Raw genomic sequence first — 72,089 nt, forward strand, 5'->3', positions numbered from 1 at the left:
GAGTAAAAGCTTCTGGCTAAATTTCAAGAGAGGCCTGTGATGTGTAATTCAACAGAAGAAAAAATTATGAGTTTAACAAAATAGGAAATGTGGATAAAATCCCATTACAGTTGACTCTCGAACAATGTGGGGGTTACTGTCTCGGGGTGGCAGAGGTAGAAGACGTAAAGGAGGTAGAAGGGGAGGCAGGAGAGGCAGGCACTCTTGGTGTAATTTTTACTGAAAAAAATCCACATATAAGTTGCCCCATGCAGTTCAAACTCGTGTTGTTCAAGGGTCAACTGCATTGTTTACTATACTTTGACATTAGGCTATAGATACAGATGTCAAAGACATCAAGATTTGAAGCACACATTATAGGAGCAGCACAAAACAGAGATGATATGCAGAATTAAGACTGGACCAAAGTGATTCAGAAGAAACTTTAAACTCATAATGAGAAGGAAACTCATTCTCAACTGTTGTGCAAAGAAAATGGTACACAAATGCCATTTTTTTAGGAAAAAAAGAAATATACTTTTAACTTTGTTTTTCTTGAAATGTAATAAATAGGCTAGGCACAGTGGCTCATGCATGTAATCCCAGAATTTCGGGAGGCCGAGGCAGATCGCTTGACTCCAGGAGTTCGAGACCAGCCTGGACAACATGGCAAAACCCCATCTCTACAAAAAATATAAAAATTAGCTGGGCATGGTGGTGCATGCCTGTAGTCCCAGCTACTTGGGGGGCTGAGGCAGGAGGATTACTTGATCCCAGGAAGTCGAGGCAGCAGTGAGCCAGGATTGCACCACTCCACTCCAGCCTGGGTGAAAGTGAGATCCTGTGAAAGAGAGAGAGAGGAAGGGAAGGGAAGGGGAGGGGAGGGGAGGGGAGGTGAGGGGAGGGGAGGGGAGGGGAGGCAAGGGAATAAACCAATATCCCATTTTATAACAGATAGTACCTTAGAATTGAAGAACTATACCACATGTAGATATTCATAATCATAGAAAAACAACTGGAATGAAATGCATAAAAATATTAGCAGTTGTTAAGAAATAGACTTACAATAATTTTTATTATATTCTTTACTTTGTTTTACTTTCCAAATGTTCTAAGGAATATAAGTAACTTTTGTAATCAGGAAAATCAGGGAATCTTATTAAACAAATACGGGAGCACAGGCGTGTCCCTTTCTATCTCTCACTTCCCCTAAAAAAACATCATTGGACAAAAATACAAATATCAAAATAAAAGAGATAAAAAAGCCAAAACTAGATTTCAGAGGGCTTAAGCTGTAAGTCTTTTAACAATGACACTTTTGTTTTTTGAGTAAAGTCCAAAATGTAAATGATTGTTAAGACCGTCTCCATACTGTTTCTCCATACCCCAAACAATCTTTAATCGAACCCGGAGCCCAGTTTACTGGAATGTCGTTAAAAATGCCAGAAAAAAAGAGGCTAAGAAGCTGTCCACCTTCTCCCTTTCCAGCATCTCTCATCCAAATGGCAGGCTGTGAAACACACACTTAATTTGATTGGTATTAATGCATGCACATAGGTTCCAAAATGTCAGCAAGACGCATTTGCTTTCAAGTTATATTAATTCTGCTGATTACAAAGAGTTGGGTAAATAAATCTTAGTTATACACCAAATATGTTTTAAGGTCCTATCAGATACACGCCTACAGTTTTTCTTCTCTACTGCCTCACTTTCATTTATACAGGTGTACATTTGACAAAAACTATGCACCAGGCACTATTCTAGGCCCTGGGAAAACAGTAATGAATGAAACAAGCAAGGTTCCTGCCCTTAATCAGTTTATATGAGGCTGGGGTGAGAGAACAAACCAGAAACAAATAAGCGCATTGAATATAATAATAATAATAAAAAAGAACACCTGGATGAGAAATGCCTGGAGCCAGGCAGAGAGAGAGGAGGGAAGACAGGTGGTTTAGTTAGAATGGTTAGGGACTTCCTCTGAGGAAGTCACATTTGCGCTGAGACTGGAATGATGACAAGGAGGTAGCCTGCAAGAGATCTGAAAAAGAGCATTCCATGCAGGGAAACAGCAAGGACAAAGGCTGACCATGAAGTGGAATAAGCTTGGTGTATGCACAGAACGGAGTGAGAGAAGGGGAAGGGCTAGAAGGTGAGATCAAAGATTTGAGCAGGAGACAGTTCATGTAGGGCAGGGCAGGCCATAGGATAGAGCTGGAATCTTATTCTACTTGTTATATGAAACCTTTGGAGTAATATGATGTGACTGAAGTGCCTTTTAAAAATTTATAACACAGTAAGAAGATAAACTTTATTCCTCCTCTGATCTGTTCATGCCTTCAGAGATAAACTAGAATGAGAATATTTTAGAACAAAGTCAGAAAATTTGGAATCAAGACCTATCTCTTCCATCTAGATGCTGCATTAGCTCAATCAAGATATTTAGTCCTCCAGTCTCAGTTTTCTCATTTGTAAAATGGAAATACTACATTGTAGTATTGAAATGAGATGAAGGATTTAAAATTACCCATGTAGTGTTAGTCAGAATGTCAAGTGCCTCTTTCTTTCCCTCATTCCTATGAAGAACAGGAGACAGGTACACAGAGGAGGGAATCTGAGGAACCTGCAGAGCTGATGGGAGATGGGAGGCAATGAGAGCATATCCTTTGTTGTAGATTGGCTTCCTCCAAAGCAGACTCTGAAACAAGGATATGAGTTGCAGTAGTTTGTTTGGGAGATATCCCAAGAAGCATCATTAAGGAAGCAGAGAACTAAGAGAGGAAAGGGAAAGAAGCCAGTCAAGAGAATATTATGAAGCATGATACCACTATGGGCAAATGGGGGCTCAATCACATGAGGGAAGACAGGAAAGCAGTGTAGAACACACCTTGGATTTTTCCCACCTGGAGAGCAAGGGGGCTTGGTGTTTACCCATCAAGTCCCTCGGTCCCAAGGGCTGTACTTCCTCTGTACTTAGCCTTACTTCCAAACTGCCCTGCCCTTAGGCTGAGAGATCTTCCACAGCCAGAGAAAACCCTAAGCAAAGAGTCATAGGTCCTTGCAGATAGAAGCCATAGGACAGGCAGGCACAGGAATGGTGGGTGCCTAGCAGATGTGGCTGGACTCTGGCAGCATCTGCCATAACCTCAGTCCCTTCTCAAGCACACCGTGAGACCCCTTGGATAGGAAAGACCTTTTTGTTGTCTGAACTGCAAGGTGATTTTCTCCAGTCTGTGACAACCCCTGGGAATGCTACATTTGATAATACCCACTGACTACACCACCAGGGGCCTCATAAAAAGATCCTTCCAGAAGGGCAAAAAGTGTGGGCACAACATCTCTACTCACACCTGCAGGACAACTCATAATCCTGGCCTCCTTTTGGACCAGGTTTGTGGTTTTTAAACACAAAATAGTTTGAACCTGTCAGGAATTCACCCTCTAGGGAAATTTTCCATAAACAGCATTTCTGCTTAAGAAAAAGTTGAAATCAACATGCTTTGAAAATAACCAGGCTTTGCTAAGTTTGGTCATTGGGTGGTATTTATTATTTTTCTGTATCAAATGACAAGACCAAGAGCCAGCATTTATTGAGAGACTTTTCCATACATCAGGAAAGAGAGGCACATAGCTAACACTGTATAAATAAGAACTACGAATTGACCTGTAATACAGTCAAATAGAACATGATAGAGCCAGATGTCATCTAATGGAACTCTACTGCATTTGAAATGACATAATGCAGCCCAAGAAAGAGCACGCCTAATATCTTTGAGGATTAACAATACAAGCCTTGTGCAGTGAACTATGGTAGTGCCACTGCACAGCAGCCTGGGTGATAGAGCAAGATCCTGTCTCAAAATAATAAAAGTTTTCATTTATTGAGCATTTATTATAAGCCAAGCACATTGCTACACTCTTTATCTACTTTAGCATATTTAAACCTCACAATAACATTGAGATAAGTATTCCCATTTAAGAGATGAAGAAATTAGGAGAGAAATTAGAGAGCTCACATTTAACCTGCTTTTAAATTCCCCAAGCTATAATCAAGGCTGTAACTTGCCCTGGGTGCTGTTATTGAGAGATGCTCCTGCAAATGTCAATAATCAGCTATAGCATTACATATTGGAAAACTAATAAAGTATCCCTGAGCCCTGTCCTATCAACAGATGCCAGATGAGTGAAGCCTGAAGTAATGTCATCTATCAAGCATCTTAGGTCCTGTTTTTCTTATGGGCTGATGGAAGCTCATTCACACTTTTGGTTTTACTTTTCAACTGTCAGTTATACTCGTTCTGGGTGTCTAAAAATGACTTCATTAAGGGAAGGCTGTTCAAATATTTCTACAATCAAATGAAACATAAGACCAAGTATCATTTCAAATTAAAATCATTCTTAATTCTTTACCCTCTCAATTGATTTCATGAGGAGAATAGAAGATATTTGCCTGACAGCAGAAAACCCAAGATGTCTTTGATTCCTCATTTTCACAGAATAAAGCAAGTAAACAAAAATCATCTTTTAAGTGCTTTATTTGATGTGCCTTTTAAATAGAATTTTCTAAGTTGGGTTCTCTATGGATTGGCTCAAAATTAACTGCACCTCATTTTACTTCACTAGGGACCAAAAAGTGTGAAAAATATCCACTAGCAACACCCCCACTCTATCATAGGACAACTTGCTAGTGAAGATGAGAAGAGGCTTCTAAACACAGCAAGATACTAAGTAGTGAATTGTTTCATTTTACAAATCTATTCTCTAGGTAAAAATATTTGCTACAAGAGAAAGCTACACTTGTCAATTCTAGTAAATTCCACCTTTTGGCTCCTTCCCTCTGTTGCTTTTTCCTTTTCTCCCTCTATCGCCTTCTAAAACCAGAGGACCTACTTGTCCCTTCACTTATTTCTTAAGTCTAAAACCCTTGCGCTCACTCTCTGTCAATAGATACAACTCTACTACACATGCCCTCGGTACAGTGACTTTGACAGGTGAGGCCTAGATACAGACCTCCCATTGGATTACTTATCTATTGCTGCACAGAAAATCATTCTGAACCTCAGTGGCTGCCAGCAGACAAGTCTCCATGCGGCGCCTTGTGTGTGTTGTGATCAGAGACACTGACAGCTTTTGGCCCAGACTCTTTTCCAGAATATTTACACAGAAAACAATGTTGGAAGATGGAGATAGTGTATCCCTTTGGGACAGAGGCCAGATTTGTTTGCCATTCAGTATAATAAAGTTAATGTCTCCTGCCAGGACAATGTTTGAGCAGATTTTCTTGAAGTACTTTCATAGTAGATTGGGATGTCCTAAGATAAGGGTCTTCAGTTGTGAGGCAAACCCACTGTGTGTATAGCATCCACCTGTGCCCACCCCCACCTCACCCTTTTAGGGTTTAGGGTTTAGGGGCAAGAGAAACCAATGCAAACGTGAGCTCATGCTGACTGCTGCGTTGTAAATAATACAAGTCTTTTTTCTCTTCCTCAGGAGTCATGACTTCTACTGATACTCATAAAACTGTTTTGAACAGAAAATAAAAATTTGTTAGTGTGCAAGGAGGGTAAAATCTCAGATCCTTCTCAGTTTTTGACAGGATTTCAAACAATAAACATTTATTTTCCCACTGTTTCTGAGAGTCAGGAATCTGGAATTGACTTATCCAGGTGGCTGTGGTTCAGGGTCTCTCACTAGTTTGCTGTGAAACTGTCAGCTGTGGCTGCAGTCATCTGAAGACCTGATCGGGCTGGAAGACCCACTTCCATGAAGACTTTTTCACATGGCTGTTGCATGAAGGCCTCAGTTTCTCACCACGTGGGCTTCTCCACAGAGCTGCTGGAGGGTCCTCAAGACATGGCAGCAGGCTTCCCTTAGAGCAAGTGATCCAAGACAGTTGTGGTCAAAATAGAAGCTGCAGCATCTTTTTGTAATCTCAAAAATGACATACCATCACTTCTCCCATATTCTGTTGGTTACACAAACCACAGCCCACTGTGGAAGAGAACTACTCAAGTGTGTGCATATCATCAGGCCAGGGTTTTGGGGCCATCCTGGAGGCTGTCTACCACACCCATGTTGTTGGGTAAGCACCACACTAATCCACAAGAAATTTAGCTGGCTTTACCAGATGTTTTACAGCTAGGAGAGGGTAGAACTGATGTAAGAATGGCTAGTAAAAAAGAGTGAACAAGGTCATGAAATTTAGAAGTGATTCCTGGAGAGATTATTTCAGCAAGGATATAAACTTTTGGAAGAGCCTGGCAAAGAGAGGACCAATTTAGTATGTTTTCCCTATGAAGGGCAGTGGAACAGAGGGATTTGCTTTGATTTTCTTTCTGAGACAGTTGACACCCTCAATTCAGTCTCAAGGAAAATAAAGACTCACCCATTTCCACCTATTCTCCCTTCTTTCTTCCTGAGGAAAGCAGATCCTCCCCCAAGAGCTCTCCCACTTTCTCATTTGAGCTGCCTATAAAGGTGGGAGCATTTTTCTCATTTTTCATAAGGGTTTGCCAATGCCATCCAACATGCACATTACTGTGCTGTATCCAAGTGGACACTTTCACTATAAGAAGCATGTCTAACAATGGAAAACATGTACAATGAGGATATCTGAAAAGGAAGACGTGGGGTAACAAAATGGAAAGGGTGTATGTCTGTGTGTGCGCACATGAAAGGAGGTTGTACTAGGAGTCAGGGAAGAATTAGCAATACACAATGCAATTCTAATTCATATTTCTCTTGTTCTGTACTATGGAGGAGGACAGAGCAGGAGAAGAAATGTGAGGAAAATTTAACTTAATGCTGACAGCAACTTGCAAGCAGTAACACATAATATGGAAATGTTTGCCTGGAAAAAAAAACACAGAAATATTGTGTATGTGCAGCATGTTGTGTGTGATAAGGGAGGGCTCTAGGGACTTTCAAAAATAAAAAGCAATGGTCTTCATTTTAGCAATCAAGCATTTTTGAGCATCTTCCATAAGCCAGACTCTGTGCTAATTCCATTCACATTGAATTTTCATTCAGGACAGCCTTGGGAGGCAGGCATGATCATCCCATTTGACAGGTGAGAAAGGAAAACGTGGCTTGGAGAGAATGAGACTTGCCCTATGTGACAGTTAGTGACAGACACAAGATTCAGAAGTACATGCTCTTGTACATCTCACTAGCTCTTTGACAAAACAGGGACGTCTGTTACTTGAAATGGTGAAGAAGAGAGACGCCCAAATCTGAAATCTTTATTGAGACCACAAGTATTTCTGTAACTGGGAGAGAATGAAATACACAAAAGAAGTAAAAGTGAAGATAATTATACATTTTCCTAAAAGAAGGCCGGATGCACATCAGTTTACATAATCTTTGTCTTCAGCAAAGTATTCCATAGGGTTTCCTCCTCCAGCAGTTCAGTGCCTTTGAGTCCTTGAAAGAGGGCTGGTAACTAGCCAAACATGCATGAAGAAAAGGAAGCTCCAAACCCCCACAAAAACACCCAAGACACCTTGGCCAGAATCCTACTTGCTAGGTTCTTCCCTGGAGTGTGCCCAGCTCTGGATGTTGGCCAAGCACTTTCATCTGGATGGGGCTTGCTGTCAGGAAATACATTAGAGGACTCCACTCTGACATCTAGACAGTCTTGTGGAACATTCGCCAGCATTCTTACCTCTGTGGGTATGCCAAGTAATTGCCAAGAAAAATGCTAGTAATGGCAATGAACTTTCCACAAGTGAGCCTTCAATTTAATTCTTACAGTCACAGTGATAAGGAAGAGACTCTGGAACATTGATCTAGACAGGGATGTAAGATACCCGACTCCATCTTTTGCAAACCATCTGTGGCCAGTTGGACTCTACTACTTTCTCTCAGTCTCCCCAGAGTCCTTCTTGGATATTCAGAGACCACTTGCACATTAAACATGGCTCACACGGAAGATCCATAGCCATGAGTGGAAAGGCATCTCTCATCTGAGGGATAATATTTTAATTGTTACGAAAGAGAAACGACCTGGCTCACAGATAGCCAAGTACACATGTAGTTGAGGGTGAGAATGAAGTAGTATCGTGCATGATGCTGTTCTTGTGAAAATCATTAGAAGACTCTAAAATTTTTTTCTTTGAGACTTTTCTCCAATGGAGGAAATTAAATGAGAAATGCTAATTCTTAAAATACCGTGCAAAGCCTACAATGCATGGTGCTTTGGTGTCTAGCTGGTGAGATTTCACACACACAGTAGACTGTCTCCTTGGGAGGAGCATGGTATAGTGGAAAGAGCATGAACTGTGAGGTTGGACAGCCCTGGATTTGCATCTTAGCTCCATACTAATAAACTGTGTCTGGGAAATTTATATAAAGTCTCTGAGACTGTTTCCTTCTTAATACAACTAGAATGATAATTCCTACTTCCTACAGGCTTTGGTAATACCTACCCATGAGAGAGCATAGGTAAACTATCTAATACAGAATCTTGTATATGCTGGGTCCTCTATAAATCATAGTAGTGAATTCCCTCCATTCATTTTCCAAATCCCTAAGTGCAAAACTTTGGGGTACACATTCAAGAAAAAGCCTTTAAGATTTTGAAACCACAGGCAAACTAAGTTTCCAAAGAATCACGTCTTTCAAATGGAATTAGATAAGTCATAGGGTATTTAACAGGGTGCTGGTCTTGAAGAGAATAGAAGATTTAATTCGGTTTAGTTCCTTTGGCATTTGCAGGTGAAAACCACCACAAATTAATTAGCATGTCTTCATTTGCTTGAGGATGATTAATAATACTCAGGGAAACAGGTTTTACATAATTTATCAGTCTGACACAGCCCCACACCTCTAAAGTTCCAAGAACTTCCAATTCCAGCTGGTCTGTGACACTTTAAAACTAGCTGCAAAATGGCACTTTTCTTGTAGACAGTACATTTGCTGTTGTTCTGAAGTGAGGGGAGGGAAATATAATTACAAACTTCCAGGCTACTTTCTTTCTAGTTTGGGAAAATGGTACAAACAAACCCTTTCTACATAAAACAGCTATGACTTGATCACAAGTAATTCACTCATTTCACCCAGTAGGTTGATCACCTATTAGGTACAAGTACCTAGATGCCACTTTTTCTTCTATCCACCAAAAATCTTTGTGGCCTCCCAACTAGCAGGGCTGACTCTTTTGATGCAAGCAGCACCTGTGTGAGGTAAGTCTTTCAGTATTGTCGAAAACGTCCTTGCCCCAAACACTCAGTGGACTACAATGCACTGGAAAAGATATGAAGTGAGGCAGTTTGCGACCATGACTCAACAGACAACAGGAAACCAAAAGCAAATTTTATCAGTATTTCTGAATCCAAATGGGAATGCTGCTGGCAAAAATATCTTCGTTATCTATGGATGGCTCCAGAAGTGAATGAGAAGGAGGAATCCCAAGAGCAACAACTGTCTTGAAATAGTTGGAAGAAGATTTGTGGGGAGAAATGTGAAATTTAAAACAGAAAATAACATTTGTCTTCCTAGGCCTGTGTAGAGCCTGAATTAAACCAACTGACATAATCAGAGGCCAGATAGGCTAACTGTCTGAATTTAAGAGAGAAGCCTTCCACCCCGTGTGAAAAGTTGAACAAAATGAACTATATAACCTCTAAGATTCATTCCCAATCTAAGACTCTAGGAATCTGACTAGAGCTCAAAACAAAGAAGTAATTCCATTTCTTCCTTGAAACCTATCTTCATATTGACCGTCTCCACTCTCAATTCCAGTTATTCACCTGGCATTATAAAGCTCAATATTTACAACTACTGCCACTTGGAATTCTTTCAGGATGCCAACTCAGATGGGTTTCCTAACCAAGGTCATCCAATGCTATCTCAGTTGAGACTTTCTCTCCCTCTCTCTCTCTTTTTTTTTTTTTTTTTTTTTTTTTTGAGACAGGGTCTTGCTCTGTCACTTGGGCTGGAGTACAGTGGTGCAATCATGGCTCTCTACAGCCTTGAACTCATGGGCTCCAGTGATCCTCCCACCTCAGCCTCCTGAGTAGTTGAGACTACAGGCGTGTGCCACCATACCTGGCTAATTTTTTTACTTTTTGTAGAGACAGGGTCCCACTATGTTAGCCAGGCTGATCTTGAACTCCTGGGCTCAAGTGATCCTCCTATCTCAGCCTCCCAAAGTACTGGGATTACAGGCATGAGCCACCACACCCAGCCTGAGACTCTTTTGATTGTAATATTATAAATCAACTTAATCTGCCTTCAATCTAAGGGAGAATTAAACGGAAGCACATTGAAGTTCTCATGGTTTTCAAGCATAGAAAAGTATACTAAAGGGGAAGAAACGAAGGCCTGGGCCATCTAGGAAAGTGAGTTTAACTAGGTAGTGGCCTTTCTGCGTCTGTCATCTTGGTCTTTCCAAGAATCAGCCTTATTTTTATTTATTTATTTGCTTGTTCTTTCTGTAGACTCAGTTTCTCTAATTCCATGTCTACATGGCAAGAAATATGACTCCGAAATTTGCATCATGTCAGATTCGGCATCAGTCAAGGAGATCTCATTGGCCCAGAATGAATCAGGTGCCTGCCTCTGGTCACATCAGCTCTGGCCAATGAGTGTGATGAGGTACTACAAACATGGCTGCTGAGGGCCCATCCCAGTGGAAGATGCAAAATGGCATGGAAAAGAAAGGTGGTCCTCAAGAAAGGAAACACCAGGAGCTGCAAAAAATAATTCCTAATAGAAGTTCACTACAAGTATATTCCACCAAAACAGTAAAATATTTCAAGGTCTTACTTATTTTTTTCTTCAATCTGGTAAATAGTGAAGGTTGCTGTGGCTTCTATTTGTATCATATCTAAAGTAACTATGTCAATTTTACAGGTACATTGATTTCTTATACTTTAAAATGACATTTGAAGCGTGATTTAAAACTTCAAGTTACAAATAATCAATATTTGCCCTGAAGGAATCCTCAGGCTGTTTTAAAAACCAGAATTCTATAATCCTCTGGTGTCTTATAGCTCTAGGAAAAACAAGTTACCCTCTTAAAGAAGCGCCTGTGGTTTTTCTTCTCCTATAAAGAAGAATTTGGCTTAATGACCCCATTTTACTGGATGGAGTAGGCTCCTCCAAGGGGAATGGAAGTAGTTATTTTTTATTTCCAAAGACATTCACAAAAATGCTCCATATATAGTTTTCTGCTGTCTGACTTAGAGAAAATGTGGCTCTATTCACACTAAATGTTGATCTCAACATCTTTTCGGTGGCTAAAGGCTTTGTAGGGTAGAGGAGAGTATAGATAACAGTTGACGACATCAACCTAACCAAAAAAAATTAAAACACTACTTTTCTATCAAATTACCAATTTGCTTTCAAATGGATACAAGATGTACAGAAACTCCATCAAATGGCAAATAACACAAAGACACTCAACCTCAACAGCCATTACAGAAATACATATTAAAACGATGATGATATACAAATAAACATCTATAATAATGATTACATTAAAATCGACAATATTAAGTGCTGTCAAGAATGTGGAGCACTGAAAATCTCATCCATTTTTGGTGAAAATTTAAAAATGTAAACTTACCTTGGAAAACAGTGCAGCAGTTTCTTAGAAGGTGAAGCATGCACTTACCACACAGCTTGGCCTCCTACTTGTTATTGACCCAAGTGAAATGAAAACTATGGTCACTTGAAAACCTGTACAGAGGTGACTTTATATATAATTGCCAAAAACTGGAAACAATCCAAACATTTCCCTACTAAGAATTGAATAAACAAATTTTAGTGCATCTATAGAATACTTAGCAGCAAAATGAAACAAAATGGCTGTTACATACAACGACATAGATGAATGTCAAATGCAATATGTTAAATGAAAGCAGCCAGAACAAAAAGGCTACATATGATTCCATTTATAGGACACTCTGGAAAAGGCAAAACCACAGACACAGAAAACAGATCAGTGGTTTTCAGTGACTGAGAAATTGAATACCAAGGGACACACACATTTGGAGGGTGAGGATAAGACTGTTGTATATTTTGGTTAGGTGTTGCTTACATGACTGTACACGTTTATCAAAACTCACAGAACTGTACACTAGGGTAGGTTCAACAGTATTAAACTATATCTTAACAAAAAGGTAAAAAAGTAAAATTTTTGCTAGGAAACTTTGGACTATTTTTAAAGGAAAATCTCCAAAGTGAACAACAGTGAGTTAAATAGGAATTAATACTTAATATGCTGTTTCTGTTGATAAGCATGCAAATTGTGGCCCTTTCAACTTTTTTAAACTCAAAAGTCCAAGACACCAGCATAAATGCTGCCTTCATGCATTTATGAAGTAAAAAATGAAAACCCTTCCTTTGGCTTGAATGTGTTCACCTCTACAGCCTTCTTTTTGAGACAAGCGCTCTTTTATCTTGATGGGTTTACCACCTAAAGGGAGAGAGGCCATGCATTTCTTATTGGCAATGCCAAAGCTGAAGGTTCTCTTCTCAATGTTAAACTCCTCACTTAACAAGAGGGAAAACCTGCCTCTTATTTTTCTCTGCCAGATAACTTTTCCTCAATCTGCACCTGAATTCAAGTGTCTAAAGTCCAAACGGCTGAAGATGATGCAGGGCTATTCCAATCCACATTGTTCTGCACCACCTCTGGAAGGAATCATTACCCAGCTACTGTAGAGAGAGAGGGCCAGCCCATCAGCCATCTTCTGGATGACATATATGTGCTCTATTAATATCACAAGATGCTTCCCCTCAGCATTCACCTCTTAAGAGTGCATTTTAATCCTGATAAATATTCACAGCTGACACCTTCCATATGCCACATAGGCTAAAATGGAACGAATGAGTGCTTCAGAGACGATGTTTGAAAATGATGCACTGCATAGGAGCCCCTACAAATCTCTGCTTTATTGCAGGAACCAGAGGTTAGCATTAAGAAGACTGCCATTGGCTTCTCCAATTTGTAACGCTATTAATTATTCTTGCTTTTTAATCTGCTCTACATTTAGCAGCATCACCAAGCTACAATACAGGGATTCGGTAAGTGAAGACTTCGGATAAACCCACACTCTCTAGAAGTACTGGTTTTAATTCCATCAAAGAAGGCAGAACTCAGAAACTAGACTCTGCACCTCTCAGCAGTACATGTTTAAATTGGTGTGGAGTGAGGATGGAGTACAAAGTTGGGATGGGGGAAACAAAGACCAAAGTTCATGATGTAAATGTCACTGAAAAAAAAAGTAACTGTGAATGTCCTGGAAGTTTGGCAAGACTTTCCATCTGGATCCCTCCGGCTGTGCTAAACTACCACAACCCTAATCAAATGTAAGTGCCAGCCTACCACCAGCCACAGCATGTCAGATCTGACATCAGAATCCTTCTGTCCTCTGACCTACAGGGATGCTGTGAGCAGTAATTAATGTCCGTTAAGTGGCGAGTCATCCTTACTCAGCTGCGTTCTGTCAAGTCCTAAGCAGACAGCTGCATAACCCATGACTCAGAGCACCTCATCAGACCATTTCTGCTCTAAGGAAAAGAGGTGACCTCAGCTCCAGTGGTCCACAGTGCAAAGGCCACGACACTGAAGGGCCTCTTGCCACTGTAAATGGTGTCTCCAAGATGGATCTAAGCCCTGGTTAGAGGTGCCAGGACTGGGCAAGCTGGGTGGAAATGGTTGTTGCTTGATAGAAGGCTTCAGAGTTCAGAACAATTAAATAAATGTGGACGGGTCTGAAGGATAGAAATATTGCCAGAACATTCTTAATGCAAGTCAGAGAGTGAGTGACGATCCACAGTGACTTTCTCCTGCTTTCCAAAGAGCCAACCCTATTCCCCTATGCTGAGGCTCTGAATTCATGTGGCCCTGAGTAGGACTATTGAATACTAAAAGAGCTAAAATACTCTGAAGGAGAAATTACCATTTGTTAACTTCTGCATAGTGCCAAGTTCTTTAATTACATCCATAGCATAGCACCTGACACATGATATGTGCCAAAAAATCCAACGCTTAAATAACACTTGTCGAATAAATGGGGTGAATGAATTCCCATTAAATTTTGCAACAATTCCAAGTAACAATTTACACGTGGGGAAACTAAGGCCCATAGACATTACAGAACTCCTCATAATCGCAAAGCTATTAAGGTTGGAAGAGCTTAAATTGAAATGGGTTTTTCTGACTCTAAAATTCACACTAATTCCTACCTCTAGTAATTTATCCTGTTAATGCTGACGTTACCCTAAATGATGTCACCGGCTGTTAAGAGACCAGGAGTTAGCCTCCTCACCCAGGTTGTTTGGGTCAAAATGTCCACAGCATCCTCTTCCCAGCATCCTCTTCTACCAATGATTGGTCATAGAATTTCCTTCACATGTAATTATATGCTGATGAGAGAGGAATAATACCCCACAGTTCTTGTTTCGGGGCACTTATTCCACTCTCTCTTATTCCATCTCTTATTCCACATAGATTCTGTTTATATGACCCTGTCTATGGAAGGTAGTAAGAGATAAACAAACTTTATGGTTTCTTTCTCCTCCCTTCATTCATACCTCCCCTCAAAAGAGTTACCGGCAATTGCAGAGCCCAATCCGTCAAGCCACACACTGGTGTGGGGAAGAAACAAAAGTGAGATATCATCTCCACTTCCTCTGTCTACGCCGCCTCCTGCATGCTGCAGTAAGGATTTCCAGGGTTCCTTCTTGGTTTTCTAGAAGTGGCAAGCTCACTATCTGCTGCGTGGAAGTCCTCCACAGCCTTTCTACCTTCCCTGCAGCTCTTGACACTGCCAGCACCAGACACTGGTAGGAGAGCAGTGGTTCTCCCTACAGCAACTGTAGGAACAGATCAGTCTGCTCAGCAGAGCCAGCTCACCCACAAGTGGAAGCATTTGTCCAGATTCCACCTTGGCAGTAGGTCCCCATTGCATTCTCTGACCTGCCTTTACCCTGGCCTTTGGCAACTGAGGGGCCCCCATTAATAAAGCTAATATTTTGATCTGGCTTTCTAGAGCATACCTAAGCCCAAGGGCCAAAGGTTAGGGGTTAGAGGCAGGTGCTAATCAATCACTACTCTTCCTTCCAAGATTCTGATAAGTTGACATTGTGCATGAGTCCCTTGATATCAGCTTTAAAGGCTCAGAACCCAGACTGCGATATTTTCCTCATCTCTCTTAAAATATGTTTATGCAAATTTTAGATTTTTTTTTTCCTCTCTGCATTGCTTCTTCTTCTTGGAGGGTGGATAGATCCTGTTTTTTGTTTTGGTTCCTTTACTATACATTGGAAGAGTTCTTCAAATATCTTGTGTTTCTTGCTTGGTCATTTAGATTTATAAACAAATTATTAAAAGTTGATTGATACACTGCGTATGTATATGAAACTTGTCAACTTGTGATTCTTAATACTGGGTGAACATCTTAAAAACTGGCTCTTTTATTTGGTGTGACCCCAAATTCTTCCAGAGAAGAAATATCCAATCCACTGCTGGATCTACTCTTATGCCTATACATAAGATTTCTACAAGCTCTGTAAGAAAGGGCAGGCAGGTGTGAGAGGCTGGTGGTGTTCTATTCAATGTGTATATTTTTATTAAATCTTTCCCATTTTCAGCTTTGTGTTTTATTGCTAACACCCTACCTCTCTGTACCTCATGGCCAGTGCAGTGATGGCCTGGCTGGGTGAGGGGAGAACAGTACTGGGAAGTCTGCAGGCACTCTGCTCTCAGACTTTGAACCAACGCCCCTGGATTCATCTCTACACTTCACCCCTCCCTCCAGGTCCTGGGACGTTCTGGAGTTCTGCAGCACTGACTGAAGCTCCCCCCATCTGAGGACACTCAGGTTGTTACTGTCCCTACCTTGTTCAGTCAGCCACCCTCTCCACATTCCATCTTCCTAAAATATATAGAAAGTTTTCATTAGCAGTTGTCTCCTTTGCTCTTCTCTCTATGCTTGTGGGTTCATATATATATTTTATTCCTCTATAATTGTTTTCATGGGGTTCGGGAAGGGAGAGAAAATTAGTCACATGCACTCAGTCTTCAGGCTGCCTTTTCACAGGTATTACTTCCAGTGTTGAGGGAATAGACCAAGAATTGAAGGCAACAAGGGAGCTCCCAAATATGGCCCTGTATATTACGACCAGTTGTATCCACAGTTCTCAGAGCAGAGGAGCCAGACAGCAGTGACTCCGTTTAGTGCATGGTAAGAAACTCCACCTTTCCTGTAGAGGTGGAGGCATGGCCACCCACACCTCTTTGGTACATGCCTGCCCTGACATGGCAAACCCAACTTTGGATGCTCTCAAGTCATCACCACAGCCTCTGCCACAGGGATTGGGAGTCCTCATGCTAAGGGAACCTAACAGTCTGGAATTACTGGGGTTGGTATTCAGATAGAACTAACTGTGGCCTCACTTTCCTTTGTAGTTTCTGGCCCAAGCCTCATCTTTAGTTCTGAGCCCACTCAGTAGCCTCCAAGAAGAGAATCAAAGATCCTTTTAGGGAACCAACATTGCCCTAAAATTTGAAAGAAGTCAGAGATCGGGTTGGTATAGTGTTTGATGGAAAAGGAGATGAGTAAACACATTGACAGTCAGGAAGAACGGCAGGCGGCCGAGAGTATGTCAGCCTGTGGGAGCAGGGACCTCGCCATAGGGAAAGACAGACAGCAGGAAGCTCTGTGGCAGAGCTCTTTCTAGTTAATTATAAGAGCAGAGGGCGTGGGCAAGGAGAAAACCTGAGACAGAGGCGCCATTTTCAGGGGAGTTTCTAAGATACCCTAAAAATAATTGTTTTCTCTTTTTCTCCTTTTCCTTTAACCTTTCCACCCCTCTGCTTCTTTTGTTTCTTTCCCTGTCTGCATTTTTCATTCTCTTTCCAACATTTTTTTTCTCTCTCTCTCTCTGTTCCTCTTTTGAAACTTGACAGGATTATTTGGTGCCTGATAAAGATCTTCCACACCAACCTCAAGTCCTCAGAGAATATTTTCAACACAGCCATTTCTAGGCCCTGGAAATTAGAATTTACAAAGAAAGTGCTGACAAAAGCCTTAAGTAGGGCAGCCCTGTTCAGCCCCAACCTCATTTAATCAGCTTTCCTAGAGCCGGGCCCAGAAAACAGGATAAACTTCATCATAAAGCTTTTCCCTCATCTTTTACCCACCTACTTCTCATCAACCTATTCATAATGAGCAATAAATGAATCCCGGCCACAAAGCCCCAGACCTGGGCTTAGCATTTTGCTTCACAAAAGACAGAGCTTTCCACATTAATGCCTTTTGCTTTCTGTCATAGACTTCTTGGAAAAGACATTCTTCTCTATTTGGGGAGAACAACAAGCCAAAGGGCTTGAGATAGCGAAGATTTAGTGAGTCCTTACTATGTGCAGGCCTCAGCATTTTACATGCATTATCTCATTTAGTTCTCATGGTGACTCTAGGGAAAAGATTCTATTTTTATTCCCTTTTACTTATAAGGAACCAGAGACAGAGAGAGCTATTCACCAAGTTTGAGCAAGAGCACACGGTGAGTGTCTGGTACAGTCAGGATTTGCATCCAAGCATTCTGATTTCCAGGCTCATGTGAATCACTGCACTGAACTGATTTTTCTACCCTCTATCCCAATTCTTTGCCACCCCAAACTTATTTAATTTGGTCAGACAAAATCAAGCATATTTAGGGCACAGAGAGCATTTGAACATGGAAAAAGCTTAGGCCTGTTCCCTCCACATATCTCAGCAACCTGCTGCCAACAAACCCAGGTAAGCAATTGCAAGAACTAGCTATACCTTGCTGCACTCCCTTTATCTCACCCAGGGCTGAATTGCAGCATCTAATCCTGCTTGAGTAAGAGCAGAACTTGATATGCAAATTTGGAAGTTGTTAACAGATGACATTTGAAACCAAGTAAATAGAGACAGTTGCCCAAATGCAGAGGCATGCAGGGCAATGCAAAGCCTTGAATAGATAATTTAGGAGGAAAAAGCAAAATTGGGACGATGTAAAGATTAGGGAGCACTAGCAGAAAAGGGAAGAGTTTGCTAAATTATAGATTAGCTTCAAGATGGCTGACTAGAGATATTGAACACTCACCCTCTCCAGAAAGAACCAAAATTGTGAATAGATAATCACACCTCAAATAGAACACCTAGGAGTGAGCACTGGAGTTCAACAGGGAAGTCACAGGAAACACCTGAGGCACAGAAGGAAAAATAGGTGAGCAGCCAGCTTGGCCGAGCTTGGTAGGGACACAGAGCAACTCCTATTGTGGCAAAAGTGTAAGAGAGAGATGTTCAGCAGTCACATTCCCACTACAATCTGCTGCAATCCTGACCAAGAGAGAGCTCATCTATCCACACAAACCCTGGGACTAGCACGGGCAGGTAGTCTAGAGGCCCAAGGGCTCTCTAGCAGACAGATGACTTGTGCTGGCTGGATCACTCACAACCCCAAGACCCAAGCAGCTGCAGCACAGCACCACTGGGAGAGCGTAACTGTCACCAGACAGCATCCTTCCCTGGAAACTACAGACCCCATATCTCCACATTTCTAGAGCCCTGACTGACATCTTCCAGTGTCCACTTGGAAGGCTACAACAGCACACTGCGGCTGGACCCAAAGGTTCTGCAGGGTCCCCAGTATTCTATCCACAAGAACTACTACTACTCTCTGGGGAAAGAACAGTACAACAAACCAAGGAGGCAGCCCCTGGGCAAGGGAAACCACAGCATGTGCTTTCCAGACCCCAAAAGCTCCCTGTCAGGCTGTGAAAAGCAGTCTTTTCCCAGCAGCAGCATGGACTCTGTGCTCAGGCTCATAATTGGAGAGTAGACTCCATTGCCCTCTTCCACACACTGCCATGGCAGTTACTGCCAAAAGGAGCTCAGGCAGGTGAGTCCCTAGCCCCCACTGGCAAAGTGCACTCTGTGCTTAGACTTGTACATAAAGACTAGGAGCCCTTTCCCCACTCTACATACTGCTGCAGCTGCAGCTGCTGTTGCTGCCATTAGGGGCTGGGATGGGCAAGCTGGAGGGCTGCCTATATAAGGCTACTAGTGGTGGTGGTGTGGCCTCTGTGCTCAGATTTGTGTGCAGAGGGCAGGGTCCCTTCTCTTCTCTGCACAGTGCTGAGGACACCCCTGTAGACCACCAGGGACCTGAGGTCAGAACTGCCCGGCCGGGCATCCCGCAACCCCAGAACCCAAGCATACTGCCTGAGGACCTGGAGGACACTCCACACATTCTACCACCTCTGGCATCTGTGTACTCCCTCCAGGGTGAAGATGGGCCCACCCAATCTGTTGCCAATGACACTGACAATACTCACCCACCCACATGCACCACCCAGGAGCCTGCGGGCCATCCTGCTCAGTCCATTGAAGCCACTACCAACACCAGCATGCACCTCTCGGGACCCAGAGGATCATCTTGTCACTGTTAGTGACATCACCCACACCACACCAGTTACCCAGGGGCCCAATAATCCACCCACATGACCAGCCTACCGCTGCCACTACTGGCAGCTGAGCAAGCCACCTAGATGCCTAAGATTGGCCCACCTGGACCCACTAACACCATAGCCAGCATACACCACCCTGGGGCCCAAGAACTGGCATGCTCAGCCCTCTGCTGCCACCACTGAAGCCTGAAGACTGGCCTGCCTGTCATCCCCGTCCCCAGGAAAACTTCATCACAGCCTCTACTAATAACCACACCTTAAGCCACTGAGGAAATCACAGATACCACCAATATTATTTATAATCAAAGAAATCATACAGAGACTACACTGTTGCACATACCCAACCAACATCATTGATACATCTTCAAGAAAAATCATCCCCTACACAAGCAAATTCCAAAAAATGGAAGAAGTGACTAATGCACCAGATACACAAATAGCAATGTAAAGACACAACAATCATGAAAAAGCAAGGAAATATGACACCTCCAAAGGAACACAGTAATTCTCTAGCAACAGATCCTAGTCAAAAAGAAATTCATGGAGTCCCAGAAAAGAACTCAAAATTTAGATACCCAAACAGCTCAGTGAGATACAAGAGAATTCTGAAAAATGACAGAAAGAAATCACAAAAATAATTCAGGATATGAATGAGAAATGTACTAAAGAAATATCATCAAACAGAAATACTGGAGCTGAAGAATTCATTGAATGAAATACAAAACACATTTGAAAGCTTCAACAATTGACTAGATCAAGCTGAAGAATCTCAAAACTTGAAGACAGGTGTTTTTAAAATAACTCATTCCGACAAAAATAAAGAAAAGGGGGCTGGGGGCAGTGGCTCATGCCTGTAATCCCAGCACTTTGGGAGGCCAAGGTGGGTGGACCACCTGAGGTCAGGAGTTCAAGACCAGCCTGACAAACATGGAGAAACCCTGTCTCTACTAAAAATACAAAATTAGCCAGACATGGTGGCACATACCTATCATCCCAGCTACTGGGGAGATTGAGGCAGGAGAATCGCTTGAACCCAGGAGGCGAAGGTTGCGGTGAGCCGAGATTGCACCATTGCACTCCAGCCTGGGCAACAAGAGCAAAACTCCATCTCAATAAATAAATTAATTACTTAATAAGAATTAAAAAGAATGAATAAAGCCTTTGTGATACATGGTTCACCATAAAGTAACCAAATAAATAAATTATCAGTTCTCCAGACAGCAAAGAGACCAAAAAAGAGTTCAATAGCCTTTTTAACAAAATAATAGATGAAAACTTCCCAAGTTTATCAAGAGATTTAAACATCCAGATACAAAAGGCCCAGTGATTCCCAAACAGATAAAATAAAAAAAGGTCTTCTCTGTGGCACATTATAGTCAAACTGTCTAAAATCAAAGAAAAAGAGAATTCTAACAGCAAGATCCTCTAGTGGGACAATAGGGAAATGAAAAGAGGAGAGAGAGAGAGAGAGAGAGAGAAACAGCAGGAGAAAAGCACCTAGTCACCTATAAAGAAACCCCCATCAGACTAACAGCAGAATTCTCAGCAGAAACTATACAAGCCAGGAGATAATAGAATTACATATTCGAAGTACTGAAAGAAAAAAAACTGCCACCCAAAGATACTATAACCAGCAAAATTATCTTTCATAAATGAAGAAGAAATAAAGTATTTTCAAACAAACAAATGTTGAGAGAATTGATTAGCACTAGACCAGGGAAGAAATGCTCAAGAGAGTACTGAACCTGGCAGAGAAAGGACAAGAGTTACCATCGTGAAAACACATTAAGGTCTAAAACTCACGGTTAAAGCAAAAACACAAATGATGAAAAGATCCAGATGGTACCACTATAGAAAACCACTAAACCACAAAGGCAAAAAATAAAAGAAAATGAAAGGAATAAATGATATACAGAACAACCAGAAACCGATAAACAATATGACAGGAAAAAAACCTCACATATGAATAATAACCTTGAATGTAAATGAATTAAATTCTCCACTTAGAAGATATAGACTAGCTGAATGAATTAAAAAAAAAAAAACCCAACTATATGTTACGTACAAGAAAGAAAATTTACCTGTAAAGACACATACAGACTAAAAGTAAAAGAATGGAAAAAGATATTCCACGCAAATGAAAACCAATAATGAGCAGAAGTAGCTTTACTTATATTAGATAAAACAAACTTTGAATCAAAAACAGTATAAAAAAGGACAAAGAAAGTTATTATATAATATAATGATAAAGGGATCATTTCAGCAAGAGGATATAACAATTCTTTTTTTTATTGGGGGGGGCCAGGAGTTCGAAAAAAATAACAGGCTGGAGTATAGTGGGAAATCTTAGCTCACTGCAACCTCCACCTCCTAGGTTCAAGTGATTCTCATGCCTCAGCCTCCTGAGTAGCTGGGACTACAAGTATGCACCACAATGCCCAGCTAATTTTTTTATTTTTTAGTAGATATGGGGTTTTGCCATGTTGGCCAGGCTGGTCTTGAACTCCTGACCTCAAGTGATCTGCCTGCCTCAGCCTCCCAAAGTGCTGGGATTACAGGAGTGAGTCACTATGCCCAGCCATAACAATTCTAAATATATATGCATCCAACACCAGAGCACCCAGATTGATAAAGCAAATATTAACTAGAACTAAAGAGAGAGAGAGACTCCAGTGCAATAATATCCGGACTTCAACACCCCACTCTCAGCATTAGACAGATAATCTAGACAGAAAACCAACAAAGAAACATTAGATTTAAATTGGACCTTATGACAAATGGACCTAATAGACATTTATAGAACATTTTATCCAGCATTGGCAAAATACACATTTCTCTCATCAGTACGTGAAGCATTTTCCAAAATAGACCATATGTTTAGCCACAAAGCAAGTCTCAACAAATTTTTGAAAATCAAAATTATATCATGTGTCTTCTTAGACCACAATAAAACCAGAAATTGAAACTAAGAGGAACACTGGAAATTATACAAACACATACAAATTGAACAACATGCTTCTGAAGGACCAATGGATCAATGAAGAAATTAAATGTCTGGAAACAAATGAAAATGGAAATACAACATATCAAAAACTGTGAGATAAAGCAAAAGCAGTGCTAAGGGGGAAGTTTATAGCAATAAATGCCTACATCAAAAAAAGAGAAAGATTTCAAATAAACAATCTAATGATGTACATCAAGAAACCAGAAAACTAAGAGCAAACCAAAAGAAAAATCAGCAAAAGAAAAGAAACAATAAAGATCACAGCAAAACTAAATGAAATAGAGACTAATAAAAATATAAAGGATCAATTAAATAAAAACTTGGTTCTTCACAAAGATAAGCAAAATTGATAAACTTCTAGCTAGACTAACCAAGATACCACAGGAATGCAAAGGATCATCAGAGGCTCTTATGAACAACTATATGCTAACAAACTGGAAAACCTAGAGGAAATTGATAAGTTCCTACACAAATACAACCTACCAAGATTGCATGAGGAAGAAACCAAAAACCTGAATAGACTAAAAACAAGCAGCAACATTGAATCAGTAATAAAATACCTCCCAACAAAGAAAAGCTCAGGACAAGATGGATTCACTGCTGAATTCAGCCAAATGTATAAAGGATAACTGATATGGTTTGGCTGTGTCCCTGGACTCAAATCTCATCTGAATTGTAGTTCCCATAATCCCCATGTGTTGTGGAAGGGACCAGGTGGAGATAATTGAATCATGGAGGCAGTTTCCCCCATCCCGTTCTCATGATAGTGAGTTCGTTCTTATGAGATCTGATGGTTTCATAACGGGCTTCCCCCTTCACTGGGCACTCATTGTTCTCCTTCCTGCTACAATGTGAAGAAGGACATGTTTGCTTTCCCTGCCACCATGATTGTAAGTTTCCTGAAGCCTCCCTAGCCATGCAGAACTGTGAGCCAATTTAACCTTTTCCCTTTAAAAATTACCCAGTCTTGGTTATGTCTTTATTAGCAGTGTGAGAACGGACTAATATAACAAATAATACCAATCCTCCTCAAACTATTCCAAAAAGTTGAAGGAATGGAATTCTCCCTAACTCATTCTATGAGGCCAACATTATTACCCTGATACCAAAACTGGACAAGGACACAACAAAAAAATGAAACTACAGGCCAATATCCCTGATGAATATAGATGCAAAAATTCTCAACAAAATACTGTCAAACTGAATCCAGCAGCACCCCAAAAAGATAATACACCATGATCAAGTGGGATTTGTAGCAGGGATGCAAGGATAGTTCAACATATATACATCAATAAACAAGATACACCACAGCAACGTAATGAAGGGCAAAAACCAAAAATTTAACACCCTTGATGATAAAAATTCTCAACAAAATGAGGTGTAGAAGAAACATATCTCAAAATAATAAAGGTCACATATGACAAAACCACAGCTAATATACTGAATGGGGAAAAGTTGAAAGCCTTTTCTCCAAGAACCAGAATGATATAAGGATGCCCATTTTTACCACTCCTATTCAACATAGTACTAGAAGTCCTTGCCAGAGCAATCACTGGATTGCCCTGGAACCCACCCCTGATAATTCTTCATAGGTTCTTTTCTGTTTTCCCTAAGTGTCGGCCGGTCTGAGAAATAAAGGGAAAGAGTACAAAAGAGGGAAATTTTAAAGATGGGTGTCCGGGGCAGACATCACATGTCAGCTGGTTTCGTGATGTCCCCCTAGCTGCAAAACCAGCAAGTTTTTATTAGTGATTTTCAAAAGGGGAGGGAGTGTACGAATAGGGTGTGGGTCACGGAGATCACATGCTTCACAAGGTAATAAAATATCACAAGGCAAATGGAGGCAGAGCAAGATCACAGGACCAGGGTGAAATTAAAATTGCTAATGAAGTTTTGGGCACACATTGTCATTGATAACATCTTATCAGGAGACAGGGTTTGAGAGCAGATAACCGGTCTGACCAAATGTATTAGGCGGGAATTTCCTCGTCCTAATAAGCCTGAGAGCGCTATGGGAGACCGGGGCTTATTTCAACCCTTATCTACAACCATAAAAGACAGATGTTCCCAAAGAGGCCATTTCAGAGACCTCCCTTTGGGAACACATTCTCTTTCTCAGGGATGTTCCTTGCTGAGAAAAAGAATTCAGCAATATTTCTCCTATATGCTTTTGAAAGAAGAGAAAAATGGCTCTGTTCCACCCAGCCCACAGGCAGCCAGACTTTAAGTTTATCTCCCTTGTTCCCTGAACATTGCTGTTATCCTGTTCTTTTTTCAAGGTGCCCAGATTTCATATTGTTTAAACAATTTGTACAGTTAACACAATCATCACAGGGTCCTGAGGCAACATTCATCCTCAGCTTACACAGACGACAGGATTAAGAAATTAAAGTAAAGACAGGCATAGGAAATCACAAGAGTATTTACTGGGGAAGTGATAAGTGTCCATGAAATCTTCACAATTTATGTTCAGAGACTGCAGTAAAGACAGGTGTAAGAAATTATAAAAGTATTAATTTGGGGAACTAATAAACGTCCATGAAATCTTCACAATTTATGTTCTTCTGCCATGGCTTCAGCCAGTCCCTCTGTTCGGGGTCCCTGACTTCTCACAACACACCACAGCAACATGATGAAGGACAAAAACCAAAAATTTAACGCCCTTGATGATAAAAATTCTCAACAAAATGAGGTGTAGAAGAAACATGTCTCAAAATAATAAAGGTTGCCTATGACAAAACCACTGCTAATACACTGAATGGGGAAAAGTTGAAAGCCTTTTCTCCAAGAACTAGAACAATATAAGGATGCCCATTTTTACCACTCCTATTCAATATAGTACTAGAAGTCCTTGCCAGAACAGACAAGAGAAATAAATAAAAGGCAACCAAATTGGAAAAGAAAATATTTGCAAACTACTCATCCAACAGGAAACTAATATTCAGAATATAAAAGCAGCTCAAATAACTCAACATTAAAAAATAGTAATAATAATCCCCTTAAAAATTAGCAAAGGACTTAAATAGACCTTTCCCAAAAGAACACAAACAAATGACCAACAGTTACATGGAAAAAATGCTCAACACCACTAATCATCAGGAAAATGTAAATCATATCATGATATGCTATCACATATATGATATGATATAGATAATTAGAATGGCTACTATTAAAAAGAAAAAATATAGCAGATGCTGATGAGGATGCAGAGAAAAGGGAACTCTTGTACACTGTCAGTGGGAATGTAAATTAGCAGAACCACTCTGTAAAACAATACTGAGCTCTCTCAGCAGTGAACAATCTTACTACTAGGTATTTATCAGTATATCAAAGGGTTCCCTTACCTCCATGTTTATTGCAGTACTATTCACAATAGCACAGATATGAATTCAACCTAAATGTTCATCAACAGACAAATAGATAAAGAAAATTTGGCATATATACGCAATGGAATACTATTCAGCCATAAAAAATTGAGTTTTGTCATCTGCAGCAACATGGACGAAATGGAGATAATTGTGTTAAGTGAAATAAGCCAGGCACAGAAAGACAAGTACTGCATTTTCTCACCCATATAAGGGAGCTAAAAAATTTGACCTCATGGACGTAGAGAATAGAATGATAGATACCAGAGATTCTAAAGGATGAGTGTATACAGGAGGGAGACAAAAAGAAGTTGGTTAATGGGTACCAACATACAGTTATATGGAAGAAAAAAGTTTTAATGTTTGATATCAGACTAGTGTAACTATACTTAGCAAGAAAACTTTGTGTACTACCAAGTAACTAGAAGAGAGGACTTGATGCCAACACCTATAAATAATAAATATTTAAGGTGATGGATACCCCAAATATTCTGACTTTATCATTACATATTTTATGTAATGATATTATTCCCTTCATTACCTCATTTACATGAGGTAAAGTAAAAATATAGAAAAGTAGTGGAGAGAGGGCCTGTAAATGGCTAGAGTTTGCAAATAATGGCTTAAAAGAACTCTCAGGGGCTCTTGGTCCACAATGAGGACTGTTTATGTGGATTTGTGTGTACATATTAATAGTAATTAGAGCCAAACTTGTTTATGCAAGTAAAAAACACTCATATGTACTCCATAAATATGTAAATATTATGTATCAATAACAGTAAAATAAATAAATAGAAAATATTCTAAATAACTACACACAAAAAATATATACAGATTACAAAAATTATATGAGGAGTTTTGGCCCACAAGGTCACTTGGCACACAGTACCAGGTACCTAGAACACATTCAAAAATATAATGGGTGCAGGAAATCAACATGGCACATGGATACATAGGTAACAAACCTGCACATTGTGCACATGTACCCTAAAACCCTAAAGTATAATAAAAAAAAAAAAAAAAAAAGAAATAAAGGGCAGGGACAAAAAGATGCATGTCAATAAAAAGTGGCATTCCCTACAAAAAAAAAAAAAAAAAATTTGCAATGTTGAATTAAAGTGAAGCAAAGAGCAGGATAAAACTGAAAAGAAATCATTATATTTAGTAACTGACACCTCAGTGGTGAACTTTAAAGAGAACTTTCAGGCCGGGCACTCATGCCTATAATTCCAGCACTTTGGGAGGCCAAGGCAGGTGGATCACCTGAGGTCAGGATTTCAAGACCAGCCTGGCCAACATGGTGAAACCCCACCTCTACTACAAATACAAAAATTAGCCAGGCATGATGGTGGGTGCCTGCAATCCCAGCTACTCAGGAGACAGAAGAGGGAGAGCCACTTGAACCCAGGAGGTGGCAGTTGCAGTGAGCCGAGATCACACCATTTCACTCCAGCCTGAATAACAGAGCGAGACTCCATCTCAACAAAAAGAGAGAGAGAGAACTTTCAATGGAATGATGGAAAGAAGTAAGATTTTTAGGAAATAAAGGAAGAGAAAGCAAAAAAAAATGAGGTGGCAAAGGTGAAGATTGAAGTTTTTATTAAAAGAGTGGAAAATATATCAAACTGTTGGGGGATTGAAGGGAATAATGATATTTGCTCTCATTTACTGAGTTCCTACAACATGTAAGAATGGATGAAGAGATGAGTGAATGGGAAGACCATGAGCCAGAGCTAGAATCCTCGAGAAGAATGTCTTTAGCTTGTGGGATGGGTGGTGATTTGAGCAGAGCAGGGAAACCAGTCACTATGAAGGGGAAGTGTGGCATCAGAGGGTGAGGGGATGCAGAATGCCTAAGGTAAACTAAAGTTCTAGAAACTGCAGAATGATGCAATGAAAACAGCCATGAACTCACCCACTTAGTCCCAAGACATAGGGTACATGGGAGAAAGAGAAGCTTTCATTTAAGTGAGTTTCAAAGCATGTGATATTTGCAATGGAGAAAATGGCTTTAGCTTAAGTGAAAAGATAAAGCGTGTTTAAGAAAGGGAAACGACACAGGAATTTGTTGACAATGAAAGGAAGGAAGTTTAAAAGACACAATGGAAATGATTAGAAAATGGTTATATTAATCAGGGTTCTAGCTAGAAATAGGCAAAATACTCGAAGTACCAACAATAGTCGATGAGGTACCCAACAACCAGCATTAGTGGGGAACAATTACCCTATACACTTCATGCGGCAAGGAAAACAAGTGGTGTTAGTAAACCTAGTAAGAGCTGAAACCATGAAAGAGGGACCACCCAGTAGAAACTGTATTGTAAAGTGTCGCAGCCACTGTGAGAACCACAGCAGCACAGGAAAGGAGTAGCCAGGAACACTCCATCTCCTCACTCTCTTCCCATAGACTTGTCTCCTACTGATGCCTCCATCAGCTGAGCCCAACCAGAAGAGCCACGTGATGCTGTCCAGACTCACTGAAGAGAAGTGAGTGTGCAGGGGAGGTAGGTTGAGTAGAGAACATCCAGAGTTGGGGAGTGAGCAGAAGGGAAATATCTAGCTGAACGAGAGGGAAAGTTTAGGACAGAATAGCTATAACGGGAGCATGAGGTAAAGTAAAGAAATAGAAAAGTAGTGGAGAGAGGGCCTGTAAATGGCTAGAGTTTGCAAATAATGGCTTAAAAGAACTCTCAGGGGCTCTTGGTCCACGAAGAGGACTGTTTATGTGGATTTGTGTGTACATATTAATAGTAATTAGAGCCAAACTTGTTCATAGGCAATGCTTGGCAACATCTAAGTTGGCTTCCCAAGAAATCCCAGTTGTCTGCTTATCCATACTGCCCCCCAGAAATAGTTTGCTCAACACCAGAAATTTCTGCAGTGGGAAGCAAACCCTTTTGTTCTCTACATAAGTTTGGATATGAGACTTACATTTAATTCAATAAATGTGTATAGGTGCTGAGATGACAAAGTTGCTGTTCTATCAAAAGGAGAACCTCCTTGGGTAGACAATGCAGTAACTTAAACTAATACAATTTCTGACCTAATCTCAGAGATTCTTAAGAAATCACTCTTTTTATAAAAAGGAACAAGATCATGTCTTTTGCAGGAACATGGATGGAGCTGGAGGCGATTATCCTTAGCAAATTAACGCAGGAGCAGAAAAACAAATACTGCATGTTCTCACTTATAAGTGGGAGCTAAATGATGAGAACTTATGACCACAAAGAAGGAAAGAGACACTGGGGTCTACTTGAGGGTAGGAGGAAGAGGAACAGAAAAATCACTGTTGGGTACTAGGCTTAATACGTGGGTAATAAAATACTCTGTACAACAAACCCCTGTGACATGAGTTTACCTACATAACAAACCTGCACATGTACTCCCAAACCTAAAATAAAAGTTAAAAAAAAAAAAAAAAAGAAATCAGCTTTTGATAGGAGAGTGTTTGAGAGCACTAGCATGACTAATGGGGACATTGGTGAGACAGAGAATGAAAGCATCAATTGTCAAGGCGGTTGGCCCCAAAATAAACTGCCTTTTTCAGAGCTACATGAGTATGTGTACTTGTAAGGGTGTGAGGTTATGTGTGTACTAAAATGCCTCACCCATCCACCTGTCCATTCATCCACCTGTCCATTCATCCACTTCCATTTCTTGCCTTCCTTTATATCCCTGTATTGCACCAGTTGAATGTGCTGATCAAAGGAGGAAACTGGCTATACTTTTATGTTCTTCAATATCACTTTTCCTTGTTTTCCTTCCATTTCCCAGCAGTCTCATCACAGAGGATTCCAGCATGAGAAATATGACATAACAATAGCATCACACAATGGATGCCTCATTACGTCCCACCTCTCCTGTGTCTCAGACATGACCACCACCTCTCTTTTCTGACCTCACCCCACTCTCTAATTCCACTTGACATATCTGCATTTTAGAAGAAATGTTTTTGTTTTTTTGCTTTTTGGAAGAAGGACAAAACAAAGCTCTAGCAGGGTTGGGGTGTGGGAAGCCCCAAAGAAGGTGATTAATATCATTGCTGCTAATTTTCCACAAGCACTTGTCGGCACAGCAGTGAGCCAACTCAGACAGTGCCAAAAGTAATCTCGAAATTATCTGGCATCTCACTCCAGCAATAAAACACAGATTTATGTGGTGCAGCCCATAATAGAAAACGGAATAAAATCATCCTAGATGACTAAATCTCGATGTTTCTGGTTGAGGAGCTTAATAACTGAACTCTTTATACCCCCAGGGACTGCTCAGCCATTTGTTTTCATTTCTCTGACATTTTATCAGAGTCACATAATCAGATGTGCTGCCCTGCTGCAGGGTCTGGGCCTCAGAGATGAGTGTGTTCCACAGTGGGGTCAGGAGACCCGCTTCTAGGTACTGACCTGTCACCCCTAACTCTGGGACCTGAAACAAATTGCCCCAGTTAAAAACACTCTGATTGTCTTACATTCCACTTTCGAAATTTTTCCAGGCTCACTGAGACCTCACCTCTCTACTCCTCCTGGTTTCTCTGCCCCATTTGGTCCTGTATCTTGGTTCCTGGTCTTCAGTTAGCCTTTTTGGGGCACGATATAGGCTCCTTCCACAAGAAAACCCTTCAAAAACCTAAATTACCTTTACAACGATTTTAAATAGGTTTCATCATTGACGTAATCTTGGTGTGTGTGTGTCTTCTGCTACAAAATGGACTTGTTTCTTTTTCTCTTCTTTTGCTCTACCTTCTTCCATGTTTCCTTCCCATGTCTTTTCACTCTCCCTTCTTCCTCTCCTTCCTTACCCCTGACAATTACACGAACCTGTGTCTGACACCCACAGGCATTTCTTACTTGCTTGGTGACACTTAGGAATAAAGAAGATGATCATTGCTCTGCCCACAGTGTCATAGTCTTCCTGGATGCATGCAAATGACATGAAATCATGTTATTTGTAACAACATGGTTGGAACTTGAGATTATTATTATAATAATCTCAAGTGTCAGTTCAAAGTTGTATTAAGTTACTGAGGAACAGTTTAAAGCAATTTATAGCTGTAGCATGAGCATACATGAGAATGAAATGGTGACATAGAAAAGTAAGCACAGCTCCAGCTAAGGGATACATTTTGGAGTGCAATATAGAACATATGCAGAGGAAAATTGTGAAAACATTTGAAGGTATTTCTGTGCATTAATCAAGATTGTTCTTCTTGTCCTCAACGTAAGAATAGATTGCAAAACCCTACTAGAATAACAGTGAGGAAAAGCAGTGCTGTCCTGTATCAGCAACAGGGGATAGGAATATGTCTAATTTTTGGCACTGACAAGGAGTGCAATTATAAATATAAACAGGGCAAACCACACCTGTAGACACTCAGCTGATGAAGACTCCCCTTCAAAGCTTAAACATAGTATAAATGGGTTATCTATGCACAGGAAAAGAAATCAACATTATCAGAGGTATGCCTGCCTCCCGTGTTTATCACAGTACTATTCACAACAGCAAAGATATGGAATCAACCCGTGTTCATCAATGGATGAGTGAATAAAGAAAATGTGCTTTATGTACACAATGGAATACTAGTTAGTCATTATAAAGGATGAAATCATGTCATTTGTAGCATGACATGGTTGGAACTTGAGGTTATTATCATAAGTGAAATAAGCCAGGCTCAACAAGGCAGATATCACATGTTCTCACTCATATGTGGGAGCTAAAAAATTTGATCAGATGGAGGTAGAGTGTGGAAAGATAGCAGAGACTGGGAAGGGTGAGTAGAGAGGAGTGAAAGGGATAAGAGAAGTGCATTAAAGTACACAAACATACAGTAAAATTGAAGGAATAAATTCAGTGTTTCATAGAGTAAGGTGACAATATTTAACAAAAATATTTGGTACTCAGGTGATGGACACCCTAAATGCCCTGACTTAATTACTACACAAATATACATGTAACAAAACTTCGCATGTGCCCCATAAATTTGTACAAATAAAAAAAAGAAAAAAGAAAAATAAAATACAAATTTTAAAAACATAGTGCAGGCCGGTCACGGTAGCTCACGCCTGTAATCCCAACACTTTGGGAGGCCGAGGTGGGCAATGTCAGGAGTTCAAGACGAGCCTGGCCAACATGGTGAAACCCCGTCTCTACTAAAACTACAAAAATTAGCTGGGTGTGGTACTGTGCACCTGTAATCCCAGCTACTCAGGAGGCTGAGGCAGGAGAATTGCTTGAACCCAGGAGTCAGAGGTTGCAGTGAGCCAAGATTGCACCACTGCACTCCAACCTGGGCGACAGAGTGAGACTCCATCTCCAAAAACAAACAAACAAACAAACAAACAAAACGTAGTGCAAATGCATCCAGGAAGACTAAGAATTCAGTAGTCCTTTATCAGTCCTGGTTCCCAAATGAGAGTTTTAATCTACCATGGATCCATGTCAGAGGTACACTGAGGTAAGATCAGGAATAACCACAAATGCACAGAGAAAGAAAGTCTAGAATTAAACAAGGAAAAAGATATCCCCTTGGTGACACTGGTTAAGCATTTCCTCGTTTGGAGAATTAACACCAAAATCACACTGATGTTAGATATGTATGTATATCGTAGCTCGGTGTTGAATATATATTGTAGCTTGGTGTGTGTGTGTGTGTGTGCATGTGTGTGAGCGTGTGTGTGTGTGAGTGTGTGTGTGTGTGTGTGGGTGTGTGTTATATGCACATACACATATACAGACTTCCCTTGGTATCCATGGAGGATTGATTCTAGGACCGCCCTCAGATACCAAAATGCACAGATGCTCAAGTCCCTTATATAAAATGGTATAGTATTTGCATATAACCTATGCACATTCTCCTACCTAATTACATGATTGAAAGTTTCAGCCCCTATCTACCAAGGAGGTCCCCAGAATTGATCAGGGGCTGGAGATCAGGGTCAACCATGTGGCCAATAATTTAATTACATGCGCCTACTGTCTTTGTTGGCTTGGCTGTCACAAGTACATACCATATACTGGATGTCTTAAGCAACAAAAACTTATTCTCACAGGAGGCTAGGTACTTCCAGATCAAGGTGCTGGCCAATTTGGTTGCTGATAAGGGCTCTCTGCCTGGCTTGCAGATGTCCACCTTCTTGCTATGTCCTCATGTGACACAGCACACACAGAGCCAGACAGAAAAAAAGAGAGAAGGATCTTTCTTCCTCCTTTTTTAGGGCAACTAATCTCATCAAGAAGGCCCCTCCCTCACAACCTGATCTAATCCTAATTACCTCCCAAATATCCCATCTCCAAATATTATCAAATTGAGGATTAAGGCTTCAACCTGTGAATTTACGTGGCAGGGGACACAAATATTCAGTCCATAACACTTGAATGTTATGTAATGAAGTCCCACATAAAAAACCCTGAAACAAGATTTGGGAAATTTGGGGGTTGCTGAACACAGGGATGTGCTGGGAGGGTGACGTGCCTGGAAATACCATGCAGCACTGTGCCCCATCCCTCAACTCTGCTCACACACCTTGTTGCCCTATGTAACTCTTCACCTGGCTGTTCATTTGTAGCCTATATAACAGATCGGTAACCATAATTACAGTGCTTCCCTGAGCTCTGTGAGTCATTCTAGCAAATTATTGAACCAGAGAGGTGGTCACGGGAACCCTCAAATTTGTGGTTCATGAGACAGAAGTACAGACGGCCCCTGGGACTTACATCTGCTGTCTGATATGAGAACAGTCTGCATCCTTAACCAGTAGGATCTGATGCTCACTTCAGATAGTGTCAGTATTGAATTGTAGGACACCCAACTGGTATGGGAGAGTTGGTATTAGAAAAACATCACTAACAGAATGATGTTTTGCCTTCTGATTCACTAGTATAGTAGGAAAAATTCCAAGATGATCTGAAGATTTCCACTTCTGATCTGCATGCCCCATATAATCCCCTTCCTTTAGTGACCTGTGAATATGGTAGGATTTTACTCCAGTGATTAAGTTATGTTATTTGGCAAAAGTGAAGGGATTTTTATATATGTAATTAAAATTCTTAATCAGTTGATTTCAAGTTAATCAAAAAGGAGATTATGCTTTGTAAGCCTGACCTAATAAGGAAAGTCCTTTAAAAGAGGGTCTAGAAGTCAGAAACAGAGGAGGTCAGAGATTCTCCTCCTGGCTTTGAAATCATAGGCTGCCATGTTGTGAGAAGGCCCATGAGGCAAGAAACTGAGTGGCTCTAGGAGCTGAGGGCAGCCCCAGCTGAAAGCCAGCAATACAGCGGGGGCCTCAGTCCTACAACCGCAAGGAACTGAGTTCTGTCAACAACCTGAGGGAACCTAAAAGAGAATCCTGCGATCTAGAAAGCAATTCAATCCAGCCAGCACTTTGATTGCAACTTTGTGAAATTCTAAGCAGAGGACCCTGCTAAGATGTGCACTTGGGCACATCTTAGCTGAGTCCTGATGACTCCTGTGAGTCATTTTAACCTGCTTCATTTGTGATAAATTGTTAGGTAGTGATAGAAAACAAATACAGCCACATATAATACACCCGATCAATTCGTCATTCTCCTACTTCACACTTACAATACTGCCCAAGTCTTTTCATGATGTCCTCTTTAACAGGGAACATAACCAAAGCTTTTGACAGGTGTTCAGCAAAATGATTTGAACATTGTATCTGACTGATAACTGTGTTGCTGAATTCATATTATACTGTCAAGGTTTACAAGACAGCATTAAGAAAATACTACTATGATTTACCTCAGCCCTTTAACACATTCTACTCTTAAAATAGGTATTCTTGGCCAGACACCATGGCTCACATCTGTAATGCCAACACTTTGGGAGGCTGAGGCACGTAGATCAATTGGGACCAGGAGTTCAAGACCAGCCTGGCCAACATGGCGAAACCCCATCTCTACTGAAAATACAAAAATTAGCCAGACATGGTGACACATGCCTGTTGTCCCAGCTACTCAGGAGGCTAAGGCACAAGAATCACTTGAACCCAGGAGGTGCAGCTTGCAGTGAGCTGAGATCATATCATTGCACTCCAGCCTGGGCTACAGAGCAAAACCCTGTCTCAAAAAAAAAAGGCATTCCTTATTATGTGATGATTTCATATCCACCATTCCACTAAAGCAGGAAATAGATTTCATATACATTTCCTGAAGCTCCACGGTTTGGAATTTTCAAATTTTCTGAGTGTTTTTTGGACCCTATCACAAGGTAATAAAAGAGCAGCTATGACTCAGTTAAAAATGTTCACCCAAATTGCAATTCTAACTTCTTTGTTGAAGAGGAAACCAGCAGCTTCTGCATAGAGTCCTGGTTTAACAGGTAGTCCAGTGGATCCAAGTACAAACTGGATAAGTAAGTTTAACTATGGTTTGTTTTCCCATTGTTATCCCTGACTTGTCTCCCAAACCCTCCACCACTAAACGGCCCGAGGCCAGAGCATGGCAACCATTGTTTCCTGGTTATTGTTGTGTCCCCCTCTCTTCATGCACCTTCTACACATCCTTGTTATGTTTCCATCACTTTCCTCACGTGTAACACTTAGATAATAGTGAAAGTTCACACCTCTCACAAGTTTGCTAAAATCAAGTGAGGTAACAAATGTGAAATTGTTTCCAAATGAGAAAAGACTTTTATGAATGTGACAAATGCTTTTCTTTAATGAGCAACCATTTTATAGAATAATAGAAACTTGGTGTTGAGAATTTTGTCACATGCCAACTGAATATCTGAATCTCTTTCCCAACAGCCTGTATTCATTCATTCATCAAATGTGTATAAAGAATCAACTAAGATCTATGCATTAGGGAAGGCCCCTTCCAGTGACCTCTAGTTGATACCTCCCACTGACAAGGAACTCATTACATCCTAAATGACCTCATTCCATTTGAGGTAGTTTCGATGTCAGAAACTTGTTCCTCTCTCTGTAGAAAGAGCCCCCGGTAACCTCAGCAGTAGCTAAGTTCTGGGCATGGAAAGTGAAGTGTCAAGCGGTGGTTTGCCACTGGCTGGGAGATATGAGTTACACACCAGAAGTGAGAGTGTACAAGGCAGGGTAGTGTCTTCATGGTGTGGGTGCTGAGTAAATGTCCTCAGAATAGCTAAAAGAAACAATGAAATGTTCACAGAGGAAATAGAACTTAAACAGAGCCTTAAATGTCAGCCAGAACATGAGAAGCAGGAAGGCAATTTTAGATGAGATGAACAAAAGGAATAAAGGCTTAGCATGCACTCCTGGGAGAAACAAGATATGTTTGACAATACTGGAGGATCCTGAAATCTTGACAGAGGAGTTTAAATTGAAACAGTGGGAACCAGGAAGCCTCTGAAAGTCACTGAAGCATTATTAGTTTCATTCTCACAAGAGTACTTTTTATCTGAACAACAAATGGATGTTCTTCACCCAGAAGAGGAAAGTAGAGACAGGATAGTACAGGATAGATCCAAAGCTGGCTTCAGGCAAAAGGCCAGTTCCAGAGAAGAAGGGTTTGAAAAAAGACCAAAGCCTGTGGTTGTTGAATCAACTGTTACTTGTTTTACAAATTTGTCTGAGGGAATTGCCAGAAGCAAGTGTCCTCTGGTCACCTGTTCCTTTGTGCGGTGTGGCTTCTGAGGTTTGTGTGAAATTACTTCTTCTTTGCACTTTGCCAAGAGGGATGAAGTATTTTTACTAGCTCCATAATTCAGGAAACATAAATGCTATAGCACAGACACTACAAATAAATGAGATCTTTTTTGTTTTGTTTTGGTTTTGGTTTTGGTTTTGGTTTTGAGATAGAATCTCATTCTGTCACCAGGCTGGAGTACAGTAGCATGATCTCAGCTCACTGCAACCTCCTCCTCTCGGGTTCAAGCGATTCTCCTGCCTCAGCCTCCCGAGTAGCTGGGACTACAGGCATGCGCCACCACGCCCAGCTAATTGTTTATTTTTGTTTGGTTGGTTTTTTGTTTTTGTATTTTTAGTAGAGACGGGGTTTCACCATGTTGGCCAGGATGGTCTCGATCTCTTGACCTCGTGATCCACCCACCTAGGCCTCCCAAAGTGCTGGGGTTACAGACATGAGCCACCATACCCGGCCGAGATCTTTTAATTAATCTTTGGATTCAATCTCTACATTTCTTCCTGAACGTTCCTTACAGCGAGATTTCTCTGAGTTGGAGTTGGGACCATTTTCACATTCCACCACATAGCTCATTCAGGTGGGTTTCATGTAAGTTGCCTCTAAGTAAAATGACTGAGGATAGTTTTCTTGGACCCTGTGATACTGGATGAACAACATCCTATAGGATGTTATGGTAGCCAGTTTTAAAAGCTGCTAAATCAGAGAGGCTACCTCAGTCTGGGACAGCACTCGTTCAGACTGATTGAATCTTAGGGAGATGGGTGTTATACACAGTGACTGACCAAGGAGGTTTGCTGTCTTTTGATCCCCTAGAGAATGCATAGTTAAGCCACTGGATAGTACCTGCTTGGCTTATCTCCACCTGTAGTTTGTGGTCTTCATTTATCCATATGGGCCTCAACCTGAAACTGTGATCAGGATATTTGACCTTTGGGGACAGCTGAAAGAGGGGGGCACCAGTACCTCCGGCTAAGCTTCCACCAGCCCTTTAGAAGAAAAAAGATGTGTTCCCCGCTTCTGAGTATTTCCTCAGAGTGAGGGTTGAGGCTCAATGGGCCACCTAATTATAACCCCTTACCTCCCTGGGATAGGCTTAGGACGGATACCCTACCACCATTATCTTACCTCATTTGAGGCATGAAGGAGTGTGTTTTTATTTTTAATAGAAACAGGAAGGCAAGCAAGCATAATTTTGAAACAAAGAATGACTTATAATGAAGATCTTCAGACGTTACACATTCTCTTCCTTTTTGAAAAATGCATAGCTTTTCTTCTGGAAGGAAATTCTTGTTGCATATTGCTTAAAAGCAGCAGTCAATAGCCAATTTAATAATCTTTCAGGTTGCCATGAGAAACAAAAGACATATTACATGGTGATGTCATAGGCTGTCAGCATGTTTCCAAAGATATTCTTTAAACTTGTTCCAGTCACCAAATCTGTATTTCCTAGATAAGTTATGTTCTCCTTTTTTTGTTATAAAAAATTATTTGTCGTGCGTAATCCATATGTAGAACACTGTGGGTGAAATGAAGGAATCGAATGTGCAGCCCCTGTCCTCAAATGTTAAAGGGGCACATCTTAGTTTGTTTTGCACTGGTATAACAGGAGACTACAGACTGGGCAATTTATAAAGAAAATAAATGTATTTCCTCACAGTTCAGGATGCTGGAAAATCCAAGATCAAGGCACCAGTGCCTGGTGTGGACCAAGACACTGTGTCCTGACATGGTGGAAGGTGGAAGGGCTAATAGAGATGAACCCTGTGTCTTCACATGGCAGAACAGGAGAGAGAGAACCCGCCCTCACAAACCCTTTTTATAAGAGCATTAATTAATTTATGAGGACAGACCCCTCACGACCTAAACACTTCCTAAAAGACCCCACTTTCCAGCCAGGCGAGGTGGCTCATGCCTTTAATCCCCACACTTTGGGAAGCCAGGGTAGATGGATCCCCTGAGGTCCAGAGTTTGAGACCAGCCTGGCCAATATGGCAAAACTCCGTCTCTACTAAAAATATAAAAATTAGCCAGGCATGGTGGCATGCACCTGTAATCCCAGCTACTTAGGAGGCTGAAAAAAGAGAATCGCTTGAACCCGGGAGGCGGCGGTTGCAGTGAGCTGAGATCGCACTATTGCACTCCAGCCTGGAAACAAGAGTGAAACTCCGTCTCAGGAAAAAAAAAAAAAAAAAAGAAAAGAAAAAAAAGACCCCACTTCCCAACACCGCTGTGCTGGGGATCAAGTTTCCAACACATTCATTTGGGGGACACATTCAGAGCATACAAGGGCATATGGGTGTGAAGTAGACTGCAAGTAGAAATGAGTAAATAGTGGGAAGAGTGGGGAGGCTGCTGCCTACGCCTTCTTGCAACAGAGTCTCTGATTTTCAGCAACCCAGATTAGCTCTGGGTTAGGGCAACAGAGTAGGAATATCATCAGAAGTAGTAATACTCATAACTTGCTCTGAACCAGCCACTGTCTCAGGCAATCTCATAACCACCCGATGCAAGAGCAACTCTTTCTCTCCGCATTTTACAGAATAGGACACGAAGGCATAGAGATTTTTAGAACTGTCTAAGGCCATATATGTATAAAGTGGAGAACCACAATTCAAACTGAGGGATCCAGCTTCTGATCTCATATCTTTGGTCTCCAGGACAAATTAAAGACGTCATGAATATTTTCTAGTGTGGCTCTATCCAATAGAAATATAATGTGAGCTGCACAGTAATTTTGAACATACTAATCACCATATTAGAAAAGTAACAAATATTGAAGTTAATTTTAATAATGTTTTATTTAACTGAATGTACCTATTTCCATTTCCACATGTAGTCAACATTTTAAAACTATTGGTGAGATATTTTATATTCATTTATCCATCCTTAGTCTTCCTAATCCGCTGTTTATTTAATACTTACATCTCAGTTTGGACTAACCACATGCCAAGTGCTCAGCAGCCACATGTGGCTGGTGAACAGCACAACTCTAGTGCATACAATGAGAGATGTGAGATAGCAAGAAAGATGATTTGACAGAGAGAGAGGGGGAGAGTGATAATACAGATTTTGACCCAAATAGAATAGGAAGAATAACACAGACTTAAAGAATTTTTGGATGCTTGTTTTCATCCTTGAGCAATAAATGACAAATTCTATCCATAGAGCATAATTGTAGACACCCTATATCCCAGAAGACATCAACCTTCGAAGATTAGAAATCACAATCTTTAAGCTTCTAGTTACACGTCTTACCATGATTCCCTTTGGTAACATCTGGCTTACACGTACCCCAGCTGCCTTAAATTGAAGGACAGGCCGGAGACAGTAATAGTTAATTTGCTGATAGTCTAAATGCTTCCTGCCCTTCCCTCCAATTTTTCAGATTAAAAATGTGAATTAAATTCAAGGTGTCCCTCTCCAGTCGGTTTTATTCCGAGTTTCAAGGTTCACGCCCATTCAGAAAGCTTCCTTTCTTGCCAGCAATTGTCCCCATCCCTTGGCTAAGATCTTGAACTACTTAAACAAAGATGAGAAGGAATGAAAAAAAAAAAAAAAAACTCTGATTAATTCTATTCTTGTGTCATTACAACGATATTCTCTAGAGTAAGAAATAAATCTTACAGCCTGTGACCCAGCAGGTTCAGTCACTAATGCCCAGGAAAAGCTAAGCTGAAATATCATCTCTCCCTGCTTGGGTGTTGCTCCTAAGAATTTAACCTTCACTTAAGTTGTTGTACTTAAATGATGTTGTCAAGGAAACACATTCTTAAACAAGACAAGGGTTGGGTTCAGGTTTCTCCAATTTCAGTTCTCACCTAGAATAAAGCTATTCTGCCTCTCATCAAACCCACCCTCAAATCCTTCAGTCACACTAAAATATAAGTCATTCTGCAGTGCTCTGTTCTCAAACTTTACCTAGTAGCAGAACCCCCTAAAAATTATAGTGTTCTTCTTGGAATATCATGAAAAGTTACCATATGAAAATTAAAATCAATAATAATTCTGTATTAAATCAGATACCATCTTAGATTCTAATATATATAAACAATAGCATACACCAAGAGCATGAAAAGATCTGAATGGTGAAAATTTTACGATTAACACTATTCCATCCCTTTATTTAACATTTTTACTAGAGTAGATGAAAACAGTCATACCCAAATGAGTAACAGAACCCTCCGAGCATAAGCTTTTTTCTTGGCACCTTAACTTGAAAACTGATCAGTTACAGAGTCAGCCCTTTTACAACGACGTTATCTTTCAATAGGATCCAAGACTCTATGTTTGGCAGTGGAGAAGTGATGTCAAATCTCAGGCACCAGTAGAAGAGGATAGTTTTTGACGCATGGTCTGTGGTTAGTCCCAGAATCACACTGTAAGCAAGAAGAGGCATGTGACTAACAGCCAATGCCACCATTCCTGAGAGCAAATCCTCCAGAGTTCATCTCATCTAGATCATTCCACTGAATCCTGTCACCACTCCGGTGATTGAGAGGAACTGGCAGGAGTGAAACGAAGGGGAAGAGGAAGATCAATACACAAGTACAGCAGACACCTGGAAAACCATGGTCCCAGGTATTTCAAAGGCCCTGACAATGCAATTCCTCACTCCCAAGGCAGCTCCCACACAGCCATGGCTTGTCTGCTAGAGCCTTCACATCAAGGCCCCTGCCTACAGCCAGAGCAGCAAAAGTCAAAATTGCATTGATTGAAAGGTGGTTGACCATAGCTCATCCTTTTCAAACACTTTATTATGGAAACTGTCAAACATAAGCCAAAGAGAACACTACAGTGAGCTCCATTACCCATCACCCAGCTTCACGCTTGTCAATCCATACCCCCATTCACTCCCCTCACACATACACTGCATTATTTTGAAACAAATTCCAAACTTTATGCTATTTCATATATAAACATATCCATTTGTAGCTACAAAAAATAGTTTTTTAAAAATATAACCATTGCCATATTTGAAAAAGTTAATAATTCCTCAGTATCATCCAATATTCCGTCAGTGCCCAACTGTCTCTTATTGTCTTATATATTTTTAAGTAGTCGGCTTGTTTAAATTCATATCCAAAAAAAGTCCACATATTATATTTCATTTCTATGTCCCAACATTTCCTGTAAATAGAAAGTGTTGATTATACTTAGTTTCAGTTCTTTTGGCAAGAAGACTTCATAGGTGGTGCTGTGTACTTCCTATTACATAACATGAGGAGGTACCTAATGCCTGATGTTAATATTGATCAAGAAGCTCAAGTGTCACTAGCCTGCTCATCTATTATAAAGTTCCCTATCAGCTTTTCAACTAAAGGTCTTAGCAGGCATTGATTTGAATTGCTTAGATCAATTATCTCATTAAGATTTGAAATGTTGGGATGGGTGCGGTGGCTCATGCCTGTAATCCCAGCACTTTGGAAGGCCAAGGTTGTTGGATCACCTGAGGTCAGGAGTTCAAGACCAGCCTGGCCAACATGGTGAAACCCCGTCTCTACTAAAAATACAAAAATTAGCCAGATATGGTGGCACACACCTGTAATCCCAGCTACCCAGGAGGCTGAGGTAGAAGAATCACTTGAACCTGGGAGGCAGAGGTTGCAGTGAGCTGAGGTCACACCACTGCACTCCAGCCTGGGCGACAAGAGCAAAACTCCATCTCAAAAAAAAAAAAAAAAGAATTGAAATGCTAATATTTTAAATCTACTCTTCTCCTTTCATTAACTAGGATTTTTCCATAAAGAAAAATTTTCACCAAATATTTGTTTGCTCTGAGGTACACGTCATATAGGAATAACAAGTTAAAGACTGGATTCTGTGCTCTTATTTACCTTTCTTCAGAATCATGGATTAGTTGTCTAGGATCTTTCAAAGGTGACCAATTATTTTTATATGATTACAAATCCATGCATATTTATATCTTTTATATATATATCAATCCATTCACAGCTCTATTCCTTTTGATTTTCAAATTGTTCCATCTTTGGCCAGTGGGAGTTCTTCAGACCAGCTTCTGAATCTTTTTAACACAATCTCTATCATCTCAATGTTCTCCTTACTTTCTGATATGACAAGATTTTCCAGGCTTACTTTGCACAGTTGCTCTCCCAAACTTGGAATTCACTATTTCATCACAAACTCTGGTTTCATTTTCTGAGTGTTTGTATTTACAGACCACAGTCTGGGTGCTCTATTAATGGCCTGTTCTAGGCCTTTTTAGTAGAAATTGCTGGGAAATATTCATTAGAAAATATATCAAAAATGTATACTGATATTTACAATTCAAATTTAGAATTACAGAGCTTTAATTTAACTTCTTTGATTTTACCATGGTATATGTTTCTCTTGTGTTGAAAAATCTTGGTTCCTAATGACATTAACAATTTAAATTTCGTTGCAGTTCTTCTTCTCTTTAGGATAGATATATCCCACAAGAGAAATCCAAATTACTGAGTTTTTAATGTCATTCTAAATAATTCCTCTTGATACAGTTAAACCACCTACATAATTCACAATTAAGTTTATGTCATTTTTTTAATTTTTTTTTTTTTTTTTTTTTTTTTTTTTGTGATGGAGTCTGGCTCTGTCGCCCAGGCTGGAGTGCAGTGGCATGATCTTGGCTCACTGCAAGCTCCGCCCCCCAGGTTCACACCATTCTCCTGCCTCAGCCTCCCGAGTAGCTGGGACTACAGGCACCCGCCACTACGCCTGGCTAATTTTTTGTATTTTTTTTTTAAGTAGAGACGGGGTTTCACTGTGTTAGCCAGGATGGTCTCAATCTCCTGACCTCGTGATCCGCCCCCCGCGGCCTCCAAGAGTGCTGGGATTACAGGCGTGAGCCACCGCGCCCGGCCGCCTTTTTTTTTAATTTCTAAGAATTGCTTTCTGTTTCAATTTACATGATTTTAAAGTCAATTCTACAAAACAATGCATAGAGATACTTTATTAGTTTATGGTTTATGTTTACAGTTGTATTTCCTCCTTTTACAGACACATACAATACCCTGCACCTTGATTTTATCACTTAAAAATATATCCTGAAGATCATATTAGACCAATATGCAGAACTATGCTTCATTGCTTTACCGGTTGCATGGTATTCCATTGTGTAGGAGCGCCATACCCCAGCGGATTCTTTTGGTTACGTAAGGCCAGAGAGCTACAGCTTCATTTATAGGGCTAGAAACAACAGAAACGTGCAGTCAGAAACCTCAAAACGTGTTTCTCTCCATTTTATTTCCTCCTTTGTCCCCACTGTGTAGTACGCACTTTACAATTTCTACCCAGCAACCCAAGTCCTGGCTATCTTCAGAGTTTCTACCTCTCCCATTCGTAGCCATGTGCCTCAGAGGAAGCTGACCCCATACCCAGCTCTGAGTATAAACCTGGATTATCTAAGGCCAACTCCAGTCCCCTTGGAAGGGATTAGTTCAGAAATGATTGTGTTTCTAGCCAGTGAGACAGAGAAAAAGTCTTCTAGGAATTTTCTTGAAAAAGATACTTCCCTGGAATAGAAAACATTTCTTCTGTATATTGAAATATACAGATGTGACTCCTGGAGTTTCTGCAGCCATCTTGCTGTCACCCTAGGAATGAAACCAACCCAGAAGATAGCAGAGAGAAATGAAAGAAATTGCATCCTTGATGATATGGCTGAGCCAGTGAATCAACCAACCCTGAAAATACTCTACTTCTGAGCCTTTTCATATGCAAAATAATACATTTCCTTGTTGCCTAGTTCCATTTGAGACGATACTTTCCCCTGCTTGCAGCTGAGTCCCTAAGATACATATGCACAAATTTAGAAAATAATTGATGATTACACAAGATATTAATTGCTCCCTCTTTCCCCCATTGCCTTATTTTTTTCACTTCCTGTGGCTACATTTGGGGAAGGGAGTTTGCAGGGGCCCTTATTACACTCACTTCTCTAATGGGTCTATACTTCAGCTTGTTTCTCTGCTGCCACTTGACTTGGACCCACTCCTAGCTCTGGCCCAAGTTTCTAAGTCCTTTGCCTGCTGGTCACTGCTTGGAAAGCCCCAGCCATAAATGTCCTCTCCCTTTACCCCTCCAAAGCAGCAGTGCTAATTTCTGAGTATCAAACTTCTATTGAAGTTTTGGGGTTAACAGATAGCAACATATGCAAAAACAACTTCACACTGAATGTCAGCCATTCCTATCCCAAGGAATTCATTGCTCATTCCCTCCACAGGGAATTTACCACCGACTGCATTCCTTCAGGGACCCTAACTTCCCACCATGTTACTGAGCCTCTCTCTCTCTCTTTCTCTCTCTACTGTACCTACTTTCTTCTTTCCCAGGTCTTTTTGCCATCTCAAGGTTCTAATGGACCACTGCAAACTTTCTGTTATTTTACTCCACAGAAAAGTTTCTTGGTCTTTGTTTAAACTTCTATTCCAGTGATGCCCATATACCTTCAACACCAAACAAGCTTATGAAGGCATTTTCCTAAACAAAAGAATAATTTTGCCTCGAAAGAGGAACTCTGACTTCCTCTTAGGTCAATCTGCTCAAATTCAGACAGCTCTTAAAATATCATTGGTTTTCTTGTTTTTAATACTAAAAATGGGAATAACGATACCTATCTTGTAGCATTTGCTAGAAAGCTTTATCAGCGTGTGAGGTTAGCAAAAATATTTATCTGTGTGCCTCATTTTTCTCATCTGTAAAATGAAAATAAATAATAATACCTACATTATAGCTCATAAAGTTTTCGTGATGATTAGAGGAATTAATATACACAAAGAACTTTGAACAGTGCCCGATATATAGTAAGTACTCAAAAATGTTAATGGCTGCTGCTGCTGCTGCTGTTAATCAAACATCTTTGATCTAAAAAGGTTGTTTGGACATGCTAGGATGGGGAGATAAGAGCACCTAGAGCACACGATTACTGTGAGGACTAAATGATACATACAACCTAAAAGAGTACCTGACATATTGGTGACAAGTGAAGGCAGGCTGTTAATGCTGGGGGATTAGTAATAGTGTAATAGTGTATGCAAAGTCCTGAACAAGGTAGAAGATCAATAATATGAGATACTATCATTTTGCTTCTCGGGGAAGTTATGGATGATGTTAGAGACTGAGGCAGGATTCGGGCAGCTGGTGATTTTTAAAATCCTGGCAAGAGGCCTCATTTTGATTCCTGTATCATGTGTTATTGTTGTTACTCTTATTAGTATTATCAGCAGAAATAGCGGTAACGTGGTGTGATGGCTGAGCAGCAGTTTATGCCAGGTATTCTTACACATTCTATGGTTAAATAGAGATAGATGTAGCCCAGATCTTGCTTATAAGGTGCATGCAGGAAGAAAGGCCCGAGGTTTATTGCCCACTCCCAGTCCTTATTTACCCGATCTTGCTTGCCAGTGGGGACTAAGCCAGCCTTTAGGAGAGTTTGCTTGAGGTCAGTTTTCATTCAAGCAGTTGGCACCCTACCAAAAATGAGTGTCAGCAGGAGGTTGACAGCATGAAGCCCCCTAAGCAGGACGCCTTCCCCATGCTACAGGGGTGATAAGGAAACAGAAAACCAGCCTTTTGTTCTGTTCCTTTCCCAGTTTTTCCTAGACCCAAATGAGCCAGCAAGCCCCACCAGCCACCCCAGGAGTTTAGAATGAACAGGGAAGAAAACTAGAAACTAGCTGAGCCTTGAGCCCAGACCCCAGACATTACCAAAGACACGGGGTAAAGGTGACTGGAGGTATTAGAATCCCTCAGGAGCAGGAACAGGATGTCAGGGAACCAGAGAGAGATGCTCTTGGTCCTTCCTGTGGAAGTTCTAAGAGAATTAGAGAGTATTTATGACATTTCCATGGATATTTACAAATTCAACCTGCACAGATTAAGCAGGCAACAGCAGCAGGTGCACACAGGTGAGGGTCTAAGCAGTAGGGTAGATTGGTTGGGGGCCAACCACAGGCCACCTGTCTTATTTGGTGAGGCAGAGCCAAGCCGGGCCCCAGACCCACGGTGCGGGTATCAGGGTGTCTGGGTAGCACACAGTGTACCCGCTGGACACTGGCCAGGGGAGGCCTCTCTGAACATGAGGCTGGGATGATTCAGCCTCCAAACAGCAGAAAATAATACATCAGGAACGTGGGTCAACTAAAGACTGAAAATTGGAGAAGATCTCTAGAACTATCTGCCCAGAATCTCAAAAGCTCCTCTCTTAGAAACAAAGACCTTATGGAAATAGTTTGTCTCAGGAGTTTCTCAGTCATTTTGCCAAAAATAGACACAGGAGGAAAGGGAGAGAAAAACCTGATGCAAGGAAACCAGCTACTCAACGGACTGACCGTTTTGCTTTAATAGAAGCCTCTTAAGAAAGAAACTAATTAAATGCACCTGCACTAAAATGATTACATGGCTATTATCTGCCCACTCAGAGAAAGAGCACCACAAAGTTCAAAACACAGCAAGCAGCAGGCTTAATTGTCTTTCGTAAGGAATGGCTTTTGTTTTGCCCAGTGCTCCATCAAAAACACTGTTAATGTACCCTGTATAATCTATCTGGCCAGCTAACTAGTTTAATCCATCACACACCATGTGAAAGAATACAAGCAGGTTGGTAATGACAAGTTAATAGCGGAGGCAGGAAATAAAATGGAGAAACACACTTTGATTGATGGTGCAGAACTATTAGGTGCTACTATGGATGGACTCTGTCTGGTTTTATATAGTGGCCAGTCAAAGCAAAATAGATCTAGTAATTTAAAACTTTAAACATATCCCCTCAATTAAAAATTTTAAAGGCCAGCGGTTGTATTGCATTCCTTTTGAACAATAAAAGTTCAATTACAGCCAACTCTCAAATATCTACAAGTGGATCTACCATAACAAATCTCAATCTCTGCTCCTCATTGCCCTGATTATCTGCTCTGCCAGCGCAACCCCCTTAGTTACCAAAATCTCTACTTTGCCTCTATGTACAATCTTATACCAAGTGCAGCTGCATGAAAGAGATGAAGCATTTAAAACCAAACATTAGGTTACCTTCTTTGTCTGCAGAGACTATGGGAGAATAAGATATACCAATCTTAGAAGATCAGAGGGATCTACTTAGGCTGATGACTTACTGAAGTCTGAAAATAATGCTATCCGTGTTTAAGACCGTGAGAGAAAATTAGGAAGTCTCACAGAGGCAAAATGGGAAACATACATGGCTCTCCAGCACTTCTTATTGTTCAATATACTGGAGCATGGTAGATTCAGCTGAACCTCATAAGTAAAGCTGGTGCCCTCTTGGTCTGTTTGGTAGCTATAGAGCACAAACGGCCAATACTTTTATAAATAAGTCCTCACATATTAGAATATGTGGTTATCTAGGAATTTATTCTAGCAATAGAATCTTTCTCTTCCTCTCTCTCTCGCTTTCATGCACACACATGTGATGTATATAAAAGATGAATCACTGTATTACCATTGCAACAGCAAAATATTATAAACAACCTGATATGTCCATAAAGAGAGGACTGGCTAAATAAAGTACGGTACAACCAGCAATGACATTCTAATAGGTGTTAAAAAAGGAGAAAGAAATAACAAAGATCTCTCTATACTAATACGAAATTATCTCCGAGTCATATTGTCAAGGTTTTTTTAAAAAAGATCAAAGTGCAGAAGACTGTATATACTATAATACCAGTTGTATTAAAAAACTGTGGCTACCCACACACATACTTCTTACATATGCATAAAATATCTCTCAAAAAACAACGTAAGGACTTCATAACCTTGGCTGCCTCTAAGGCAGGAAACTGAGCGGATGGGGACAGGGATGGAGACACTTATTTTCATTATACACTTTCAAACCTTTTGCATTTTGAATGTATGAATATATTGCCTATTGAAAAGCAAAGAAATTGCCTCATTAGCCCCCTTAATCTATGCTCCCAGCTCCCACATCCCTTGTTTCCCATCAATTTAGTCGCTCTAGTTTCTCTATGTGTGCAGGCACCCTATGATCCACAGGTTGTTTTTCTGTAATCTTTGTTTCTGTCTTGTCTATCTGCATCAGGAATCACTTCTCATTAAAGAGATGTCTCCGTTAATATTTTTCTGGGCCTCTCAGTTCCTACCTGACAGTTTAATATCAAATCATCTAGCAATGGTTTTAATTATGTCCACCTGAAGGTCCAGAAATAACTCAGCAGAGCCTCAGCTTAGCAGTGATTTTATGTCACTGACCTTTGGAGTAAAACCTACTTACTCACGATAAAATATATTTGATTCCTTCTCCTAAACGTGACTTCAGAGCCTTATATCAGCCCTACAAAGCTGCAAACCGGCTGTTTCCCTCTTGGATTCTCATACTCCACCCCAAAGCCCCTAAGCCCACTCAATTCACAGAGAAGTTGTCTTGACCAAACTCCAGGCAAGCAGAGAACTGAAGAGCTCAGTCCATTTCTGCTGTCACTTCCCACAGCCACAGGATATCACAGATGAGGACCAGTCCTGACAGTTCCATCAGAGCTTTGCATGCTATAGTGATGCCTAGTGATGTAGTGATGCCTTTGCATACTGTAGTGGGATATTAGAGCACCAACTCTACACTCAGTTAAGGTTGGTGCAAAAGTAATTGTGGTTTTTGCCATTACTTTTAATAGCAAAAACCACAATAACTTTTGTACCAACCTAATATTTGCTCTTATTATCCAGCTTGGGACATACCGCCAGAGGTCTCCTGAATGGGTCACATGCTGATCAGCTCTGCTTACCACCTCAGGTTTCCTTGGAGGAGTTCCTTTTGTATCTCTGCGTGTCTTCTCCCAGTTGACCTATCCAACGGGTTTCCTTAACAAAATCTCAGGAAGCAGGGGCTGGGGTCTCAACCCCTCCTACTCTGAAGGCTCTTGATTCAGGCAAATTCTCCACAAGAATCAGGTCTGCAGGCTTGGCAGCCCCATTGAAGCTGCCAGGTATGCAAGGAGTATTTATTTACTTTCAGTTTGCATAACAAAGTGGGCTCATGCAAACTACACTTTCTTGGACAAGGAAAGTCAAAGGTGGTCTGCTTTCTCTACCCTCAGATGCAGCAGAGGGTGACATAAGCCCTAATTCTCACCCAATCCCACCCCAGATACCCCACTTAACCCCCACGTAAGCGGACATCATTTTAAAAAGGAATTGCATTTCAGAACACCTAATTCATGATGTCACAGCCTATCATGGAAAAAAAAATTCATCATAGAAGGTCACTGACAGTATTGAGTCAGACTTTCAATACTGAAATTCTAAGAAGTATCAAGAGCATGCCAGTCTACTAGACTGATCTTCATATCAGGATAATTGGAATCATTCAGTAGTCAGGGTGGTAGAGTAGAAACAGCATGAGTTTGGGCATCAGACAGAACAGTGTTTGAAAATGGTCTTTTTAATTCATTAGCTACAACCTCAAACTACTTAATCCACAAGAACTCCCACTTGCTCACCTGTAAAATGGAGATTGCTCTAAGGAATAAAATGATTCAAAGTCTATAAAACACCTACTCTTACGTCATAGGCACTCACATTAGTTCCTATCCCTTAAAAACCCACCATCTACAAGGCCAAAGTAATCATCTCTAAATTGCATTATATTAAAGGGATTTCATCATTTGAAATGACTATGCTATTCAAGGCATTGTGTCAAGACTGCAGGAGACTTAGAGATGAAAAGGACACCATGGTAAGCTGCTGGCTGACTGACCCAACAACAGTCACTCTCAACCACTTTCTACCTTGACACCATCCACTGTTAAAGCTAGAAGAGTGAAGATGGCCAAATAGGAACAGCTCCAGTCTGCAGCTCGCAGCGTGATCAACACAGAAGATGAGTGATTTCTGCATTTCCAACTGAGATACCTGGTTCCTCTCACTGGGACTGGTCAGAAGTGGGTGCAGCCCACGGAGGGCGAGCTGAAGCAGGGTGGGGCATTGCCTCACCTGGGAAGTGCAAGGGGTTGGGGGATTTCCCTTTCCTAGCCAAGGGAAGCCATGACAAACTGTAGTGGGAAAATCGGGACACTGCCACCTAAACACTGTGCTTTTCTAATGGTCTTGGCAAACAGCACATCAGGTTATATCCCATGCCTGGTTCAGCGGGTCCCACGCCCACAGAGCCTTGCTCAGTGGTAGTCCAACATCCAACTGCGAGGCGGCAAGCCTGGCTGAGGAGGGGTGTCTGCCATTGCTGAGGCTTGAGTAGGTAAACAAAGATGCTGGGAAGCTCAAAATGGCTGGAGCCCACCACAGCACAAGGAGGCCAACCTGCCTCTGTAGACTCCACCTCTAGGGGCAGGGCATAGCTGAACAAAAGCCAGCAGAAACTTCGGCAGGCCTCCTGGTGTGCTGTTTGCTAAGACCATTAGAAAAGCACAGTGTTTAGGTGGCAGCGTCCCGATTTTCCCACTACAGTTTGTCATGGCTTCCCTTGGCTAGGAAGCTTAGTTTGTCACGGCTTCCCTTCACTTATGAAGCTTAGTTTGGCTGGATATGAAATTCTGGGTTGAAATAAAATACTTTACAGACAAGCAAATGCTGAGAGATTTTGTCACCAGCAGGCCTGCCCTAAAAGAGCTCTTGAAGGAAGCACTAAACACGGAAAGGAAAAACCGGTACCAGCCACTGCAGAAACATGCCAAATTGTAAAGACCATCAAGGCTAGGAAGAAACTGCATCAACGAACGGGCACAATAACCAGCTAACATCATAATGACAGGATCAGATTGACACATAATAATATTAACTTTAAAAGTAAATGGGCTAAATGCCCCAATTAAAAGACACAGACTGGCAAATTGGATAAAGAATCAAGACACATCAGTGTGCTGTATTCAGGAGACCCATCTCATGTGCAGAAACACATGTAGCCTCAAAATAAAGGGATGGAGGAAGATCTACCAAGCAAATGGAAAGCAAAAAAAAAAAGCAAGTGTTGCAATCCTAGTCTCTAATAAAACAGACTTTAAACCAACAAAGATCAAAAGGGACAAAGAAGTGCATTACATAATGGTAAAGGGATCAATTCAACAAGAAGAGCTAACTATCTTAAATATATATGCACCCAATACAGGAGGACCCAGATTCATAAACCCAGTCCTGAGACTCCCAAACAATAATAATGGGAGATTTTAACACCCTACTGTCAACATTAGACAGATCAACGAGACAAAAGGTTAACAAGGATATCCAGGACTTGAACTCAGCTCTGCACCAAGCAGACCTAATAGACATCTACAGAACTCTCCACCCCAAATCAACAAAATATACATTCTTCTCAGCACCACATCACACTTATTCCAAAATTGACTACATAGTAGGAAGTAGAGCACTCCTCAGCAAATGTAAAAGAACAGAAATCACAACAAACCGTCTCTCAGACCACAGTGCAATCAAACTAGAACTCAGGATTAAGAAACTCACTCAAAACCGCACAACTACATGGAAAATGAACAACCTGCTCCTGAGTGACTACTGGGTAAATAACGAAATGAAGGCAGAAATAAAGATGCTCTTTGAAACCAATGAGAACAAAGACACAACATACCAGAATCTCTGGGACACATTTAAAGCAGTGTATAGAGGGAAATTTATAGCACTAAATGCCCACAAGAAAAAGCAGGAAAGATCCAAAATTGACACCCTAACATCACAATTAAAAGAAGTAGAGAAGCAAGAGCAAACACATTCAAAAGCTAGCAGAAGGCAAGAAATAACTAAGATCAGAGCAGAAGTGAAGGAAATAGAGACACAAAAAACCCTTCAAAAAATCAATGAAACCAGGAGCTGGTTTTTTGAAAAGATCAACAAAATTGATAGACCGCTAGCAAGACTAATAAAGAAGAAAAGAGAGAAGAATCAAATAGACGCAATAAAAAATGATAAACAGGATATCACCACTGATCCCACAGAAATATAAACTACCATCAGAGAATACTATAAACACCTCTATGCAAATAAACTAGAAAATCTAGAAGAAATGAATAAATTCCTGGACACCTACACCCTCCCAAGACTAAACCAGGAAGAAGTTAAATCACTGAATACACCAATAACAGGCTCTGAAATTGAGGGAATAATTAATAGCCTACCAACCAAAAAAAGTCCAGGACCAGATGGATTCACAGCCAAATTCTACCAGAGGTATAAAGAGGAGCTGGTACCATTCCTTCTGAAACTATTCCAATCAATAGAAAAAGAGGGAATCCTCCCTAACTCGTTTTATGAGGCCAGCAACCTCCTGATACCAAAGTCTGGCAGAGACACAAAAAAAAAAAGGGAATTTTAGACCAATATCCCTGATGAACATGGATGCAAAAATCCTCAATAAAATATTGGCAAACTGAATCCAGCAGCACATCAAAAAGCTTATCCACCAAGATCAAGTCAGCTTCATCCCTGGGATGCAAGGCTGGTTCAACATACGCAAATAAATAAATGTAATCCAGCATATAAACAGAACCAAAGACAAAAACCACATGATTATCTCAAGAGATGCAGAAAAGACCTTCAATAAAATTCAACAGCACTTCATGCAAAAAAGTCTCAATAAACTAGATATTGATGGGATGTATCTCAAAATAATAAGAGCTATTTATGACAAACCCACAGCCAATATCATACTGAATGGGCAAAAACTGGAAGCATTCCCTTTGAAAACTGGCACAAGACAGGGATGCCCTCTCTCACCACTCCTATTCAACATAGTGTTGGAAGTTCTGGCCAGGGCAATCAGGCAAGAGAAAGAAATAACGGGTATTCAATTAGGAAAAGAGGAAGTCAAATTGTCCCTGTTTGCAGATGACATTGATTGTATATTTAGAATACCCCATCGTCTTAGCCCAAAATCTCCTTAAACTCATAAGCAACTTCAGCAAAGTCTCAGGATGCAAAATCAATGTGCAAAAATCACAAGCATTCTTATATACCAATAAAAGACAAACAGCCAAATCATGAGTGAAATCCCATTCACAATTACTACAAAGAGAATAAAATACCTAGGAATCCAACTTACAAGGGATGTGAAGAACCTCTTCAAGGAGAACTGCAAACCACTGCTCGATGAAATAAAAGAGGACACAAACAAATGGAAGAACATTCCATGCTCATGGATAGGAAGAATCAATATGGTGAAAATGGCCATGCTGCCCAAGGTAATTTATAGATTCAATGCCATCCCCATCAAGCTACCAATGACTTTCTTCACAGAATTGGAAAAAACTACTTTCAAGCTCATATGGAACCAAAAAAGAGCCCACATTGCCAAGACAATCCTAAGCAAAAAGAACAAACCTGGAGGCATCACACTACTTTATTTCAAACTATACTACAAGGCTACAGTAACAAAAACAGCATGGTACTGGTACCAAAACAGAGATACAGACCAATGGAACAGAACAGAGGCCTCAGAAATAACACCACCCATCTACAACCATCTGATCTTTGACAAGCCTGACAAAAACAAGAAATGGGGAAAAGATTCCCTATTTAATAAATGGTGCTGGGAAAACTGGCTAGCCATATATAAAAAGCTGAAACTGGATCCCTTCCTTACACCTTATACAAAAATTAATTCAAGATGGATTGAAGACTTAAATGTTAGACCTAAAACCATAAAAACCCCTAGAAGAAAACCTAGGCAATACCATTAAGGACATAGGTATGGGCAAGGACTTCATGACTAAAACACCAAAAGCAATGGCAACAAAAGCCAACACTGACAAATGGGATCTAATTAAACTAAAGAGCTTCTGCACAGCCAAAGAAACTACCATCAGAGTGAACAGGCAACCTACAGAATGGGAGAAAATTTTTGCAATCTCCCCGTCTAACAAAGGGCTAATATCCAGAATCTACAAATATCCAGAATCTACAAAGAACTTAAATTTACAAGAAAAATCAAACAACTCCCTCAAAATGTGGGCAAAGGATATGAACAGACACTTCTCAAAAGAAGACATTTATGCAGCCAACAGACATATGACAAAATGGTCATCTTTACTGGTCATCAGAGAAATGCAAATCAAAACCACAATGAGATACCATCTCACACCAGTCAGAATGGTGATCATTAAAAAGTCAGGAAACAACAGGTGCTGGAAAGCATGTGAAGAAATAGGAACACTTTTACACTGTTGGTGGGACTGTAAACTAGTTCAACCATTGTGGAAGATGGTGTTGTGATTCCTCAAGGATCTAGAACTAAAAACACCATTTGACCCAGCAATCCCATTACTGGGCATATACCCAAAGGATTATAAATCATGCTGCCATAAAGACACATGCACACGTGTGTTTACTGCAGCACTACTCACAATAGCAAAGACTTGGAACCAACCCAAATGTCCATCAATGATAGACTGGATTAAGAAAATGTGGCACATATACACCATGGAATGCTATGCAGCCATAAAAAAGGATGAGTTCATGTCCTTTGTAGTGACATGGTTGAAGCTGGAAACCACCATTCTGAGCAAACTGTCACAAGGACAAAAAACCAAACACTGCATATTCTCACTCATAGGTGGGAATTGAACAATAAGAACACTTGGACCCTGGGCAGGGAACATCACATACCAGGGCCTGTCATGGGGTGGGGGGATGGGGGAGGAATAGCATTAGGAGAAATACCTAATATAAATGACAAGTTAATGGGTGCAGCAAACTAACACAGCACATGTATCAATATGTAATAAACCTGCACGTTGTGCACATGTACCCTAGAACTTAAAGTATTATAAAAATAAAATAATAAAATAAAATTTAATTTAATTTTTTTAAAAAAGCTAGAAGAGTTAAATACCCATTTTACCAGGCTTCGCTTCAAAGGGGAGTGGCCAGGTACATGGCTCCGGCTAAGGAGATGGTAAGTCAAAAGTCTACTAGCAGGTTTTTAAGCATCAAAAGGAATAGAAATGGCTGCTGCTCCCCTTCCTTTTCTTTCCCACCCTTAATGTTAATGGCTGGAGGGACAGCAGCCCTCTTGCAACAATGAAGCAACAAGCACGAGGAAAAGACCAAGAGAATTGCAACGAAACTCACCCTGAGGCCGGGCATGGTAGCTCATGCCTGTAATCCCAGCACTTTGGGAGGCGGAGATGGGCAGATCACTTGAGACGAGGAGTTCGAGACCAGCCTGGCCATCATGGTGAAACCCTTTCTCTACGAAAAATACAAAAAAATTAGCCAGGTGTGGTGGCAATCACCTGCAATCCCAGCTCCTCGGGAGGCTGAGCCACATGAATCTCTCGAACCTGGGAGGCAGAGGTTGCAGTGAGCCGAGATCTTGCCATTGCACTCCAGCTTTTGTGAAGGACTGAGACTCTGTCTCAAAGAAAAAAAAAGAAAAGAAAAGAAACTTGCCCTGTTATCATTAAGCCAACCAACCAGCCCCAGAAGCTGCCTACCTCGGGAATTCTTATTCTATGAAATAATTCAACCCCTATTTGTTTCGACCTCTTACCAAAGTTTTCTGCTACTTGTTGCTAAACACAATCTTAAATGACACAAATGCTGCCCTCAAGAAGTCCATATTCTAGTGGTAGAATAAGATATGTTTTCAAATTTCAGAAATACAAAGTGGAAGTTATAAGCATGACTTGACAGAATATAATAAATTATATACAAGTCGCAATCACATTTACCCAAACATTTTAGGGAATGATGGTAGAGACATTGTATGTTTAAGTGTAGTACTTTATTCCATGGTCAGCGTTCTAAAATATGAGTACATTACTGCATCTAGCTGAGCCCCTCAGGAAATACAAATGAAAGACACATTGCTTGGAAAACATCCAATTTTGCATATATTTATCTTTTCAGATATATGAAAACCATAAAGCAAAAAGATTTAGAAGAACTTTAGAGAATCTGACAATGCCTAAGGTTATAAAAAGTCAAATTTCCAAATTTATGGCACAACACACATTTGGTTTGCTAGTTTGCCAAGCATTTCTTTGTAAACACTACATAGGTATGACAAAGTTTCCTATTTGCCCAGTACTATAGATAGAGCGAATACATAAATTGAAGAGGCTGCAGGTACCTTCACTTACTCAATTTTTCTATTGCTATTATGTCACGTTGAGTTGAAGTGAAAAGTTTAGAGTGTATAGTATGTTTTGCATAGACTGTACCAGAAGAGAGTTAACAGTATTTTAGTGATTCTCTTTTGCAATGTGTGTGCTATTAGCATAATGTCTGAAATACAGGCATATTTTTCCAGTTATTTACTGCATAATTCTTAGAACAATGGGACACTAACATAAGTCTCATGCTTTAAAACATTTCAATTGAGTTTGCATCCAAAATGGCATTGCATTACCGTCAGAGATTTCACTAGGTCCAAAGGTGACAGAGCTGGCAGTCTATGAATGATAATTTTAAAAACATTGAGTTATCCTCAAAACACTAAAGCTCCAGTGCTGACTTGGGATACTGCTATCTGCGCATTGTCTGAGATGTCACTTAACCTCTCTGAGCACCAATCTTCTCATGGGTAAAATTTTGAGATTAACACTTATCTCACAAGCTCATTAGAAATGTCAAATAAGAGAAAAGGTAGTGCCCATGCCTTTTAAACTATAAAGTATGGCACAAATGTAGGGCAAGAACTCTTCTGGTTCCATGATTGAATCAGAACAATCTTGAGATGTGTGTTAAGTTTTCTACGCTTCCTGTTGGTATAAAACTTGCGAAGAGTATGTCTTTTCTAGGAAACGTGCTTCTCTGTTCAATGAAATTTCAAAAACATAGAAGCACGTAGGAAATCTATATGTTTTTTAATTATGTATGTATTCAACTAACATTCATTGAGTGCTGACTATTTTAACACCATAACAGTGCCCAAAGATATAAGAGTAAGTAGGATACACTTGCCTGACCTCCAAAAGCCCAGGGTTTTATAAGAGCTAGAACCACACGAACATGTAGATTATAATATACTGTGATGTGGATTAGTAATCAAAGGTGTTCAGGCAGTTGGTAGTCTTTAAAAGGAGGTGAATGGAACACTTGGAATCTCTTAATTACAATCTGAGAGATCTGGGGAACCGGAGGGAGGAAAAAGAGCTAGGTAAAGACAAATTTTCTCTGTGTCACAGTTTGTTTGGAACCTGCTGTTCAAGCAAAATTTCTCCAGGAGCTAATTTCAAGAGTTTCTTTGGAGCCCCTCACATGATGTGTGGTCTTGGTCTGTTGAATCCCTGATGGCAATAAACTCTGTTAAAAGAGTCCATAAATGATGAACTGTAACCAAATCCCTTACCCACTTCTGGTTGATGTATTCTTCGCTTTAAGAAATATTTTTGTGATTCAGTGGGCTTTTTGACCTGAAGTCAGGATTGGATATCATGTTCCTGCCAATCCTGAGCTGTAATCTTTCGCCTCAACCCAACCACATTCTGCTTACTGTAAAAGAACTTCCTGGCACCATTATTAAACTGTCAGTACCACAAGATTTTTGCAAGAAATCAAAGTAGATTTTATTCACTCAATAAACATTTCCTGAGGGGCTATTAGACCCCAGGCATTAGGAACACAGAGCTAGCTGAGACACAGCTTTGCCTTCAAAGTCCTTACAATCTAGAAAGAGTGACAGCCACAGGATTAAACCTCCCCCAATAAAATGCTAAAGAGGCCATAAAACAAGGTGCAGTGGAGGCATGAGGGATACAGAATGGGGGTTTCCCAGAAGCTCAGAAAACTCAGGGAAGGGGTGAGTGTTGAAATAGGAGCAGGTATTCACCAAATGAAGGCACAAAGCTGTGGAACAATCTAGTGTGCTCCGTGAACGACAAGCATTTTCCATAGCTAGAGTATGGGCTATAACAGGACGCAAGGTGGGAGCCGACATCACGGACAACTTAGACTAAAAAAACTCCGGGTGCCATGCTAAGGTCTTAAACTCAGCGGAGCTCTCCCGAGGGATTTTCATCTGGTTTTAACATCAGGTGACTACTGAGGAGGGTGTCAGGCCCATGTCTGCCATAGAACGGCAGCTGACTGCTCACTACAGCAGGAGAACATTACTAAGCTTTCACTGTGTTTAACACCTAAGACTCAGAGATCATATCAAAAAAGCAAAATTGAGATCATTGATTAGGTCCTCAAGTGCTGAAGGGATGGCTTTTAAAGTGCTCACATATCCTGGAAATAGGCAAAGATAAAGCACCTTCCCCGCCTTTCCCCAATCCAGGAACTTCTCCTGGTACCTAACAGGAGTTCAACAGAATGAATCAGGAATTCAGTGCAAAAGGCACTGCTACTGGACTCCCACTGCGGACTTAGCCATCCCGTAGATCACAGAGGAAACCGGACACTATGCCAAGTGACTTTGAAGTCATCAGCTTCTCTGAAAGAGAAGAACAACTTTTTCTACCACCAGAAGAATAAAACAGTCCTTATTTTACCACTAGAAGTAAAAAACAGTTCTCAGCAATGAAGCATTCACTCCGTTTAGGGGAATCTTTCACCAGAGGTCTCTAAAAGCAAAGTCCTCCCACACCCACATCAAAAGATTTAGTGCAAACACAGGGTACGGGGCTAGTTCTGGCTAGGACTCCGTATGATGTTCTTTTTTGCTAAGTGGCTTGTAGGAACACTAGGGAAGTGGCTAATGTTGAATTGGACAGCAGAGCTTGCTGCTTTGCGGTGTGTGCTGGCCTCTAGTGGAGGCCCCACCCCCAAAACCAGTTCTCATTCAAAGACAATTAACAAGGTTGATCAGGCTTAAGAACATTTTTATTAACAGTTACACTACTAGGTGGGGCTCTTTACTCTGCTAATAAGTTAGGAGGTAAGATAACAGTCAAGGTAAGATAGATGGTAAGATAGATGATAGATGATAGATGATAGATAGATAGATAGATAGATCTTACAATACCAGTGTAGCAGGTAGGAATTCCTCAGGCCACAAGCTGAGGTGAGGAAATAAATGTATCTTTAAAATGCAAATTAAAACCCCAATGAGATACCATCTCATATCAGTCAGAATGGCCGTTATTAAAAAGTCAAAAAACAAGAGAAGCTAGAGAAAAGAGAACAAATGCTTAGACGCTGTTGGTGAGAATGTAAATTAGTTCAGCCACTGTGGAAAGCAGTTTGGAGATTTCTCAAAGAACTTAAAACCGAACTACCATTCAACCCAGCAATCCCATTACTGGCTATGTACCCAAAAGAAAACAAATTGTCCTACCAAAAAGACACATGCACTTGTATTGCAGCACTATTCACAATAACAAAGACATGGATCAACCTAGGCGCCTCTCAATGGCAGATTAGATAAAGAAAATATGGTATACATACACCACAGGACACTATGCAGCCATAAAAAAGAATGAAATCATGTCCTTTGCAGCAATATGGATGCAACTGAAGGCCATTATCCTAAACAAATTAACTCAGGAACAGAAAACCAAATACCACATGGTCTCACTTTTAAGTGGGAGCTAAACATCAGGAACTAATGGACGTAAAATGGGCAATAATGGAAACGGGACTGTAACCGGGAGAGGAAGCAAGGAGGGCAAGGGTTGAAAAAAACTACTAGGCAATATGCTCATACCTGTGTGATGGGATCATTTGTACCCAAAACCTAATTATCATGCAACATATCCAGGTAACAAACCTGCACATGTACCCCCTGAATCTAAAATTAAAGCTAGGTGGGAGGGGAGAATTTTAAGTGAAGTGCTAATAAAATAAATAAATAAAGTGCCTTTATTTTTATATCATTTCTATCTCAAGCCCCTTTTTCATTTGGTAATAGAAGCTCCATCTTGGACCTTTTAGAATAAAAACTCAGGCAACACAGAATGTTCTGTCTATGCCTTTGTCTAGAGCTTTTGCCCCACTGAGCCATGTCATGCTCCTCCGATAAGGAGAAGGTATCTCATCCTCCGCCACTGCTGCTTCTCCACAGAGGCATCCCCTAGATGGATGTGCCTCACCAACGGTGCCAGTAGCCTGTGTCTTTTTGCATCTGTCCTGGAGGTGTCAAGGTCCCTGTGTGGCCACTGCATCTGAGTCCTCGTCTGGTCCATTGATCCTCTCTCAGATAGGTTAGAGGCCTTCTCTCAGGTGGTACAGGGGCTTCTGGATGTTCTCCCATCCTACCCTAGGACTGTGGGAAAGTCAATGGGGCCATCTCAGGTTTTCTTTGCTGAGAGACATGCCATATGCCAAATTAGATGAGCCAAGAGACCTGAGAAGCAAAGCATCTTCCTGGGCTTCACCTGAAAAGCAAGACACACACCTGCTCTCCCCTAGGGCCCCCACTGAGCTGTGAGGCTTCAGTCATGGCCCCGCATCCAACTGCTCAGCTTTCCTTACAACTCTGCTGCCTCCTGCCCAGGAGACTCTCTCTGTGCTAGATGGGTAGTTAAAGCCAGCTCGCTCTCCCCAGCCTCTTGTTTCTGGCACATACAAAGTCCAGGTTCCTAGAGCACTGAAATTTCCCCTACCTCCACCTCTCACAACTCTTATTTCTGTCATGAGTTTCAAAAAGCCAAGTACTCCTCTTCTTGTTCTTTGAGATTCCCGTCTGTTGCACACCTAAACCAAGGGCAGCCACTGACTGAATGAAGAAAGGCCAAAAAATCACAAGAACTAGCTGAATAAAAAACATAGCGGTTGATATATCTAAATATATATCACACCACCACATAGGTTGCTGTCATGAAGCTAAAGATATAGGATGGTTCTGGGCCTGTTCCCACCCAGGAGAGGCCCCAGCTCAGTCTGTCTCTCTCTGTCTCTCTCTCTCTCTCTCTGTCTCTCTCAATCTCTCTCTCCTTCTCCCCTCACCCCTCTTGCTTGCAATGTGGTTGAGAGGTGCAGAACTCTTCTGAGAAGAGGCACAACCACCACTTCTTATTCTTCCTGCTAAGCAGCCAAGGCATGGAGCCCCTAAAAATGCCTATGGTAGAGGGTTAGCAGGGTCAGCTCAGCTGTGAATCCTGCAGGGGAAAAGTAAAACCTCTCTGGTTTCTTTCTCCAGCTTAGACAGATGATAGTTTCTATGTGGTCTCCTCTAGATCACTAGAATTTTGCAAGCAGGTTTAAGCCTCAGAAGTTACTTTGTACAGAGGACATCAGGGAAGTCTTCATGCAAGAGTTGGCATTTGACCTGAGTCTTAAGGGATGTGAAGGATGAGCAGAGGGGATTCCAGGGAAGGAATCAGCACAAATAAAGGCCAAGAGTTGGAAACACATATCATGGTCCAAGGGAAAGCGGGGAGTTAAAGATGACCCCAAAATTCCATTCCTGGGTTATCAGGCAGATGGTGAAGCTCTTAACAGAACTTCTGATCAGAAGTTCTGAGGCTTCTTGTTTGGCATTTATTGTAGGCAGCCATGTGTTATATCTTTCTGTATATATCTTGCCTTCTTGAAAAGAGATCACTTTTTATTCATTTACTTATCCATGTATCTTCCTTGCAACCTTAAAGGAAAAAATCAGCATACACCGTAATATCTGAAAATGCATCACAAAAGGTATTCCTTGACCTGCTCACTGGCTATTCTTCATTAAAGAAAATATTGCCAGAATTGTAGATTGCTATATTTTTCTCAAATTACTTTTGAAAATCTTGCAGATTATGGAAAATTGACATATTTCTTCCCTACATATCTTAAGCTATAGTTTGGGTGAAATTAATACAACAAATCATTAGTGTTAATGATTTAACCTTCAAAATGTTATTCTAAACATTCAGGATATTATTTCTCAGAGTCCTTTGACTCATTTGCTATTTACCATGCCAAAAAGGTAGTTTTCTCCTAACGTGAAAAAAAAAGTGTGACTCTATACTTGTTGTAAATAGATTCTAAAAATTATTTGAGTCCAGCTGGAAATATAAATGTCTAACTGCCAAAGCACATCCTGATTCTATTTTTTGATAGCGTCACAAGACATACAAGACAGAAGCAAACAGAAATGCCTTTCGTTTTGTCTAAAACACACTCCTCTCAGTTTTTCTCTCATCATATCAAGAAATCCCTTCAGGCCAAGCTGGGCGCAGGTCAGTTCAGCAGGGTGTTAGACCGGGTTTGCTTCAAAAGCCCTGTCTTCCCATCTTCTCCCATGATAGAATAAATGTCCATAACATGAGAGGCTTGCTCTTGTTTCTTGCAGGAGAAATACGGTCCTTGGTTTTATCCTCCTACTCCTGCCTCTCTATTGCACATGCCATCCATCAAACCAAACACCAGAGCATCAGAAACTAGGAGGGATTCTGTGCAGAAGAGTTCTGGAGAATTTGGATAAAGAGCCCAGTGATTTCTGCATTTAGAGCAGCATTTTGAAATCCTGGCCTAAGGAAAGTTGAAAAAACACTATTTGGAAGCTCACACCTGATTCTGCTTGCTTATTTGAGAGTATCTGAAAAATTCTTACTATCCTCAGGAAATATAATCATCTGTCTTTCCCAGTGAAGAAGATTTGCCTACCTAGAATTTTAAAATCTAATACTTAAATTGTTCTGCGAGTTTCTTTGTCTTTGCTCATTCCTACCTCTTCACCTCCACCTTTTCTTTCCCCAAACCAGAGAAACACAACACATGGCTTATCCTCCTAAAAGCTAAAGGAGCACAACTACTCTCCACAATCTTTTGGTTTGGACCAACCCATTCATCTCAAACTGACAGAGACCATGTTTTTCTTTGAATATCCTGAAATTAATACTGCCCATTCCTATTCTGGAGTCAGAGAAGCTTGTGGCCCAACCCAACAGCAGGTAGCACTAGAAAGTGAAGAGGCACCAGCTCCCAGGAAATAGCTCGTGTTCTTGCAGAATTGTATCTCCTCTTCATTCAACCTAGAATCACAGCAATTTTAGAGGCACAGGAGACACAAACAACATGTAGTCCTATCCTGAGAGCTTCCCCACTTTCAGAACGTATCGAGGTCCAGGAAGCTCCGATGTAAGACAGACGTTGGGAAGATGGATCACCTGCCTTGAACTCGTTTTTACAACTCCTTTGACCCCTGAGTGCTTTGATTTCTGGCTACCTCAATTTCCAAACTTATTTCTCCCATTTACTCTGAGGCTGACCTTCTCCAGCCCCCCATTCTATTTGTCCTGCCTTGCTGGCTCTCAGCTTTTATGCTCCATTTCCTAAATTCCACCCAGAATTTTCCTTCAGACTCATCCTCTTGATGGACTCCTAACCTGCCAGTGAGCCCTGCCAGACAAACCATATGGGATCATCCTGAAACCCCCAACATCCCTGACCCAAGAGAGCCAGCCTCGAGCTGGTTGCTAGAAAGTCTAACCTCTTTGCTGCATAAATGAGGAAATTGAAGCCAAAGGTCAAGTTTATGATGGAACAAGATTTTAATCTTGTATCCTGGCTCCAAATCATGGGCTCATTATTCTACACACATTTCAGGACAAATCAATGAAATTACCACTTTGCCTTAGTTTGATCTCAACCATTGGCTACCTTCATCCTTATCTCCCTGTCTCCAAACTCTGTGGGGTTTTTTTTCTTTTCCTAATCTCAGTACCAGCTCTGGCACCTGACACGTTTGCAATGGGTGCTCTTCTAGATTCCCCTCCTTTTCATGAGTCTGCAGTACACACACAGAACTATTCTAACACAGGAAGTATATCGGGGAAGAATTGTTATCGTAAAATCTTGCTTAGAATAAGGGGAATCAATCAACCAGAAAGCAGGGCATTGAAGATTAACCTCTGGTCCAGGTACTGTGAAAAGGAGGAGAAGGAAACCTATATTTTTTGTGTATTTTCTTTGAGCCAGGCATTACGATCTGTGCGTTATACATATAGCTAGCATCATATTTTGAGCCAAAGCCTTCTACTCCTCACTCCTAATGATTCAGACATGTCTAAAAAGGTTTGGCAAGCTAGTGGGACAGACTGCAAGGGTTGAAATAGAAACTGCTAGTTGCCTACCCAAATCCATTCTCACTGTCTTCCTCAGCAAAGAACACATATTGTTGGATCCAACAATGTGTCCAGCTACAAGTCTTTTTCCAGCGTCTCTCTCAGTAAAGTGTAACCATGGAACTAAGTTCTGCCAATGAATGTGAGGCTTCTGAGAAGTCTCCTTAACAAAGTTGGAATGTCCCCTTCTCCTTCCTTCACTGTGTGTTGCCTGGAACTCAGATCTAATGGAGGGGACGGCCATCTGAGACCTGAGAATAAGAGCTCCAGGCACAGCAGAGTAATAATCTAGAAGGAATCCGGTCCCTGATGACATCAAGGACTCACCAAACTGGACTGCCTGCCTCTAGAGTTCTTTCACATAACAGATAAATTAAAAGGATTTTTTTTTCATTTTTTACATTAAATGCAACAAATCTAGTCCCAGCTAAAACAAAAACCATGCACTAAAAAGTGGAAGAACGAAAGGCGGAAAGGGGCCTCAGTCTCTGACACTATCATGAAGCTGCCCTGCTTTAACACTACTTGAGAGAAAAATAAAGCTTCAAGATTATTTAAGGCTTCCTGGAGGAGATGGGGTATGAGTTAGAGTTTCCATCAGCTTGAGGGAGACTCTTCTCTACTTGGGCTGTTCCCTGAGCCACCAGGGACTCTCTTTGGTTTCTATAGAGTTTTGATAACCATGATCAATGCTGCCTGTGATTCTGGAGCATTCCTGCTGCCACAGATGTGGCCCAATTGCTTGAGCCATCACTCAACACCTGGCTTCCTAAAGGAGGTTGTGGAAGTGCCTGCAACTCTCAAGCCCTGAGCTGGTGTTTGATGCAGCGGTTTCTCCAGGTCCTCTCTGTGAGAAAGGACAGCAAAGGGCCCAGGGGAAAAAAGAAATCCTGGTGCCTATCCCCGTGATTTACTGTAACCAACTCAAAACCGTGAGAGAGAACACAAGCACAATTAAGGGCTCCATTCTCTCAACTTCTCACCCAGCTCTTGTCCTTTACAATGTTTACTGTGCAGCCATCTGTGAATATCTTTGTGAAACTAGTTAAAGCCTTTTATGAGACCCTAAACTTCTAGTTACACTAATTTCCCAGCCCCCCACGTGAATTAGGTCTTGAGTAAACAAAAGGCAGACTTGAGGCCGGAGAGCAATTGTACCGTGTTAAATGGTGCGTTTACCAGGGCCAGCCCACAAATTTTTCCGTTCCCATCCCTGGGCGTGCAGGCAGCACCGAAGCCCATATAATGGACTCTTTATGTGGTACTTGGTTAGAAAAACGTATTGACAAAGAATCACAGACAAATCATAGCTGTGACCTTTAGTACTGAAACAAGGTTTTCCTTGGGAATGATTTAATTACCCATGCAGCTCACTGGCTGCACACATTAGCAGACTCTGTCTTTCCAAAGGCCATGGCCAGGCCAGGCTGGTTTGTCTTTCCTGTGAATGTGTGCCCAAGTGCTGCTCCTGTAATGAGGCTCTGTTGTGCCATACAAGGATAAACAGCGCACAGCATCCAGCTGGACTCTGCCAGCCTGAACGATCGCTTCCCAGGCACCTGCTGCCCAAGCCGACCTTGGATCTAGCAGTGTCCCTGGCCTCAGACTCGTGGTTCAGATGAATGATGCAGATGCTGGTGCCAGGCCCTGTGGCCTCCTGCAACATGGCTGGACTTTGACTACCAGGTGTAGGAGCAGGGGTAGGGGGCCGGGGCTACATTGTGAAGTGAAATATGCTTGTCTTTGCCTCTCTCAGTGCACACTGACTTCCTCTAGCCTGAGCTCTTCTTGGTCTTGCATTTCTGAGAGCTTGAGGAAAGCAGAAACTAGACATTAAAAGCCATGAATTCTATGATTCTGTTTATGTGAAACAGCCAGAAAAGGCAGATCCATAGAGACAGAGAGCAGATTATTGGTTGCCACGGGCTGGGGCAGGGGGAATGGAGAGTGATGGCTTCATGGGTTTGGGGCTTCTGTTTGGGCACTGGTGTTCTATTTGTGATGGAAAGTTTCTAAAACTAGAGAGTGGTGATGGTTGTACAACATTGTGAATGTCTACATGTCTCCGAATTGTATACTTTAAAATGGTTAAAACAGTAAATTTTATATTATGCATATTTTAGCATATTTTTAAAAATAGGACTGAAGGATTGTGTTGCAAGGGGAGGAATTGGATATACTTACTCCCAAGATCCCAGAAGACAAAACTAAGACCAGTGAGAGAGTTTCCAGGAGGCAGGTTACAGCTCATCATGTAAATAGAGGGGAAAGTGCCATTTAGAACAGTCCTACTGTGAGCCAAGGGCCCTTCAGTCCTCATTTCCTTGAAACCCACAACTCTTATGTAAGGGAGGTTTTATTATCCTTATTTAATAGATGAGGAAAAGATGCCTCCCAGAAGCTAAAACTATTTTCTCAAGGACACAGAGCTAAGAGGAGGTAGAGCTAGTTTCTTCTAGTCTACAGACTGTCCCTTTTTTTTTTTTTTTTTTTGAGACAGAGTCTTGCTCTGTCAATCAGGCTGGAGTGCAGTAGTATAATCACAGCTCACTGAAGCTTAGATCTCCTAGGCTCAAGTCAGGCTCCCACCTTACCTTCCCCTGTAGCCAGGCATGCATCACCACACCTGGCTAATATTTTTATTTATTTTATAGAGACAGAGTCTCACTATGGTACTCAGGCTGGTCTTGAACCCCTGGGCTCAAATGATCCTCCCAGCTTGGCCTCCCAAAATACTGGGACTACATGCATGAGCCACCACACCCAGCCTGAAACTGTGCCTTTTTTAATATGCCAGTGCCTCTGCAAATTTTCTACTGAAGTCTCCCTAAATATCCCATAGCAAGAGTGAAATGATACATCAAGGTGAATAGACAGAGCCCAAAGGAGTTGCTGCGTATAACTCAGTGTAATGTTTTGGCTCTCAAATTCATGTAGGTTTTACAAACTTGCTCTGTTATCTTAGATTAGTTTTTTTCTTAAGTACTAGAATAAAGTTTTCATCAAAATCTTTAAGCAAAAGTATCATTCTGGGAAAACGGTCCATGTTTATCCTGAAGCCTCCCATCTCCCTTCACATTTTCTTAGGGGCCTGCATACTCCCATTTGAGAAGCTGGCACTAGGCTGGCTGCTATCCAAAAGGGAAAGGGAGAGGGAGTGAGGAAAGTGACAGGGAGGGAAGGAGAGAGGAAGGGAGGAATTCTCTGCTACTGGAATTTTCCTGCACTGGGCTCTGATGTATAAGAACTCATACAAAGCAGGGGCTGAGGTTGGGCCCTGGTGACATTAACCCTTTGTAGTCACAGAAGCATTTTGAAAATCTAATGAGACCCATTAACTCTGGCTTAGTCTATTTTGTATTGCTATAACTGAATGCCACAGACTGGGTAACTTAGAAAGAAAAGAAATGTATTTTTTACAATTCTGAAGTTTGGGAAGTCCAAGGTCAAGGGGCTGCATCTGGTGAAGACCTTCTTGCTGAATCATAACATGGTGGAGAGCCTCACATGACAAAGGAGCAGAGCACCCACAAGACAGAACCAGGAAGGCTTAAACTCACTTTTATAACAAAGCCACTCTTGATAATTAACCCACTACCTCAGTAGTGACATTAATCCCTCATTATCTAATCACCTCTTATTAGACTCCACTTCCCAACACTGTTACGCTGGGGCTTAAGTTTCTAACACAGGGACTTTGGGAGACACATTCAAGCCATAGCAAACCCACTGTAACAAAAATTTTTCAGACACATAAAGTTTTCATGTTATGCTAGGGTGTTTGTGAAACTTCTAAAGCCCATACCTCAAATTATGCATCCCTGGATTACAAAGTCTCAAACAGAAAATGAGACAAACTTGAGGACTCCTTCTAACCCCAAGAGTCTGTGGTCTTGTCCCAGACTCCATTTTACTCAAACATCAGCCTTTTAAAAATGCATATAGTCTGTGGCCCATCTACTGGCCACTTTGAGTGATACGTTTATCAGCTAATGTGATAAACAAATTCAAGCTAACATGATAATGAGTTACTGGGCATCCTTTCTCCCTCCTCCCCAGATGACAGCTGGATTTTTGTTTCCTTTAGGGGTATTGTAACTTCAGCTGCTTGTGGAGAGATGGAAAGCAAGGTCTTGTAACTTCTTGAATCTCTCCAAATGAGTAGCTGTTTACCTGACTTTGCATCAAGTCAGACACAGTGTCCAGTTAAAGGGGATTTCTGGTTTGGAGCCTCAGCACAGCGTGACTCTAGAGTTGCAGGAGTTTTGTGCAAGAGTGGACTTTGCCATTGCCTGTTTCCCTAGGGAGAGCCTGGTGACACTGACTTGAGTAATTTTAAATAAAGACTGAGGCTGGCTGGAGAAGAAAATTTCACAAAAATGGCTTCAAGAAAGTGGAAAGACCACAAAACTGACAACCAAAAAAATTCTGCCCAGCACTGTCCCTGACTCAGCTGATTAACTAGGACACAGCAATCTTCCTTTTTAAGCCTTGCTTATCTATACTTATCTTTCTATCCCCATCTAGAATGCAATCTATACAGACAAATATATTTAGGTCAGAACATTGGTAACAAGTGACAGAAATCAAAGTCAGACTAACTTCAGCAAGAAATGACTATGCTGGCTCTGTTATGAAGGACGATGAGATCGCCCTTAGCATAGAAGTAGCAGTACTGCTTTGGAAGGGAAAACAGAACGGCTGTATGGGGGCTCTTTAAGAAATAACTCTCTTGCAGCTAAATAGAGGATAAACAATGCGGTGAAGGAGGATCAGCAGCAGCATTGAAGGTGACATGAAAGAGACAAAGAGAATGAGGGAATGGACCAGGAGAGTGATGATCCGAAGCAATCTCAAAGTAGTGCCAGAAGCACCAACCCACAAACAGCCACAATGTGACCTAAACTTGCCAGTCACCATCTTTGGCCCCACACAACTCAGAGATGACAAAAACAAGTCTTCTTGGTCAAGAAGAGTTGTTAAATAACAATTCAGAGAAGTCTACTATGGATTATAGTTCTCAAAGGTCAATAAACAGTGATAAAGGTATTTAGAATAGCATCATGTATTCTAGCATCATGAGGTCTCTCCTGCCTATCAGAGATTAACATGGAAAAAGATTGGGGATAGTAGGAATTTTTTAAGTATTTTTTAAGTTATCTGGATTATTCAGAGTAATCAAATCAATCATGGCAGACACTATTAGTTGCATCCCTTCCTCCTTGTTGATAAATCCTTATTTTGTTTGATGTTCACCCTTCCATGTGTTCCTGGAAAGGAATGAACCACAATGGGTCTAATACAAACATAGTGATTCTATGCCCCTTTGGCATGTGACCCTTTCCTGATCTCTGGGTTGGGAAGAGGCTTTGGAGACGGTTGTCACTGCCAGGAAAAAGAGGATCACTAGAGGACAGTCCCTTCGTCATCTAGATATTGTGTATCTACCTGAGAAGCCTAGAACCATCGGAGGCAGCCATCTTGTAAACAAGAGCGTAGAGGCCTGAAAGCCAAGTGAACATGCTGAGCATAACACACTAAAAGACAGAAACAGCGTGGGTCCTCAATGACATTTGTGACGCTGGAGAATCATTGTGGGACTGTTTGTGTATTAATAATAATACAATCCTAATCTGATTAACTTTGTTATAATGACAATCATCCTAATTAATATAAAAGCAAAACACTGACTTGGCTTTCTGGCTTTCACTTTTTCCTCCCTGTAATTATTTTCATACAGTAGACAAAGTAATCCTTTTCAAATTCAAATTTGATCATGGCATCTTCTTCTTTTAAAAATCTTCCTGCAGCGACTTGAATAAAATTTCATCCCTAGCCAGGGACTATAAGTTTTACACAGTCTCCAAACACATCTTATTCCACATTCTCCTTCCTACTTCCCTTTTTTCTGCCATCATTTACTTTTTCTGCTCTTAACACCCTAAGCTTTTCCTTGTGAGACTGTTGTTCTGGCTATGCCTTCTGCTGATCTTCTTGCCTTCCAGACTGCTGCATGGTTAGTTCTTTCTTGTCCTTCTGGCATCAGCTCAATTATCACCTTCTCACAGAAGCTTTCCCTGAACACTCCAGCTAAATTATCTATTCTCTCAACCCTGAGCCAGACTTTATTACATCCCCCTTCATTTTATTCTCCTTATAGTACTTATCCCTATTTGCAGTTATTGTAATTATTTGTTTACTAATATGTTGTCAATGTCCTCTCCCTAGGATATCAGGATCAAGAAAACTAGGACTTTGTCAATCTTTTTCACCATAATTTCCTGCACCCTTAAAAAATTGTCTGAAACATCATAAATCCTCAGTAATAATTGTTGAATGAAAAGAAGGAAGGAGGGAAGGAAGGAAGGGAGGAAGGAAGGAAGGAAGGAAGGAAGGAAGGAAGGAAGGAAGGAAGGAAGGAAGGAAGGAAGGGAGGGAGGGAGGGAGGGAGGGAGGGAGGGAGGGGAGAAAGCAAAGTGAAGAGAAGGGGAGGGAAGGGGAGGGGAGGGGAGGAAAGAACTGTAAGAACCTGAGCCTCAGAACCTGAAATTAGGGATTCAACTATGCCAAAATTGTGTGTCTCACTCTTCTCAGCTTGGCACCTGCAGATTGAAAAAGGATGGAAGCAGCAGCCCTAGAGTTACTTCCTCCTAACTTATCTTCTCCAGCAGAAAGATACTCCCCCTTCCAATATCTGTATACCACTCCCAGGAATGAATTCTGATGGGCTCTGTTTAAATTATAAAATTTACTATGGAACTAATCCTTGTCTTTAGAGAAATAGGGTATTACAATTGGCCAGGGCCAGAATTACAGTCCATAACCAGGGTATATTGTGATTGGCAGCTCTACCTGTTCCATAGGGACTAGTAGGAGGTGGTGCAAGGAGAGGTGGGGAGGGGAGGAGGGAGAAAAGCCAGGGGAGTTAGAAAAGGATTGCTGCGAAGACAAAATCAACAGATCTTCCCTATGAACTACACTGCACCCTGGCCTTGCCAAAATGTTTTACTAGTTCTCCAGATTTAAAACACACTCATCTCTGACTTATTACATTAAGATAAGTCCTCATCTACACAACCAGAGTAACAGAAGAGCAAATCAGAGTTTAAATGTGCACATGTGTGTGCACGCATAACAGAATTACATAAAGAACAACCTGGGTATGCAAAGCCATACAGAGTGGTATAATGAATATTGGGAACTCAGAAGGAGGTAAGGTGAGAGAAGGGTGAGGAATTAAAAAAACTACATGTTGGGTAAAATGTATATTACTCCAGTGATGCGTGCACTGAAATCTCAAATTTCACCACTACACAATTTATCCATGTAATCAGAAAAACACCTGTATCTATTGAGATTAAAAAATTTTTGAAAAGAACACCCTGGCTTCATAATGAGGGAGGAGAGATGTAGAATTAGCCATCCACATGGTTTTCCAGACATCTCTTGCTAACTATTGGGCCAATGTCATGGCTTTCTACTACTGCGTGGTACACCCTGCTATCTATTTAAAGTTCTTTTCTCTCCAATCGTCAGTAAAACATGGCTGCTTCCAACATGAAGTCAGCCTCTATTTTCTCTATTCAGACAATGATTCAGCCACATGAGAAACCATCATGATCCCCATACAAATACACACGATGGTTGAATCACAGTCTGGCAGTGTAGTGTGATGGCACAACAGACGAAGACCCTCTTTGGTGAGGACACGTCTTCCATCTGTATTGCCATTTAAAGGGACAGTA

Source organism: Symphalangus syndactylus, chromosome 9 (genome assembly GCF_028878055.3).
Source record: "Symphalangus syndactylus isolate Jambi chromosome 9, NHGRI_mSymSyn1-v2.1_pri, whole genome shotgun sequence".
Taxonomy (NCBI): Eukaryota; Metazoa; Chordata; class Mammalia; order Primates; family Hylobatidae; genus Symphalangus; species Symphalangus syndactylus.